We start from the raw sequence: 70,341 nt of genomic DNA on the forward strand, positions 1-70,341 counted from the left end.
CAGACTAAGTCTTCCTCTTCCTGGATCCTCCTGAGAAGTCTGGGGACTAGTAGACAAGACAGCACCTGGATGCCCTGAGTCCCTCTGTGTGACGGGTGAGTGGGGGAGCTCTGGACAGAAACATCCTGTCCCTCCAGGCTACTCCCCACCAGGGCTTTTGTCCCACAGAATCTCAGGCATAGCGGAGCATCAGCCAATGAGGCAGGCCTGTAAATTCTCTTATTCAAACCCTCTCATCAGCTGCTGAGAAAAGCGTGACTCAGACTAGCGAGAGGACCAAGACCTGCTGAAAAAAAAAAATCAAAGCCCCGTCCATGATGTAGGGACAAAGAGTTAGAAGACAGAGCGAAGAAAAACAGAAAATCCGTACTGGGGAGAAGGAAAGATAATTACTTCAGGGACCTCAGGGTCCCAAAGTCCACCGCCCTCGCTGCACACGGGAAATAGAAAGAAGCCCATAGAGGGGAAGGGACCCCCTTAAGAGGGGAATCTTGTTGAGGATGGAATTAGGAATACACTGGGCCCTCAACTGGCCCCCGAGCCCTGCCACCCTCCCAGGCACTGACGATGCTAAAGGCATTTGAAGTTTGGCATTGTCAGAAAAGAGGAATCCATTCATAAGTGTCAGTAATTAGTAACAGAACTCTCCCCATAAAAGCACAACCACCTGAAGCGATAGCACAGGTAGGGTGTTTGCCTTGCATATGTTTGACCTGGGTTTGATCCCCAGCATCCCATATGGTTCCCTGAGCACTTGCAGGAGTAATTCCTGAGTGCAGAGCCAGGAGTAACCCCTGTGTGTCGCTGGGTGTGACCCAAAAAGCAAAAATAAAATAAAATAAAGCATAATGACCTCTATCTGTGCCTTCAGGGAACCCCCTGATTCAGACATCCATGCATGCCAGGGACCCAGGAGGGACTGGGGGCTCCGAGGAAGCCTCCCCAGAACTCATCCCCAGGGGCCACGTGGCTCAGAGCGGGTTCTGTGGGTGCTGGGACAGAAACCCTTCCTGCTCTTCTCCTGTGATTTACATGTGCCCACAAGGAGCACAGAAAGCCCATCTGCCCCAGGCCACCCACAACATACTGACTTAAAACTCTAAGTCCTTCTTCTCAGTTGGGCATTTTTTGTTGGGGGGGGGTGGGATTCCACTGTTTGCTACTCGTTTCCAGTGGATTCCCCAGGTCAGCGGGGTGGTGGCACAAAAACCTTAGTACGATTCCTGCACACTCGTGGCCAGGTGGGGGAGGGGAGGTCTGAGATGGCTCCACCCAGGGCTATGGACCAGTCGGGTACCTAATGCGAGAGAAGCAGAGATGGAAGACTCCAGCGGAGATGGAAGACTCCAGTGGGGATAGAAGACTTCCGCTTCAGAAAAACCATCTATGAGTGGAGAGCCACGAGAGCGTGACTAGCTGAGACTGTGTCAACCATGAGGTGGAGAAGACTTATCCAGCGCCCCTCTGGTCTGTGGAGAGCGGCTGGAGAAATGCCCACGATCACTGAGCGTTTTTGGAAGGAGAAGGAAACTGTCAGGGGCAATCTCATGTCCACACTGCTAGGAGACGCCCCGGGTCATCATAGATCACAGTTCTTGAATGACTCATTTTTGCACCAGTTGCTCAAGCTGGATCCCATCAGGTTTAGAGAACTCTAAAATAGAGGTTCTACCAATGTCAGCAGGAGACTCAGGCTCCCAGTTCCTGAAGCACTGTGATAGTTCCCCTGTTAGAAATATGATAAAATATGATCTTCCAAGATGACACAGCTTGTTTGGCTGCAAATCAGGGTCTATGGCCTTGCTTCTAGATTACTCATCCATCAGAAAAATATGTAACCTAGCAGTGGTTAGTGCTAGGTGGTTTAGTATATAAAAAGACTAATAATCATGTGCCTGCTGGTCAGGAACTGGCTAGCCTGGGAAGTAAGACAAACTCATACACAGAGACGGAACAAAACCAACTCTGGAGTGCCCATAGATATCTGTGTGTAGGGCGCCCCCTGGAATTGTGCAGCTGAACCAATGTGGCCCAGCAAGAGAGTTCAGTGGAGGGACAGGACCCAGTGGCTGCCTGTCAGAGAAGATAACTGTTCAAGGCCCACAGTGGGCAGTCAGGGTCCAAGGCTTTTACTGTGACAGGGTTTGAGCCTGGCCACAGGCCACTGATGCATGGGGTAAAGAAGGACACTGGCAAGATAGGCAAGTTCCACCGGCCAGCCACTTATGTAGATGAAGGTCCATCAGTCAGACAATGTCCACACTCATGCAGATGAAGTTGGCAGCCTTGACACCCTTACCCCTGGCTGGTTCCCACACCCACATTTGTAGGGACCAGACTTCAACCACTTTTACTGAGGTTCTTGCCTTTTCTTCAGCAGACCATGTGAGGTGAGTGCCAAAAGGAGGTGATTGCCTTCTTCAACACCTTCCCTAATGCCTTTCTAGAGGGGAAGGTTGACCTAAAATCTTGACTCAAATATCACCCAATAGCTTAGCTCCAAAGAAGTCATGGACACTAGCTCAGTCTCCTGTTTGGAAATCCCCTAAGGAGGAGGAGGTGCTTAAATCACCATGACCTTGGCATGAGTTACTGTCCAGACTTCCCTTATCGGTAGAAATCGGGTGTTCAGAAAAGACGGGCACCTCCCTGTCAGCTCTGCCTGCTCTGAATCATCCCAGGGAGCCCATCCTCCATGAAGCTGAGCCAATGCCCTGTGCCCCAGAGAGAGAAAATCACACAGGGCTGGGTTGGGGCAGGGACTTGAACTCTTAACCCCTGAGAATAAACTGGAGGAAATTAATTTGATTTCGAATCACGCCAATTTATTTCCTGATTTTTTTTAAAAAAGCACATTAGAAATTGTTTTCTTTTAAATTGTTTTTATATGATAATGATGTAATGAATGGGACTGGGAGCAGTTCAAGCATTTTTCAGGGCTGCAGACAAGGGGCGGCTGAGCAATCAGAAATGGGATTGGAGTCCTATAGAAGGATTTGCGGGTGTGCACTGCCTCTGGCCAGGCTTACTCCATGAGGCGGGGGGAGGATGAAGGGAAGGGCACTGGTCTATCAGAAAACTGCTCTCGAAATGACTCTTTCTCTTTTGGCTCTGCAGACAGGCTGGCGTCAGGCTGGTTTCTGTTCTCAGTTTCTTGTCTGTTCTAGTCCATTCCGCACAACATGTGGACTTAGTGCACACGACACAGTGATGTCACCTGCTTGCTCTCAACCCTGCTTCTCTAGCTGGGCTCTGAGAAGTCGCCTACGACCACCTTGTGCTGGCGCCGGCTGGCGCCGGTTGTCACAGCTCCCAGGAGCCCGATTCTGCAGGCGTGATGCAAATTTTGTCCCAGAAACTTTTGTGAACAGGACATCTAGCTCTTATTGGATTGGGGGCCAGTCAGCGCATAGCCAGTGGCTCGCTTTTCTTCTGCAGGAAAGTCTAGAGCCGGATGTGAACACATTCATTAAAGAAAGAAACTCCTAAGCTTTGTGCATTTTTCTATTTCTGATGAGGCAGCGGTTCTGGTAGTTTAGCCATCAGAACCCTCGCAAAAGACTCTTTGGCCTGGGCAGGGATATCAGCAGGACAGGCAAGTGTCACCCTCTTTGTACTGCCAGGAAGTTCTGTAGCCACTGGTGAGATCAGAGTGGCATGATGAACAGGCCAAGAAAAGGCAAGATGACTGCCTTAGGCACAGCCCTGGACTGTGCTTCTGGACTCACTTCTCATGCAAGGGATTTGTGCTGGGAAAAGGGGGTCATAAAACATGTTCTGCCCACAGGAACGTATGCCCAAATCCAGCTGATGGAGAATGGCAAGAAAATCACAGCCTGGGTATCTAAATGGTGACTGCCTGGATTTTATTAAGGAAATGACAAAGTCAGAAGGCTGGATTTGCTCGTAAAGGTGGAGCTGTTGGTGACCGTCTTGGAGTTTGCTTTACCACTGCCCAGGTAGCCGATGTTTGTCTTGCGGTCTCATGCAAAGACAGGAAGGAAAGACCACACTTCTGAGTTTGATGGTGAAAGCACAGGAGGAATTAAGTTCACAAGTACCCCTTCCCAGGTTTTTCGTTGTTAGTCTTGAATTGCCTTCCCCACAGTATATTGATGTAAACCTACATAAACTTACATAAACTTGAATATGTACCTTATTCCCTTTGTTTACAAATTTGCTTAATTGGTCTGCACCCCTTTTCTACTTTCTTAGTTTCAGTTTCTGATTTTCTAAAGCCAAGACTTTATAGGATCAAGGGTCAGAGCACAGACAGCATGTAGGACATTTGGCTTGCACACAAGTTTGATCCCTGGGACCCATATGGTCTCCTGAGCCCACCAGGACTGATCCCTGAGCACAGAGCCCAAGAATAAGGCCTGAACTGCCAGATGTGCCATTCCCCCCACGAAAAAAAAAAGACTGTATGATAAAATTTGGTGAGAAGAGATTTCCAAGCTACTGAGTCAAAATTGGATGTCAGGGGGTGGAAAGATAATACAAGGAGCCAGACACTTGCCTTGTAATGCAGTAGATCTGGGCTTGATCCTAAGTACCATATTTGGCCCTTTGAGCATCACCAGCAGTTGATCCTGGAAACAGAACCTCTGAACACTGCAGGGTGTTGCCCAGTCCTCTTCATCTCTTCATCTCCAAAACCTGCACTTCCGTTTAATATAATTTAAAACGGGCAAAGTTTTCAAGAATAGGCAAAGTTACCGCTATCTTCTTGGTTAATCTCCAATTTGCATTTTTTAAAGGTTACACAACTGATTTAAGGAAAATTTGGCCAACAAAGCCAAATTTCAGTTGTGCCCAGGGACAGCCCAAGGCAGAGAAGTGGGAAAAATCACCAAAGGCATCAAGACCCAAGAGGAACGGTTTACCATGTGGTGGCAGGGGTAGGGGGTGGCGGTGTGGACCCCCACCCAGCACAGTGCTCAAACTGTGGCTAAGTGCAGAGACAGATACAGGCAAGACTGGGTGGTACTAAAACAACTTGCGTCCTTTGAACTTCCAACACAAGCTCATCTGAGATTGTTTCCAAAACAAAGTTCCATGTTAAAGAGAACTGCTTGGGCATCATCCAAATAAACTGAATGACGTAGGAGCTGAGGAAGCAGAAGGTCAGTGGAGGAGGGAAGCAGAGCCTGCAGAAGCTCTGAGGCCACATTTCTCCTCACTTGGTGATAACAAAGAAGGGAGAAGCCAAAGACTTCCTGGCAAAAGTACAAAAAGATGCCTGCAAGAATCTTCACTCTAGCCCCATTGGAACCAGTATAAGACTGGAAGCAACATAAAAAAATCTACCTAGAAGAGACAGACTGAACCAACTGATGTGTATCCCCCACAGTGCAATGCGGCTCGAGTGCTTCCTGCCTCTGAGGGGCTTCGGGTGGAGATGTGACTCCTTCCAAATTCATGTGTCCAAGTCCTGACCCTCAGTACCTCAGAATATGAGCTTATTTGAAAATAGGTCATTGCACATGCAATTAGCTAAAGTCAGATGAGTTCACTGAGGTGGGTCTTAACCTAAAGGGTATTGTGTCACGGTTTAAAGGAACAGTTGGGTGCAAACACACGTACACATACACACAGGAGAAGACCATGGGAAAACGAAGGCACAAATATAGGATGGGGGGATGCTTCTGTAAATTGAGCAATGCTAATAATCGCTTGCACACCCCTGGCACTTTGTGATGAGACAAAGAACAGTTTGTCACAGCCCTCAGGAGGACTATACTATCGACCTCTAGATTGCAGTCTTCTAGAAGCATGAGAAAAGGACTTTTGGTTGAATAAACTACCCAGCATATGGAACTACTATCTGGCTGCTCAAACACACCAATGCCAGTGACTTCTCTGCCAGCCAAATTATTCACTGGTGAGGGCTGGAGCGATAGCACAGGGGGGAGGGCGTTTGCCTTGCACATGGCCGACCCAGGTTCAATTCCAGACATTCCATATGGTCCCCTGAACACCACCAGGAGTAATTCCTGAGTGCAGAGCCAGGAGCAACCCCTGAGCATTGCCGGATGTGACCCAAAAAATCAAAATAATAATAATAATAATAATAATAATAATAATAATAATTCACCGGTGAAAGGAGAATTACCCCCCTTTCTTTTGTAGGTGAGATTCCCGTAGTCGTCAGAAGCTCAGTTTTCTGGACTCTGAAATTGCTGGGCTTACTTCTTTCCCAACTGCTCAGTTATGATTTCCATCTAATCTGAACTGCTCTTGGCAGCTCTGATTTCTATTTGAAGACTATAAGGAACAATGGCTCCAGAGGTTAATGCATATAGAGTCCCTGGGTTAGGCCATTCTCTCAGAGGTCTCTGTGTGACTTAAAGAACAAAGAGGCTCTTATGTTTTGTTTCGTTCTGCTTTTTTTTATTGCTATGTTTTATTTTGCTATGCCAGTATTAATTAAAACACAAGTTAAGTTTTTCTCTTTATGTAATATCAAATGGCTCAAAGCATGCTGAACATAAATCACTGACTAATAGTGAAGCGGGAAAATTAGAGGCAGAAGAAGGAAATTATGAGGCAGAACCTGTGAATGACCCATTCTAGGATCTGGGCAAAGATGAGTGGATTGTAAATCACAAAGTTATGACAAGAACAGAGCAAGGCAGCAAGTCTGATCAAGATGTTTGAACAGGAATGAGGTCACAGGAACAATTAGGAATTGTCTATATGGAACTTAAAACAGATGGTATTAACCACTGATTGTGCCCATTATTGTATGCATTAGCAAATATTCTATATGTTAGATGGAAAAACGTTCCCTTAGAAGCATAGTTACCCTATAAGAACTGCGTTGATGACTTTTTGGCAATGGCCAGGTCAAGTCTGAATGCATAATCAAACTCCGTTACCTCCTGCAGACTTGTGAGGTTTCTGTTTCATGGTCAGATTTCTGTAACAATACAATGGCTTTCACTATGAAACAAAAGTATTTTTTAAAAGGCAATATAAGAAGATTATTTGCAAAGGGACTTGAAATCTACAAGCCAATTGCAAAAATGAAAGTTTAAAAAATCTGTGGTGAAAGCAAATCATTCAGTCCTATTTTGGAGAAGGTCAGTCATACAACATCCAGTCAACTGAAGATGGAGCTCTTATGCTTTTGTCAGCTGCTTCTCTTCATCAGCTTTAAAAAGACATTAAGACTTACCTAGGTCACTCCATTCACACCCAAAGTCCTTCAGGTTAAAATTATTTATTTTCAGGGCTGATAAGGCCAACCCTCATCCAAGGGACCATACATGGGTGGTCCCTTGCCAAGGGTAATCTCCCGATCACAGAGCCAGGAGTAATCCCTGAGTACTGTTGCATATGTACCTAAAACTAAAATATAATAATAATAATAATTAATAAATAAAACTTAATTCCACCAGCCCAAGTCATGATCAAGAGCATTCAAAGTAAGTTTTCCATGGTGATAATAACCATTTAGTTACTTAGTACTTTTCATCTTTCAGGTACATGGGCAATATTTACCATGACTCCTTCTAATGCCCTAGAGCAATTTGAAAAAAGGAACCACATATTTAATTTGGCAAAAAAAAGATAATTATTACCAATATCAGCAGACAAGAAATACCAGGGGACTGGAGATGAATAATTAAGTTGTGGCAGAATTACTTCAGGGCATGATGGCGTTTTGCTTTCATTATGAGACAGAAAAAAACCAGAGCTTCATTAGGGAGTAAATATGATTCCCATTTTATAGGTGAGGAGACACATTTCTTGTCCAGACAATCCCTGATTAGCCAATGATGTAAACTGAGGTGAATATATGAACTATGCACATTTACGGCTGAGAGAATTTGGGAAATCTTAAATCTATCTTCTTTTTCTGTTAAAAAATGTGTTGGAGGTCAGCCACATGTGCCAGGGGAAAAGGAAGCTCAGATAGAGAAGGAAGCACCAAATAAAGGGTGTTGGGAGGATCCTCCCAGGATGGGAGAAGCATGCTGAAAGTAGACTATAGACCAGATATGATTGCCACTCAATGCCTCTTTTGCAAGCCACAGGACCCAAAAGGAGAGAGAGAGAACAAAAGGAAATGCCCTGCCACAGAGGCAGGGTGGGATGGGAAGACGGGGGGGGGGGGGGGGGATGCTGGGACCCGTGGTGGTGGAGGATGGGCACTGGTGGAGGGATGGGTACTTGATCGTTGTATAACTGAAACCCAAGCATAAAAATTTGTAAGTCTATAACTGTACCTCACGGTGTTTCACTAATAAAAAAGTATATATTGATGGCTGCTCTCAGAAGCCCAATGTCACTCTTATGACTGCAAGACTTAAGTTAGTGGTTCTCTAACTTAAAAAAAGCAACCGCAACTTTTTAATAATTTTCCTCCCTTTCCCTACCCCTTCTTTTTTATTGTGATGACAAGAGGTCACAGATATTTGATTGAGGTGCTTGTACACTGCTCACTGTGACTGCAGAGCTTGCTAGGAGTTGCATATTTGGTTGTCAAGCTTCTATACACTAGTCATAGTATGATGGTGCCAGCACACATTTTGTGGTGGTGCTGGGAATTCCCAAGAGAAGTGCCATGTAGATTATACTCAATGCACAAGGATCAAACTCTAGGCCTCATACTTATAAGGAAGGTGCTTTGCTCTTGATTTATCCCTGGTCCTTATTCTCCAACATTTTTGATCTTTATTTTCAATAAAATTATAAGTGACACCAAAGAGTTTTTATTTATCAAGTTTGGAACTATTGACATTTACCCTGTTGGAAATCAAAGTCAAGAAAAATTCAAATAGGGCATTTGTCTTGCATGTGGCCAACTTGTGTTCGATTCCTGGCATCCCATATGGTCACCCCAAGCACTGCCAGCAGTAATTCCCAAATGAAGAGCCAGGCGTAACTCCTGAGCATTTCCAGGTGTGACCCAAAAAGAAAAAAAGAAAAAAAAACCCTCAAATATTGATAATTTCATAGGTATGTAACAAAAATAAATGTATTTTATGGTAACATAAACAATTTTCTGAAAACTAAGTATATTTTCTAAAATAAGAAAAAAGTAGTGAGAAGAGTGGCATTGTTTTATACTTTGAAAATCTCCTAAATGTTTGACTAAATAGAAAGTAATTGAATTCTCACATCTGTCTCTGCATTTAGCCTGCTGTAATATGTTCTTTGTTTGAGAAATATAAAGAAAGTCACCTCACAGAAGTATGTAGTTGCGAAGGGAGGAGAACCTTCAGAACCATCCTTGAATTCTACCTTGAAACTTAGTAAATGGAAATTGCTGAAAGTTCGATTGCAAAGTAGAATGTAAAACTATATCAATGAACTTTTCATACTATTACATTTATAACCGGGGCTGGAGCGATAGCACAGCAGGTAGGGCGTTTGCCTTGCATTCGACCGACCCAGCTGACCCAGGTTCGATTCCTCTGCCCCTCTTGGAGAGCCCGGCAAGCTACCGAGAGTATTTTGCCCGCACGGCAAAGCCTGGCACGCTATCCGTGACGTATTGGATATGCCAAACACAGTAACAAGTCTCACAATGGAGATGTTACTGGGCCCACTGGAGCAAATCGATGAACAATGGGAGGACAGTGCTCCGGTGCTACATTTATAACCACTGGTTTGGGGAGAGAGATCAATAAACCGGAGTGAAAGCTTTGCATGCAGGAGGCCCAGGTTCAATCCCCAGTGCCATATAGTTCCCAGAGTACTGAGCTGGCAGTAGCCTTGAGCACTGCTAGTTGTGACACAAAAACCAAGTATATAAACAAAAGCAGTGGTTTACATTCTTTTTCAGTGGTTCTTTTCATGAGTTTGTAGCAGTAGGCATGGACCTGAAAATGTTCATTCACTAAGTTGTCCAGATACTCAAATGTTGACAATAATACACAACTTCTCAAATCATCTTGATTTCACCTCCAATCGCACCAAAATAATCTTTAATTTTTACCATCTAGTTTATGATGGAAGATATGTCTTTTCAATATGCAGATGTAAAATTTCTCTTTTTCCCTCTTGTGGCTGTTGTTTCAGAGAGTGGGAGTCGCAGGTGTGCTTGTTTGCAGGGCTCGCGCATGCACATGCTAGGGGGTTGCACACCTGTCCACGATGCTCATATACTGTAAGTTGTGAATTTCATACACAACCAATTTCAGTGTGCTGGAGATTGCATACTCTGTTGGGGCACGGGTAGTCCCTAACAGCGGAATAACTGGTGCCACACTTGGCAGATGTAGGCTGCACGAGGGGTCAAACTTGTGGTGTCCTGCTTGCAAGACAGTCAGCCTTAAGGCCCTGATCTTCTCTCTCTCTCTCTCTCTCTTTCTCTCTCTCTCTCTCTCTCCCTCCCCCACCCTCCCTCTCTCAATCTCTTCCTCTCTCCCTCCCTCCCAAATAAATTTCCCTACATGGAACTTTGGGCTGGAGCAATAGCACAACGGGTAAGGTGTTTGCCTTGCATGCGACCAACCCAGGTCTGATTCTTCCGTCTTTTTCAGAGAGCCCAGCATACTGAGAATACCCCTCCCACATGGCAGAGCCTGGCAAGCTCCCCGTGGCACATTCGATATGCCCAAAACAGTAACAATGAGTCTCACAATGGAGACGTTACTGATGCCCTCTTGAGCAAATTGATGAACAATGGGAGGACAGTGCTACAGTGCTACATGGGACTTTATTGATCATATTATTTTCCTCCCCAGAGACCAGCTATAACCAAAGGAAGTGAACATGGCCCAAGATTTTACAGTCTTCATAGCAAAAGGGAAGTTTAGAACTGCATTATCGCCTCCTTATTCAGAATGTTTGCATCTCTTCATGGCCAGTGAGTTCTTAGATCTGTAGCTGGGCTCAACCCATTCAAACCTCAACACAATATTCTTTGTAATTTTAACCTTTTCCTGAAAAATTGGCTCAGTCTGACTTCCGTGTCTACTCTGCTTCCTGGTTCATACAGAGACTCTGCCACTCTTCTATCTTGTGACGTCGAGGGGTGAGTGCTGCCACAGTTCTTACCTGAAGTCAGGCAGGTTTTGAGAACATGCACCATGATCAGGAGAGTGAGCTCTGTGAGGACAGGAAATAAATGTTTCTCTTTTTTTAATTTTTAATTTTTTAAATTTTTTAAAAATTTTTATTAGTGAGACACCATGAGGTACAGTTGTGTAGACTTACAAATTTTTGTGCTTGGGTTTCAATTATACAATGATCAAATACCCATGCTCCACCAGTGCCCATTTCCCACCACCACAGATCCCAATATCCCTCCCACCCCATACTGCCACTCAATGCCTGTTTTGCAAACCACAACACCCAAAAGGAGAGAGAGAACAAAATTTTTTTTAATTTTAATGAATCATTGTGAGATACATTTACAGACTTTCATGATTCCATTTCAGTCAAAAAATGTTCAAGTACCCATCTCTCCACCATTGCCCATTGAATGTTTCTCTTGAGAGATTCTATCTTCTTTTTGTTTTGGGAGTACACCCTGTAATGCACAGGGGCTACTTCCAGCTCATTAATTTGTGGGGGCATCTCTCCCGATGGTGCTGGGGATCAAACCCTGACCTCCTGCATGCAAAGCTTGTGTTGCTGTCCAGTTAGCTTTCTCTCTGGCTTAGAGCTCCGATTTTATCAATGACAAATATTCCAGTTAGTAAGGCTCACTTTGTTCCTTTTTCAAGAAAATTAGTCTGCCAAACGCCCATGACTTGATGACAACGTTTGCTGATCAGTCTGTCAAGTAAGAACAGTACCCTGTGAGAAAAGCCGAGAGTTTTCTTCCCAAATAAAATAATTGCAACTTCTTTCCATTTCATAATGTGGAATCTTTAAAAAGATGTTTTTCTCCAGGACCGACATAATAAAACAAATACTTATTTGTTCAGTGAACATCCAAAACCACCCTAACATTTAAAACTCTTACGGGTAGCAAAAAAATAGCATGTTGATTAATACAATGTAGTCATGGTTTGCTACACAACAAAAGCTTCCTTATACATAATGTCAGGTTCCCTCCCCCCTCACACTTTAAAATAATGGGCAGATATGCCGTGTTTTCATAAACTGACCTTTGATGTGACCCTTGTCTGCTATCAGGTTGGTGAGAACTGATTGCTCTCTCACTATTGTTACATTCTTCCTCTCTCATCAACATATTTTGGTGCTTTGCAAAACCAGTCTTCGGTGTTTGCTTGATTATCCTGTGTCATTAAGACCCACATCCGAACATGGTAGTATGCCCAGGTTTGGTTTCTTTTCCAACTTTCTGTTTTTCTGGAACTTGCATAATGGCCTTGGTTACTGGTGTGCTTCCGCTTCTTTGTGTTCTGAGTTGGTGAGGCAGGTCACACTTTCTCAGGGTACTTCAAGCCAACTTGTCTGCCAGGTCTCACCCCTTTGGCAGTCTGTCAGTTCTGATTTTTTTCTTTCTTTCTGACTTACCTTCTCGATCCTTCTTTCTGAACTCTGTACCATGGTGCTCCTGACCTCCTGCACAGCCTCCAGAGGAGACTTCCCTTTTCACCTGTCCTTGAACTTCTCTCTACTTTTCTTCTAAGTTGGATTTCCCAATCTTGGGTTCTCATTGCTTTCTCTTCTTTGTTTTGAGGGAGTACATTTTCTCATACCTTCATCAGGATAGAAGCTTGGTAGAACTGAGGAAGCTGAACAGGAAGACGGCCACTAACACTCTTCCTTTGGTGTGCCCATGCTCCAGTGCAGATGGCTTAACCTCTCAGTCACAGATTTAGCCAGGTACCTCCCTTCAAAGTGTAAGGTCCCTAGGGACCCTGAGGGAGATTCCAGAATTAAAACTCTACTAATTAGTAACTCTCCCTTTCCTGCCCCCTCCCTAGTAGAGTCTTAGCTGTGAAGCCCTTCCTTATTGGGATTCAGAAACCATTTGTTGGCCCTTCCTGATCTGTTACCTCTGTTAGGAACTTTTCCCCTTATCCGCTTCCACCAAATCAAAGGGAGCCAGTTGATAACCAAATGTCCGAGTTACCAGATGCCCACTAGCCACAATGCCTACGTACGTAAATGCTGATCTTTGAATCTATAGGCTAAAGAGTGATGTACTTTCAAATGGATTGGTTAAGAAAGTATATGTTGTTACAAATCTATTGGCTATGAAATGCGCGGGCTTTACTGTAACGGCCAGTGAAGGCCTATATAAGATCCCCTTTGAAGAAGTTCGGGGTCTTGCCTCACCTATCTGACCTGCGTGTCTGTGTAGGCAGCTTGACCCTGGCTAGCCAGTCTTACAATAAACCTTGCTTGCTGTTTGCAGTCTCTGGAGTCTCTTTGTCGTTAAAGGGAAATCACGATCCGCGTCCGAACAAAAGTCTTTTGGCAACCTTACCTGCTTCTCAGCAATGACGGCCCTTTTGATTTTTTTTGTCTGTCACCTCTTCCTCTTACGTGGCTTCAATTCATTTTTTTTGGGGGGGGGGGTCACACCTGGCAATGCTCAGGGGTTACTCCTGACTCTGCATTCAGGAATTACCCCTGGCAGTGCTCAGGGGACCATATGGGATGCTGGGAATCGAACCCGGGTCAGCCGCATGCAAGGCAAATGCCCTACCCATTGTGCTATCATTCCAGCCCCGAATTCAATCCATTTTGATGCAATCTATGCTTTAATGGTTTTCTGTGGGGGGAAAATATCTGTGGGAAGTAAACTTTTGGAGACTTGTCTAAAAATAAACTTAATCTGATTCTATTTTTGATCGGTGATTTGAGTGTGAGTATGAATCCATTGAAAATAGTGTTTTTCTTAGAGTGACGAAGGAAAGCCTCTATTGTGTTCTCATTTCCAGGACTGAATTTTTGAAGGTCAAGGATTTTTGTTTTGGATTCTTTCTACATGGAGTGCTTCCCTTCTATCTCTCGGGAAGTTATATAGACTATTCTCTTAATTCTCAGCGTCCTGACATTTCACTCAGATATACTTTCTCATGAATCTAATTCACTCCAATGAAATATATTAATTTTAGGGTCTTTTTAGTACTATAAATTTATTCCTTTAGTTCCTGAAAATGTTATTAAAGTGTTAAGTTTATTATTTCTGTTTTTATTTCTTTCAAAAATTATAACTGCTTACATACATAATGGCTATCTTAAATGATTCCTCCATTTTTTATTTCCTTCTCTTTTCTATTCCTTTCTTTTCTTTTCGTTTTTTTAAAATTTTATTTATTGAATCACCATGAGAACAGTTACAAAGCTTTCCAGTTTAAGTCTCGGTCATAAAATGATCACACACCTATCCCATCACCAGCGCACACCTTCCACCACCAAGAACCCCAGTAGGCTCCCCACCCCCCGCCCGTGTGACAGAAGATCTCCACTCTATTCTCTCTCCACTTTGATCACATTCAACATTACGAAAAAAGATCTACCATTATTATTTGGAATTTTCCCCAACAATCAGACCTGCCGAAAAGGCACCGTTAGACAATCTGTTTTGTATTGCTGATCACGAAGAGCAAAATCGGCTGCACGATTTTGTATTTCTGATATTTTAGTAATAAGTCTGGAGGGATTTCTGCCAAAAGTTGCTGGGTTCCGAGATTGGTTTGTGTGCCTCTGGGGGATCATGGCTGTTCGGGAGCTGGAGGAGCTGTTCGTGGGTGGCAACTCGGGACCTCGTCAGGGCAGGGAGAAGGGCCGGTTCTGCCCCAATCCCATGATGGCCTGCGTGCCTTGTCACTGCAGTCTTGTATCTGGCTGTTCAGTCCTTCCTTCCTTCCTTCCTTCTTTCCTTCCTTCCTTCCTTCCTTCCTTCCTTCCTTCCTTCCTTTCTTTTTCTTTTTTCCTTCCTTTCTTTCTTTTTAAAAAAGCTTTTAAAAAAGCTTTGCTGATGACATTGTTTTAATAACACCAAACATCAGCCAAGCGGCACAAATGCTGGCCGACTTTGACCGTGAGTGTGGAAAGGTAGGACTACAGCTGAATCTTACGAAGACAATGTTTATGAGAAACAGCCTCCTTCCTGAGGCCCCATTCACTCTTAATGGAAGGACCATCTCCGAATGCAACAGCTATGTGTACCTAGGTCGAGAGGTCAACATGACAAATGACCTGGCACCCGAGCTGCGCAGGAGGAAGAGAGCGGCTTGGAACGCCTTCAAGAACGTCGAAGAAATAGCTAAGAGGACGAAGAACCTCCGACTCTGGGCACATCTCTTTGATTCCACTGTTCTTCCTGCATTAACATATGCCTCAGAGACCTGGGCCCTACGCAAACAAGATGAGAACACTATTCAGGTCTCCCAAAGAAGAATAGAAAGAGCTATGCTTGGAATATCACGTTTCACTCAAATGAGAGAAAGAATCCGGAGTTCTGACATCCGTCGACGATCAAGAATCAGGGACGCTGTCTCATTTGCCAAGGTGTCGAAAATCAGACGGGCTGGTCACGTAATGAGATTTAAAGACGACCGCTGGACTAGAGCTGTTACTGACTGGATTCCACGGGATGTCAAAAGACCGCGTGGCCGCCCACCCACCAGATGGTCAGACTTCTTCGTCAAGATCATGAACGATCGGTTTGAGGCCCTTCATGTTCCCGGAGCGAACAGATGCCATTAGGCTACACTAGCACGCGACAGGGACAAATGGAGACGTTACTGGCGCCCACTCGAGCAAATCAACGACTAACGGGAAGTTAAGTGATTAAGTGATTCTTTCTTTTTATAGTTCTCTATCTTTTACTCTGACTTCTGGGAGATTTTTTTTCAATGTTACTTCCTATCTTTTGAATTTTCCTTTCTATGTTATGCTTTTAATACACAAAAATATTTTTTTGTCCTATGACTGTTCATGCTGCAACACCCTATTCTTGTTGATGGACACAGTTCTCTGTTGTGCTCTTGTTTCTCCTTTCCTCCTTTTTTTTATGCCTCAACCCTATTTCATATTGATTGGCTGCTATCTTCCAGGTTAGGGGTTTCCCTGAGAGTCTGGAATCCATCTGCTATCTGTTCTAAATTAAGATAGGGGAAGTAAAAGACTGACTGGAAGTAAAAGCTCTGAACCTATTGATTGGACTTGTCAGCCATGGGTTTTACTACTTGTTGTATATCAACCAATGAGTCATTTATTGAGAAACTGAAAAAAGCCATTATTCTGAGGTCTTTTCTTTTAGGCTACTAAAAGGGGGTGGACTTGGGTTTTGTGTAGCTAGAAACATAAATAAATGAAGGGACTTTTCAAGGAAAAGAATTGAAAATGTATTTTTAAATGTAATATACCTTTTCATTCAGATAAAATCATAGTAATTTACAAATTAAAAAGCTGATATCACAAAGTAAAGAATCAACCCCATAATATTTAGATGATTTAAATGCTTGACATGAACTGAGAGATCCTTTGCCCTTTCACTTTCAGAATATAAACTCCCCATTTGAAAATGACTCAATAAGATCCGTAGGTGGGGGGAAAAGATTTTAATCTTTCCTGTAGTTTAATTTTTTTTAAATCAACTCCACAACTTGTTGCTCGTATGTCATGCAAATTCATAGAATTTGGGAAAACTCTACCAAGGAAGCAGAGGAAGGGATGGGAAAGATGGTGACATGAGTGAATGGAGGCTCAAGGGTGAAGGTTGGTCTGGGGTGTATGTGCTAAAAATTTTCTAACATTGTGGTGATGGCAACACAACTTAGCAAAACTTGGCAAAAACAGTGAATTGTGCATTTTTAATGGTGAATTGTGTAATACATGAATTGTATCTGTTATGATAAATTAAAATATCAATATGTTACCCCTCCCCAAGCTGGGAGTTTGGAGATATTCTCCAGAGATTGGTTTTGAGTATTTCTAGATTTGTTTTCCATCCACCCTCTCTGGAGCATCCTAGTCCAAGTGCTTCCCAGGTGTGCCCTCTCTGCCCACTCCAGATGAAACGCCAGTGGCCATGAGCTTCAAGAAGCAAAACCCAGGTACTCGGGTTCAAGAATTAAGATTCCGGCCACATGGCAGCAGCAGAGATGGGCCAGCCCTTCCTGTATCCTTGCCCACTGGGGGTACCTGGCTGTGTCAAGCCCACGATCTGCCTCCGAGCGCCATCTCAGCACATCACCGGCCTTGATCCAGAGACTCCCAAATGAATCTCAAAATGGATTAGCTCCCTACAGAGATGTATCTGGACCCCAACCATTTACAATTTTAGAATTCCAGAAACACGTGACTTCTCATGATATTCATAATTGCTCGAGCGGGCACCAGTAACATCTCACAACAAATTGCGAGACTTGTTGTTTCTGTTTTGGGCATATCGAATACATCACAGGTAGCTTGCCAGGCTTTGCTGTGAGGGCGAGATACTCTCGGTAACTTGCCGGGCTCTCCGAGAGGGATGGAGGAATCGAACCCGGATAAGCAATGAAAAATAAATGATCTAGCATCTGCCCCTGGCATACAGGCTTAAATGGTGGTGGAAAAATTTGAAATAATGGTGGTGAGAAGGTGTAATGGTGGTGAAATTAGTATTGAAATATTGGATGTAATCAATTAATGTGAACAACCTTATTAAAATCAATTTTTTTAAAAAAAGAACATTCTCCCAATGTAATGGGATCTGTGGTCTTGCCTTTCATAGCACCAGAGAATTGTCAAGCACTGTGGAAAGAATGTCCTGGAAACCATTCCTGCAGTAGTAAAATGCAACAGAGGCAAATTAATTTCCACTATATACCAAGGAAAAAAAAACAATTTAAATTCTCCTTCCTTGCATGCCTTAGCCCCCAATGGTCACTAGAATATCTGATACAAAATAAATTGTTACTAAGGAGAAGCAGAAGTAGAACAAGACAATGGTCTGGGCCAATGAAGGTCAAAGTATCTTTCTCTCTCTCTCTCTCTCTCTCTCTCTCTCTCTCTCTCTCTCTCTCTCTCTTTCTCTTTCTCTTTTGCAAATTCAATTTGAAGGCACAGCAAGATGGTGATCAAGGTTTAAATAAGAAAGAGGTCTTGAAACTAAAGTTGTTTTAGATCAAAATCTTAAAAGACTTGGGAATTAGTAAGTTCAAAGTACTTTGAAATCCTTAACTTAAAATCAGATTTCTCACTCAGAAATTAAAATTTGTTTGATTTAACCTACGGGTTTTGCATATGAAGCAAATAAAGCCTATCGAACTATTGACTCCATTGTCCAGGAAAGTGACATGACATAAAAACCAAATATTAACAATAAGTCACTTAATCACTTAATCACTTAACTTCCCGTTAGTCGTCGATTTGCTCGAGTGGGCACCAGTAACGTCTCCATTTGTCCCTGTCGCGTGCTAGTGTAGCCCAATGGCATCTCTTCGCTCCGGGAACATGGAGGGCCTCAAACCGATCGTTCATGATCTTGACAAAGAAGTCTGACCATCTGGTAGGTGGGCGGCCACGCGGTCTCTTGACATCCCGTGGAATCCAATCAGTAACAGCTCTAGTCCAGCGGTCGTCTTTAAATCTCATTACGTGAGCAGCCCATCTGATTTTCGACACCTTGGCAAATGAGACAGTGTCCCTGATCCTTGATCGTCGACGGATGTCAGAACTCCGGATTCTTTCTCTCATTTGAGTGAAACGTGATATTCCAAGAATAGCTCTTTCTATTCTTCTTTGGGAGACCTGAATGGCGTTCTCATCTTGTTTGCGTAGGGCCCAGGTCTCTGAGGCATATGTTAATGCAGGAAGAACAGTGGAATCAAAGAGATGTGCCCGGAGCCGGAGGTTCTTCGTCCTCTTAGCTATTTCTTCGACGTTCTTGAAGGCGTTCCAAGCCGCTCTCTTCCTCCTGCGCAGCTCGGGTGCCAGGTCATTTCTCATGTTGACCTCTCGACCTAGGTACACATAGCTGTTGCATTCGGAGATGGTCGTTCCATTGAGAGCGAATGGGGCGTCAGGAACGAGGCTGTTTCTCATAAACATTGTCTTCGTAAGATTCAGCTGTAGTCCTACCTTTCCACACTCACGGTCAAAGTCGGCCAGCATTTGTGCCGCTTGGCTGATGTTTGGTGTTATTAAAACAATATCATCAGCAAAGTGGAGGTGGTGTAGTTGCCGACCATCTATCTTCACTCCCATTCCTTCCCATTCCAGTCGTCGCATGATGTTCTCGAGGGTGGCACTGAAGAGTTTCGGTGAAATGGTATCACCCTGCCGCACCCCTCTCTTGACATCAACGATCACTTCTTTGTAGAACGGTGAGATCCTGGTAGTGAATCCGCAATACAGCTCACGGAGGATCCTGATGTATTGGGCTTGAATGCCCTGATTGGCTAGGGCTTCAATGACCGCTTCCGTCTCAACAGAATCAAAGGCCTTCTTTAAATCAATGAACGTTAAGCAGAGCGGCATCTTGAACTCCCGAGAAACCTCAATGAGCTTGGTTACCGTGTGGATATGGTCGATGGTGCTGAATCCTTTGCGGAACCCTGCTTGCTCGCATGGTTGTCCTTCATCTAGTGTTCTGCCAATCCTATTCAGGATGACTCGAGTGAACAGCTTGTAGATGACAGACAATAGGTAGATCGGGCGATAGTTGCCAATGTCATGGATGTCTCCCTTCTTGAACAGTAGTACGGTCCTGCTGGTTTTCCATTGGGACGGAACCTTGCATTCAGACAGGTAGCGAGTGAAGAGCCGAGCCAGTGTATTGATGAGTACTGACGGCAGGTTCTTCAGGTGTTCAGGTCTGACCTTGTCTGGGCCGGCTGCTGTTTGCTTCTTTACCAACGAAATGGCGTGTCGGATTTCGGAAGGGAGAACATTAGGAATGACATACCCATCCTGTGGAATTTGGTATGTCGGCAAGTGTCCACTTGCCGACAACAATAAGTCATCATTTTCAATTTCAGCATTTGATAGAATGCCTCAGAATACATAGCGAGGTGGTGAGCCAGGACCACAGAGATCAGGGTTTGCATTAGGAAAAGTGTCGCTCCTATAATAAAAATAATCACAGGCAACAAGCACGCCAACCACTAGCAGCCTTATCAATTTAGTTGTTGTAGAAAAAATGAAGCTAGATTTTAAAAAACCTCATTAGTTTTTACTTCATACTACTTCCACAAAGTTTCCAGTCAATGATAGCTAATACTGAGTACTGACAATGTTGTAGACTGTATTGAAAGACTTCATGTAAATAAGCACATTAATTTAAACATATTCATTTCCCACTATACAAAAACATCCCTAATTTACAGCTAGAATCTGTACATATATCATACTAGTCTATCTTCTATGTTGTCATTGTTAAGATCTGATCTCTTTGTGTGTCAAGTTCTGGGCCAATTTGAGTGCAATCTTCTGATCTGTCAATTTTACTTTATAAGTAACTCAAGTACTTATTCAGTAAAGTGAGACTTTTGGCTTCGTTGACTTTTCCAACTTTACTGGAGCATCTCTTAGTCATGTATGGTATTTACGGAGCCTCTTTTGTTAAAGATTGACTTTACTATCTTCTCTCAATAGCCAGTCTCTTTTCCCTTGAATAGTTTATTGAGATAGAATCTACATTCCTCACAAGTCACATATCTAAAGGGTAGAATGCACTGGCTTTCAGTATAATTTAAAAAATCATATTACCATGATCAAAATCTAATTTTAGAACATTTTTGTCACTCAAATATAAATTCCTTACAAGTGAGAAATTCTACACCCTTTCACAGAATTTAATGGTATTGTCTTTAAATTCTGGTATCACTCTCTCCAATTACTGGCCATCACTAATCTTTCTATGTCTAGATATTTGACTATTCTGGGCATTTTACAGAGAAGGTTTTATGAGAGATGTGGTCTGTGATTGGTTTCTTTAACTTAGCATGTGCTTTTGAGGTACATTTTTGTTTTAGTGTGTATCAATGCTTCACTCTTTTTAAATTATTGAATGATATACCACCGCACTTATTTACTACCTTTGCTTTTTCCACGCATTATCTGGTGGGCAATCTTGTCTGTTTTTGGGTTTAGGGCCACACACAACAGTCCTCAGGACTTACTCCTGGCTCTGTGGGAAGGGATCACTTTTGACTAACCTCAGGTTGCTGGGAATTGAACCTGGCTTAGCTACATGCCAGGCAAGTCCTCCATCCCAATGTACTACCTCTGTAGCCTAGAAATGGTATTATGAATGTTTATAATGCTTTTTTGAATATACATATGTTTTCAATTCTCATGGGCATATATGTATAACTGGAATCTTGCAACTTACGGCAGCTGCATGTTTAACTTTTATCAGAACTGTCAAAATTTTTCACAGCAGAAGCAACATTTTACATTTCAACCAGCACCACACTATGTTGAATATTTTAACATTATTGATTTGTAGTAAATTTTGAAACATGGGAATTCACTGAACTTGCCTTTTCTTTGTGAGATTGTTTTGGTCATTCTGAGATTCTTCTGTTTCTATGAATTTTATTTTATTATTTTATAATTTTTTGGGGGGTTTTGGGTCACACCTGGCAATGCACAGGGGTTACTCCTGGCTCTGCACTCAGGAATTACCCTTGGTGGTGCTCAGGGGATTATATGGAATGCTGGGAATCGAACCCGGGTTGGCTGCAGGCAAGGCAAACGCCCTACCCGCTGTGCTATTGCTCCAGCCCCTCTATGAATTTTAGAATTTGATAGTTTCTTGTGAAAATGATAATGGGATCTTGACTGGGTTGGCATTGAATATATCAATAAAGTTGCTATTACTATCTAAACAATGCTGTTTTCCAGTTTATTAACAAAGATGTCTTTCCAAGTATGGGCATTCTGGTAATGCTTGGGGCAGCATCTGGTGCTAGGAATTGAACCCAGAACCACTGCATGCAAAGTATGCGTTCCAGCCCTTTGAACCATCACCTTGACCCATTCATCTTTATTTTTTAATGATAATATTCATTAACAACGAATATGTTTTAGTAGTGACATAACAACTGATATGTTTTATCATATAAAACATGTTATGTTATGATATAAAACATAACTTATATGTTTTAGGAGTATAGGCTCACACCTTCTCAAATGTATCATAGTATTGTAAAAAGTCTTATCAGGACTGAAGTTCTTATCCCTACTCTGCGCATTGAGTTTTTAATGTTACCACAGGAAAGTATTGGAGAGCCAAAGAAATAAAGCACATAAACAATTTATTAGAGCAAACTATACACTCAAGAATTAGAATGCAGGCATACTTTTAAGTAAGTAGCTTTTTCTAGGCAAGCAGGGATATTTATTAAAAGTTAAATTCATAATCAAAGGCCAGAATGTGGGCATGATTTATAGAGCACATAAGCCCTATCCAGAAAGAAGTGACCTTTCTACATGAATGTTTCAGTCATACAGGTAAAAAAATGCAGCAAATTAATGAGGTGGAATATGCATAGGATATCCGAGAAGAGAGTGGGGTTGTCATTTCCTGGAGTCCAATAACCACCCAGATACCATCCAGGAAGTTACCATGGCACTTGTATGCTGTTACAGGGAGAGGGTATGATTTTTATGATGCAAATGTATATTAATGAGCATATAATAAATCTGGGATTATCTATGGGTCATTTGTCCCTCTGATCTGGTTTTAACTGGTCTTAGGCCTTATTATTTTCACGCTTTGGTGCCCAGCATTTATAACTCATTAACTCTGCTGCCAAAAACATACTAGACTTCCAGGCTTTGTGTGTGGGTATGCAAGAAGAACCTGATAAAAGATGGTAACTAACCAGAGGTGAAAAAAGGTGTGTGATGGATATTCACATTTTAAAGGACAGGATATAACCGTTACTGATTTGCATATAAGCACACAGTCATTTGCTTAAGAGAATAACAGAATGTTTTTCCTACTGGTTGTAAGTTTGCTTCAGATTGTAATTATACCAGCTGCTGTAAAACTGACTTCCCTCCAAATTATGAGTTCATTCTGAGTCTTTTTCTCTTTTTTTTTTTTTAATTTTTGGGTCACACCCAGGTATGCTGGGGGTTATTCCTGGCTTTACACTCAGGAATTACTCCTTGCGGTGCTCTGGGGACCATATGGGATGTCGGGGATGGAACTCCCTTAGGAGTTCCTACCTGCTCACCCCACTCCCCCAGTTTATTTTTGTCTTCCTATCCATCTATCACTGCCTATCACTTTCCCCTATTTGGGATTTCAGCAGTAGGTTAGCATTTGGTGTCTGCCCCAGGGCCCCAAGTCTCTCTGCATTCAGTCACCAGAGAATGAAGGGAACAGAAAGCAAAGACATCTTTCCATCACTGCTAGGCTTCTCCCTTCCCATCCACCACACACACCCCTCTTGCACTCTTCTGTAAGGCCTGTTTTACAGAAGTTCAGTTGTGGCACTTTTTAAAAAAATTTTTTTTTTAGTTTTTGGGCCACACCCAGTGATGCCCAGGGGTTACCCCTGGCTCTGTGCTCAGAAATCACTCCTGGTGGTGCTTGGGGGACCATATGGGATGCCGGGGATAGAACCCAGGTCAGCTGATGCAAGGCAAACACCCTCCCCGCTGTCCTATCACTCCAGTCCCAGTAGTGGCACTTGTGATTAGGCTCACATTCAACTGGACATGACTATTCTTAGAGGCTCACCTCCTTATAAGGGATGCTGGAGAGGGGTCACTGAAAATGTACTCCCCTGCAGGTCAGTCACCATTGTGACCACACAGGGCCACCCCCGCCCTTCCTCCCAACACTGAAACCTGATTTCTTCTGCCATTGCGCACAGGATCTGTTTCACCTTCCTTTCCTGCTTACTATCAGTTTAGGGATTATTTCCTATCAAGACAGGCTCAGCACTCTCATTACACTCTTTATTACCCTGCGATAACGTTATCATTTTGCCATAATTGCTAATTATCTTGCCCTCTCTATACTAGTAAGATGTCTGTCTTGAAGGCACCGAGGCCGCTAGGATTCCACTTCCAGCACGTTCCCACCACAGTGTACAACGTGCCACACCACAACCAAATACGTGTGAGCATCACAACTAAGCTTAAGACCTTGATGAGCCCAGGAACCAGGCATTCCCCTCCCCAGGACCACACCCAAAATATGTGACCCCCCCCAACTGTGTGACAACTGAAAGAGTGGAGGCACTAATCACCAAGTGTGTGACCACTCCCCCAGCCCCACTTCTACCCCTCTCTGTCGCAACAACAATAAAGAAAAGAAACAAACAATAATAATAATAATAATAAAGTCAAAGCGTAAGAAACACAGGCACACAGTTTTGTTCACATTGCTTCTCCATCTCGTGCCTAACAAGCTCAATACAAAGGTGCTCATGTAAACAAGAGGAATCATACTTCAAGAGAAAAGGTTCCATTCTACCAGAGGGAAAGAGTTCAAACCCATCTTAATTTCTTTTGCTGTGTATCTTTGAGGGGAGGAAAATGCTCCCTTCCCCCTACAATTTTTTCCCTACCAACATTTCTCAGTAAACACCCCGAGGAAGCAGTTCTTCCTCTTGTTTTGATTTATCTCAATTCCTTTTGCCTCATAGTTGCCTTTGCAGGGGAGCCTGGTAAAACTCCAGGTTCCCAGGGCGCGCCCCCATTGGCCGGGGCATCCCGCTAACCCCGCCCCCTGCCATAGGCCCCGCCCCGGGCAGCCCAATAACAAGCGCACAGAGGTCACGTGAGCAGGCACCGTCCCGTGACACCTCCCCAGCAGTACGTGGCAACTATAAAACGTCACTCGGGAGAGTCCTCCCTGCCGGCTTTTCGCCACTCATTCCCTCCCGTCTTCCCCTTTCTCCCCACCCCATCGAGGGCCTCTCCTTGTTATGGTCACAACGAGCAACCGCGCCGTCCGCAGCCAGAACTGCCCGACACCCGGGAGAACCAACTCTCGCCCTCCCCAAACGAGGCGGCCAGCTGCACTTCGGATTGGATCGGAGCCCTTGTCAATCACCAAGATTTCTCCTATCAGGGGACGCGTTCTCGCAGCTCCCCGCCCTCCCGTGGATCTTTTGGACCCGCGGTGGGGCTGAGCGGAGGAATTGCTCACTTCAAGTCCCGCGAGAGCGGCGCTGGGTCGCGAGTGCGCAGGCGCGAAAGGAATTGCCAGCACCCCGCCCCCTTTCCTCCTCCCCCCCCCCCCCCCTCCCCAGCTCACTTTCCCGGGCCGTGTGGGCGGGCTGGGAGACGCGTCGTCGTCTGCTTGGGGAGACGGTGACAAGCGCTCTCGCGCTCTCTCGAGTTCCACCGCGGGGCGGAAAGCTTTTGTCCGGGACCGGCCAGGAACGTGGCCCTCCAAGATTCCCGATGGTGTCCATGACTTTCAAGCGGAGCCGCGGCGACCGCTTCTACAGCACCCGGTGCTGCGGCTGTTGCCATGTCCGCACCGGGACCATCATCCTGGGGACCTGGTACATGGTAAGGGCGCGGGGGCCGAGGTCGGGCCGGGTCGGGGGTGAGGGGTGGGGGGCGGGGGGGAGGGACAGGGGTCTGGGCGCTGGATCTGCGGGACTTGCACGTGTGGGGTGCCCCTTGGCTAAGGTGCCCTGACTTTGCAGGGCGGAGACCGACCGTGCCCGAGAACCGGCGCGGGGGGTGGGGTTGGGGGGGTGGGGGTGGGGGTGGGCGCGGAGATTGTTCCTGGGCCCGACTGGCTGGGAACCTCGGGGTTGGCTGCCACCCTGGTGGCATGTGGTGGGTGGGAGGGATGAGGCCAAGGGAGACTCCTCTAGGGGCTTCATAAAATCATCCACTTTCTGCCCTTTCGGTACCTGAGTGATCAGGAGACAAGAAGTCCATCATCCTTTGGAATCTTTCCCCCTCCTCCGCCCGCTGATCTTTGGAAGCCTCTTTCCTCCCCCCCCCCCCCCCCCCTAATCTTCGGAGTTTCACGATTTTTGTCTCCAGGGGAAAACGGAAGAGCCAGCTGTGAATCTATTGTCCCGGTCCTTGCTTGTTGCTTGTTAACAATGCATTTGCGATGCAGACTGGCTGGGAGTGGGAATTCAGAAATGCTCTCGCGTGCCAGGAGTTGACTCCATCTGCTTTTTTCTCTAGTGCAGTTCCCCCCCTCCCCGCCCCCTTTAGAATTTTTTTTTTTTATCACCCAGTCTGTTTTTAAGAGACCTTTATTGAGCGCTTACAGTATACAGTATTCGGGCTACGTATGCCAGCATGTCCCGAGTACCAAGATGTGTGCAATTCTTTTCTTGACCAAGTTGGTGACTCATTACGAACACTTTGTGATTTCTTTTCCACCACTTCCGTACACAAGGAAACTAATTTGTAACTTCAGAGATGTGATTCTGTTGCGTTTAGGCGTTGCTGACTTGACAGAAATATTGACAAACCTTGTGTTGTCTCCATGGCTCTTTTCGGTCATTGGCTTTGCGATTTTTTTTTAATTTTTTTTTTTTTAGCTTGGATCGTTAGGGCATTAAAGATAGCTTGCAGTTTTTAGTAACTTCTGTGAACTTCCTCCACTCCCTCACCCCCAAAAAGGGAAGCACTTTATCACAGACATCTTTTTTCCCCTTGTTATTTTTACTTTCCAGCCCAGTGCCTTGAAGTCATTACCATTTGGACAAGTACCAGATGAGAATCATCTTCGGTTTGGTAGATACTATTTCATGGCCCACCCCCAGGGGACTGCCTGACTTCATGTTATTCCTGACTGCCCTGTTATTTTTTTACAGCCTCGCTTTATTGTACATTTAAAAAAAAAAAAGCAAAATTCGAGTGTGCAGTCTTCTTTGCAGTTTTTAAGCATATTTTATTTCCTGTACTTTATACTTGGCTACATTTTTTTAAACTTGTTTAATATTTTATTATTATTATTATTTTATTTTTTTATTAGTGAAACACCATGAGGTACAGTTATAGACTTATAAATTTTTGTGCTTGGGTTTCAGTTATACAATGATAGAGTATCCATCCCACCACCAGTGTACTAGGCTACATTTTTTTTTTGTATAATTACCAATTACCTCCCACCCTCTTCTGTATTTGATTGTTTTGTGATAATTAATGCCTATAGCAGCATTGTCTTTCTTGCTTTTGTTGTTTCTCTCATTGTGAGAAGGGTCTGGATGTCTGGACGCTTGATTTCTTTGGTTTGCTTTTAGCTTTGTCTTCCATTTCCCTACATGAATAATTGAAATCTTCATGGCTGTCATGCATTACTCAACCTTCCTCCTCCTTATCTAGGAGATGGCTTTCCTTTTTAACTGGAAAGAGAATCCATGAACTTTTGCCTCTAGATTTAATCTTTCTCTTTTCAGAGCCTTCCCTCCATTCACAGAACAAAGGATTTCTAACTCCGAAGAGAAAACGCCCCACCACCCCAACTTCAGTCATCTGCATGTAATTGGCTGTATTTCTTGCGTTTCTTTCCAGGGCTGATGTTTTGTTTTGTTTTACTGCCCAGCTTATAAAAATGAAAGGACTAGCAGGGAAAAGTTGGTTTTATAAACAACGCAACTCAAAATGCAATGAGAGGAAAAACTTTAGGAAGGGCATTTATTGTCCCCAAATAGGGTTTGAGAACTTTAGATGAGTTTTCCAGTGGAGGTGCTTGAAGCGAAAGCGTTGCACGTCTCTCCGTTTTTCCACGCTTTAGTTTCACAGTTAAAAAAAGGAAGAAACAGCCGGAGCTGTTCCTTTTTTTTGTTTTTGCCACAGCGGGCGTTGCTCAGGGGTTACTCATGGTTCTGCGCGCAGGAATCTCTCTTAGTGGTGCTCAGGGGACCATCCCCTGTTGGCTGCATGCTAGGCAAGAGTCTGACCCGCTGTGCTTTCTCCACCCACCCTCCCAAAAGCAGTCAGAGCCGTTGTGACTTTGCATGGATTTCTCTGGTTAGTGGAGCGTTCAGGCTGCTTAAATCAGTCTCTCTTAATAAGGAGACTTCCTGACTCAGAGTAAGCCATGGGACTTACGTGTTGTTCATCTTTTGTCTTTTGGTTGCTTAACCTATCAGAATATTGAGGGTCTTGAATATGACATCAACCCTGACGATATCTTTGATCTTACAAAGAACTTTAGAGGACAGATACAAAAATGGGGGAGGTAGTTGATCAGTTCTAATTAGATTCTAGATTTAGATTCTAGATTGAGATTTAGAATTCTAGATTTAGAATCTGCTTCTAAATCTAGGATCTAAAATCTCGAATCACTCAGATTCTAATTAGATTTAGGAGTGGACAAAGGCTTTTTTGTTGATTTAGTATTACAGGTGACTTTTTAAAATGTAGCTTCAGTATCCTAGCAATGGAATAACACACAGTTTTGTGGCCAGATTAAAAAAAAAGTTCCCTACACCTGGTAGGGAACTTGCCTTGCATACAACCAACCCAGGTTCAATTCCCAGCACCCCATATGGTTCCCTAAACCCACCAGTAGTGATCCCTGACTCTAGAGCCAGGAGTATGCCCTGAGCACTGCTGGGGTGTGGCCCACTAAGCAAAAAATGTTCTAGCTGGGGAGAAACGTAGCATTTAGAAAACAAGACCACTTTTAAAAAAAGTATAAAGAGGTCTTGTCCAAAGAGAGCCTTTTATTTCCACAAGTTTTTAAAACTTGCTTCTTTATACATTTTATCTCACGTCCATTGTGTTATACAGAAGCGAGGTAGAGTGTAACTACTTCATCTCATCAACTGCCTTTGTAAAATATTTTCTCCTGCAGGGAGAGAATATGGTTCTCTGTAGGTTGCTCTTTGAAGCCAGGGGCTGCAGCCCTTCCTCCTGCCACGCCCAGGAACGGTAGCTATGACTGTATCTGAAACAGGCCACTGATTCTAGCAACTTCTCCTGCTGTATAACAGAAGGTAGTACCTGGTGCTTGAACATAAACATGCCGGAACCAGTTAGAATGTGCAGTCCCCCTGAAGTTACCTGTGGTGTGTTAGGTTTGAGAGAATTAGGCCTGGCCATAATAATACCAGGTGAAGAACTGTGAATTTCACAATGAGCCTCAGTTTGAATTCTGGCATTCTTAAAATTGTTCTCCCCATCATCAGAGAATTCGAAGATTTTTAACAACAGTTCCTTACGTGGCATAAGCTTCAAATGTTTATTGAACAATTGAAAATGAGCTTACATCTGTCGCAAAAGGTTTTCTTCTTCGTGGTTAAAAGTAAATTCTGAACATTTATAAGAAATATTAGGTCTTAAAAAAAAGAAATATTAGGTCTTGGAAAGATCTGATATATGACTGATTTTTCTGCAGTCTCTCAACCATAAAGGCAAATGTACGGTAGCTGGGAGAGAGATGAAGACAGGTTTCCATCAGCTGTGTTCCTTTCCAGCCCTCACTGACCTTTAATAGGTATAGTTTGTTTTTAAAAGAACAAAACAAAACAGTGACAAGGAGAAAAATACAAGTGACGTAGAAGGGAGTACACACGAATAGTGAAATACTCTAAACTCTTCTGTTTATTGTTACCTTTAACAACATTTTGCCAATCCCCGTTAATCTCTTAATAGCTTGCCCTGGTGTTCAGTGAAGCTTCCCATGTTTCCCAGTCAGAGAGATTTGGCTTCCTCTCTCTCTTGTGCTCCTGGAAAAGTTTCTCCTTGGCCTCTTATGTGTACTGATTACACCTTAGTTATCGCTTCCTTTGTCCTTCTGGAGGGAGACCGCGATGTTTTATTCAAATGTGCCGAGGAGCTTAGTTTATTCATTTGAAACTAGAGGTGTTCCTTAGCAGTTTGATAAGTTGTCTCCTTTCCCCAAAAAAGTAGTTGGAATAACTGATTTGTAATTGCATGTAATAGTAAGCATCAGCATTAAATCGAAAATTTAAAGATAGATCAATCTAACTCCGGTGTCATTTCTTTGCTGACTTGAAATTGATTCCTTCTTTTTCTCTTCCTCCCTCCCATCGTGTGTCTTCTGCCCCACCCTCTTTCTTCTTCCTCCTCTTCCTACTTTTTTCCCTTCCACTCTCCCTTCCACCAGCCCTCCTCCCTTTCTTCATTTGTTAGCCTCTTATCAGGATGCCCAGAAGCAAACATACTGTCTTAATTACAGTCCAGCGGATCCTGGGTGGCAAAATACGTTGTGGGAAAACTAACAAATGATGGATTTAAAAACAAAACAACCCCCTCCCCCCCCAACACATTTTCTGAAGTGGAGGGGGAAGAAAATAAGAACGCCGAGTGAGGCTGGAGAGACAGTCCACAGCAGTACAGTGGGTTGTGGCCTTGCCTGGCGCTAAGCCAACCCAGGTTCTTTTATCCCAGCACACATGGTCCCCTGAGCTCTGGCAGCAGGAGGGATTGCATTCCTGAGGCTGAATGTTTCCAGGGATCTGAGACTGGTCCTTGAGAACAAGTAAAACTGAAAATACATTTGGTTGCTTTGCTCATTTGAGGGGTGTAGAAAGCGAAACAGAACAGTGTGAAACAGTACATTGTTTGACCTACAAAACTTTGGGTATCTTCCCCCACACTGAATGGTCTGACCTTTGCTGCTAGCAAGTTTCTGCTGCATTCTCTCCCTCTCCATATTGCTAGGTTTAGAAGTTAAATCACCATTTTTATTACGATTTTGTTTACTTTAACATAATTTAGGAAAAATAAATTCAGGAATAAGTGGTACTTTGTAGTTGTTGGTAGTAGTTGCTAATTTCAGAGATTTTTTATAATGTAAGATTATGAAGTTGATACATGTTTTTGAAAGAGGTACTTAGAAATAACGTTCATAATCAAAAGTAAATAGTGAAGCTGGAGAGATAGCATGACGGGTACAGCATTTGCCTTGTATGCGGCCAACCTGGGTTCAATCCCCGGCACATCCAAGGCCTGAGTAAGCCCTGAGCACTGCTAGGTGGCCCAAACAAACAAAAAGTGGTAAGAAACTCAGTTTCATAGTTGCCCAGTGATAAGTCTTTACAGATTATAGGAATGGATTTTCCAGATGAATAATTAAAAAGTTAAATTTTAATGAAATAATAGTGGCCTAATAAAATATAATTAACTAAATGAAAAATTGAGTTTGTAATGGAGCATTATTAAAATCCATTTTACTTCTTGGTCCTTTGGGTTGATTGATGATTTGTGTTTAATATTTGGGGATATGACTCACAGTGAAGTTAGATTTGAAATGTCATTAAAATTAGAAGTATGAATGAGTCTGTGATTTACTATGAAAGAGAATAAGGCATTATGTGATAATAAGGCATTATGTGATAAAGCTTATGTGATAATATTAAGAAAGACTATTTAGAGCTGAAGAATAAAATCTTTAGCTCTAAATGTTTGTGGTATGCCATTTCCTTCAGTTATTTGAGTTGCATGCTTTTCTGTATAGCTCAGAGCTTTTTAATCATGTGAGCATATTAGAGACCAGTTTGCTGAATTGATTTCAAACTGAATTCCATACACAGAATGTTTAGTGTTTCAGTGAATATATTTAATTATTAATTCACCTAATTGTATTAATTCATGTACATATCCTTTACTCCCTAACATTTGCTAACTTGTACACTTAAGCCCTTTGCAATAAAAATGGGCAGTAAAGAAACAGCCACAGAGCTGGGGATACAGTTCAAAGCATTGCGTGCAAGGCCTGAATTTGATCCCTGGCACCAGATATCCTCCCACCCACCCACTCCCAGTCACTGCCAAGTATAGCCGTGGTGGCCTCCGGTGCCACCAGCACTGTCACCCAGCTGTCAAGGCTCATAAGGCTCGGTCACGTATCTGGTGTGGCTCTGGGTCTCCATCCCTGCTCTTCAGCCATCTAGGGAGCCACTCAACAATATAGGAACAAATAGGATCCTCTCTTGTCTAACCTTTCAAGAGTCAAAAGTGCCCCGCCTTCCGGCAATGCAAGGAAAAGGCATGTTATTGAACATTTTTGTGTGGCAGTAAAGTATAAACATTTTGTAACTATAGATAAAAATTGTTTCTTTTGGAAAGACCACAAAACAGGAGTTGCTTAGGAATGGTTACATGTAATCCTGTGGTGCTGAGCTGGATGCTACAACAAGATCCAGATTTGTAGCTATCTAGCTGTATCCTCTGTCAGTTCCCCCAAAATTAACGCATTATTTACTTCCTGACACTTAGTTTCCCTAACTGTGAATGGGATTAATAAGATTGTGAGGAGTAGGAAGATTTTATAGACACACCCCCACACATAGGCACCCACACACCCATATTTAATTTATATATATATATAATTCCCTCGGTGTAAGTCGATTTTGTATTACTGTGGTTCAGGTTTTAGATCACCTAAGCCCATTTAAAGATAAAATATTGGTCTGCTTTTTTGTTTTGGGGATACGCTGCCTGTGCTTGCTCCTGACTGTGTTTAGGGATCACCCCCTGGCTGGCTTATGTGGTGCTGGGATCTAACCCAAGACAAGCACCCTATCTATTGTGCTATCTCTCCAGCCTGGGGTTTGCTTGTCTTAAAAATGCAAAATGCTTTCAACTGATAAACTTAGCCTTTCAGAATCTGTATGAGAGAGCTGCACAATCAATGCACCTATTGACCCATTGAAAGTGATAGAGTTTTTCACCACAGGGAGAAGATGATGTGAATTTTAGATAGGGATACATTGTGAGATTTCTATACAGAAATCTCCTGGGTCTGGTTTTGAGCATATAAATAGTGAAGAGTCAATTAGGATACTACCAGGAACCACTGACAGCCAGAGGCTCATCAGATAAGTCTAATTTCCTTTTCCAATTTCCTTTTTCAAATAGTTAACAACACTAGTAAGTTAGCCAAACTTCCCTGGTCCAATTATGGGATGTCAGTAGGATGTTTAAGTCTTAAGATGTTCTTTTGGACCAGGTAAAGACTGTTATTTAAAGGTTGTTGATTAATGGGAATAGGTCAACCTCTGGCAGCTTGGTCCTCAGCCCAGTTTTTTTTTTTTTTTTTTTTTTTTTGCTAATGGTTTAGATGGGGATACTGATTGCAGTGCTGATCATGTTTTCCAAAGTGGGAAGCTTAGAAAGTGAATCTGTAAAATGTCAGAATCTTGACTCAGGCAGATGGTGATAAGGTGAAATTCAATTGCCTTTACAAGGGCATGTACCCAGATTCTATCTGAATCCAGCAGTACACGTACAGAGCTATGCAGGATCAAATGTGAAAAAGCATTGGGAGTTTCAGGGAGTCGTTCCTCCGAGTGATGGTCAGAAACATGCATGAAGCCAGTACAGTCCCAGATTTTATTACCTGAAGTGGGTTAGCTCAGAGGTGGGAACTGGGAACTTGCTGTGCTCTGGCCAGGTTGCTCTTTTAATAGTATGTGATACAGACGAGCATGTGTGTGAACAGTGCAGTGAGGATACAGCTGGAAAGTAAGCTTCTTAGAAAAATGGCTTAAATGTCTAAATATTTATTCCAAAACAGACAATATTTGGAGACACCAGACAACTGCCTTTAGATGTGAGGAGAACAACTTCAGAAAAGGAAGCAGATCATCTTCAGAACAGTAGATGAAAGTTTAATAACAAGCCAAATCTTGGAAAGTCTTTTGAGCCTTTTAGTTTAGTTTAAGAGGAAATAGTTCTCTTGATACACGATAGAAACTTTGGACAGGGTTTTCAAGGCTTATCTGATGAGTCAATATATTTTTCTGCTGGATAGTTACACTGGATGAACTCTAGCTTTTTCTTACTCAAATTGGAATTAACATCAATAAAGATGAGCCCGAGCATTTGGTAATGATCCCTTATTTTCAATTGTGCTTTTTCATTCTGTTAAATTGATACTGTTGACACGGAATCAGTAAACATCTCTTTGAGATGATTAACATTGTTTATAAAAAAATAATATATCTTTATAGTGTATCTTTTTTAATATATCTATCTGTGTATTGTATTTTGTCTTTTACTTTATATCTTTATTACTTCAAGTAATACTGTTTCAAGGGAAGACATGTAAGATTGTGTGGAGGACCTGAGCCCTTACTTATAGTTAAAGTAAATGATAAAATGTTACCTTTCTCAGGTGGTGAACCTGTTGATGGCAATCTTGCTGACTGTGGAAGTAACTCATCCAAACTCCATGCCAGCTGTCAACATTCAGTATGAAGTCATTGGTAATTACTACTCCTCTGAGAGAATGGCTGGTATGTTCTAGTTAAAAACATCTTGTACTAATTATACACGTACATACTTGCTATGTAGAGGAGGGTTGATTGAATTATGTTTAAGTTACTATATTTGTCAAGGCAGAAAAGCGTTCTTGTAGATTTTTCAAAGATATGTGGGGAGCATTATAATGGGCTATTCCTGGCCAGAGAATGTAATGTACTAATGAAAGTTTTTTGAGAAAAAATATTGTCTATGCGCCTTGACTCCTTTCAGGTACTGTATAGGATAGAGGAAATGAAGGACTTGACAAAAACACCTTTGAGCTAAAGGGGTAGATGAGTGATTTGCTCATGGACTAAATATTAGTCTTAAAGTAACATAAAATATGAGTCATTTGACTATTAGGCAATTTTCTTTGTTCAGTCATTCTGAATATATTTTTATTGTTTGGATGAAGAAAGATAAATTTGAACTAAAAGAAATTTTTCAGTTGGACTAAAAAAATCCCTAGAACATTAATGCAGTTTTTCTTTTTTAAATATATTTATTCCCCAATAGAACTTTTTATTAGTTAACTTTGTCTAAAATAAATGTACAGAAAGTTCTAACTAGGATTTATATTATTATGGCTCATGTTATAAATTATTTGAACAGAAAATGTGTAACCTTTTCAACGTAAAATTCTACGTAATTGAGTTTTAAAAATTTTCACCTTGGGCTGGAGAGATAGCACAGTGGGTAGGGTGTTTGCCTTGCACGCGGCCCACCCGGGTTCAATTCCCAGCATCCCATATGGTCCCCTGAGCACCGCCAGGAGTAACCCCTGTGCACTGCCAGGTATGACCCAAAAAGCAAAAAAAAAAAAAAAAAAAAAAATTCACCTTAAAAATATTCCACTTCACATGTGTCTGTTACATTTATAATTCACTATCTTAAGCATATATATAGTATAGGCTTATTACCTTTAACATAAAATTTATGAGCTTCATTACACATACGACCTCCTTTGACCCATTTAGGTTTTATTGTTTTTAAATTTTGCTTGTAAATTCAAATGAATCATTATTCACGGTGCTAATTTCAATTTTTAGGAGTCACATAGAATTTTGTGACTGTCAGTGTGTCATATATTGTAAAAAAACAAGTGATAGTTTGTTTAGACTGTCATTTTAAAGTGCTTTTTAAAAAATGAGTCTCCTGATTATCTTTTTCAGTTATAGTGTAATTCTTTAATTATTTTTTGTCAGATGTGACAGAAAAAATACCAAGAACGTACCAGAATGATCTCTTCTGGAATTATTTATTTATTTATTTTTTCTCCCAAAATAGCCTTTGTGCTTTAAAATAAAGCTCTAGCTTTCAATGGCTGTTTTTGTGTTTACAAGATTTCACTTAAGCTTGTAAATTTTACAGAACTTACTGGTGTCAGCATTTTTTTCTTGTATGCTTCTCTCCAAATAAAGTGCAAGGAAACATGTGTGGCTGTTGAGATTCTTAACGCTGCTGTTCTATTATTGGCTTCCTTGGCTAGAGCTGCAGGGTTGAAGTCACAGTTAATTGCAAACTGCACCAGTATTGTGACTCCCGTAGAGAGGAGCATCCATTATTATATGTTTGTGCAAGCCCTGTTCTTCAGAAATATAAATAAAAACATAGTTCAGGGCTCAGGAGTTCGCTCCGTGGCCCCAGTTTGAACTCTGGCACTGCAAGCCCCCTGGGGCGCAGCTGGATATAGTCTTTGAGGGACCCAAAGTACAGAGCAGCTTTGCCTCTTCAGGTACTGGCACTGAGCTGCCTGCCCGGCCCAGCCCTCCCGCCGCTAAATACATAGTACTTAGGGGGCCAGAGTGATAGTACAGCGGATAGGGTGTTTGTCTTGCACACGGTCTATCCCTAGCACTCATTGCCTCTCCGCCCCCGTCTTCCCCCTCGGGCCTGCCAGGAGTGATCTCTGAGCACTGAGCAAGGAGTATGCCCTGAGCACTGCCAAACGTGGCTCAGAAACAAACAGTTCTGGGCATTACAGTTAGTTTGAGTTCTTTGAAAGTTGAAATATGACTTGCCTGCAGGCCCAATATAATACTAACGTTAATGTCTAGTTATTGGCCTGATGACCAGTTTCATGTAATGGGCCTGTTTATTATTTAAAATGGCACGAGAAGTGTTAAAAGAGCTCCTTTAAAGGACTGGAGAAATTTCCCATCATGTAGTATTGAATATGGTAGCACTGTCCTCCCGTTGTTCATCCATTCACTTGAGCGGGCACCAGTAACGTCTCCATTGTGAGACTTGTTGCTCTTTTTGGCATATTGAATACGTCACGGGGAGCTTGCCATGCCGTGCGGGCCAGTTACTCTCGGTAGCTTGCTGGTCTCTCCAAGAGGAAGGGAGGAATCAAACCCAGGTTGGCTGCGTGCAAGGCAAATGCCTTACCCACTGTACTATTGCTTCGGCCCATTGAATATCGTACTCACCAATATTATATATACTTGTCCAGATTAAGAAACTGCTAGATTAAGAAAGATTTTATAGCAGTTAATCATCACAAATTGATTTTTATTGATTTATTTGCTAATAATTCTATTTTTGGGCCAAATAATATGAAATTAATTTGTTGTATGTTTGTTTGCCAAGGGGGCAAAAAAAAAAAAAGAAGCCTCATTTATGACAGAAAAGGTGATGGTCACCTCAATAAGTGATCATCTTAAGTACAAAATAAAGATAGTAAGTTAAGTAAAAAATAAAAATAAAGATCATCTCAAGTACAAAATAAAATTAAATGCAATATATTTTATTGGGTTTTTTTTTTTTTTTTTTTTTTGCTTTTTGAGTCACACCTGACGATGCACAGGGTTTACTCCTGGCTCTGCACTCAGGGGACCATATGGGATGCTGGGAATTGAACCTGGGTCGGCCGCCTGCAAGGCAAACGCCCTACCCACTGTGCTGTCTGTCCAGCCCCAATGCAATATATTTTAGATGCTAGAGTTGATAACATATAAATGAGACTTAGGAAGTAGACTATATTAAATGATTTGAATTTCCTTATTTACCTAGATTAAAATCATATAACAGTTAATCATGACAAATTGACCTGTTGACTTATTGTCTGATAATTCCATGCCACTTCTTTTAAATTTTGTTGAGGCAAGCTATTTAAAATAAATTTATTCTATGCCCATCAAGGGGACAGGCTGGAGAATGGCAAAGACACCTGGGACACTGGTGGTGGGATTGGTGTTGCAACATGATATGCCTGAAACAATTGTATTATGAACAGCTTTGTAAATCGGAGGGGGGGGGGGTTGCTATAGATTCAGTACTTCTGAGATATGTCTATATGTATAGATATTTATTTGATTTTATAAATTTAACCTTAATTAATGATCATTTGGAATGGGTAAGTACACAGGGTCTCCCTGGAGGAGGCTTCTGAGTGATGAAGGGTGGAAACCTGAGGGTCATATGAGGCATCAGCCCTTGTAATTTGTTTTCTATATTGGCTTGCAAATACTGAAGTTCCTTTTTTTCTGGGTATTCTCTGTATTTTTCACCTGTCACCTCTCATTTCCTTTTATATTGTTATTATGTCAGTAGAACACCTTGAACTACTTCTCTTTAATCCTTCAATACTTCTAAGACATTGAAAAATAACACGTATTCTTGCATAACAAAGGTTTGTTGTGTCTGTGTTCTGGGAATCAAACCCAGGGCCTCACACATGCAAGCAAGTATTCCAGTCACTGCACAGCAGATTCTTAAAGGACATAATTGATTAAATCACATATTTTACTCTCAAGTTTGAGAGTACCTGTTTAATTTTATATCTGCATTCTTCACTCCAAAAGGATTTTTGAATGCGGCATTGGGGGATTCCTTTACATCTTTACCATTTGCCTCTCCTGTCTTCCCTAGGCAAATTTTAAGTGTGCTTTTACTTAATTCAATTCCAGATACTGATGTTTACACTGTTGAGTGATAATAGTTTGCTCAATAATGTGAATTTTCTGAAATAATCACCATTAGTGTCCTTCAACTTCTTAATCTAAAGTCACTAATTAAATTCAGAGCTTATCTGAAAAAACTGTCAAGTATGATTTAGGATTGCTGAGAGTAATTGATGTGAGAAACTGAGCGAACGTGGATATTGTAAAGAGAGAAGAAAACAGACCAGTGTGTATCCGGGTCAGCGAAGGACTGAAGTGGACAGCGGTGACTTTGAATGTTACCGCTCACGTAGGGAGAGGGGATTCATGGACAATAACGAATTTCAAATTGTGTATTTTATCGAAGACAAAGAGGGGGTATATATTACATCCTGCCCTTAATACAAGTGTGCCTTTAAGTTGTTTTTTTTTTTAAAGAAGAAAAAAAAAAACACTGTCCTCCCGTTGTTCATTGATTTGCTCAAGTGGGCCCAGTAACATCTCCATTGTGAGACTTCTTGTTACTGTGTTTGGCATATTGAATACTCTCAGTAGCTTGCCAGGCTCTCCGACAGGGGCTGAGGAATCGAACCTGGCTCTGCCAGGCTGGCTGCACACAAGGCAAACGCCCTACCGCTGTGCTATCACTCCAGTTAAAAAAAAAAAAAGCTGCTACACCACCTGTCATCTCACAAGACCCATCTCATGGCATTGTTTATATCATCCCCTCCCCCACACACACACCTTGGAAATCGACCTCCAGTAAGCAGAAAGTGGGGGTGGGCCATGTGGCTCTCCCTCGAGGGAAACCCAGTTCCTGTGTTTTATCCTGGCCCTTGGCGAGGCGGTTATGTTGGTCTCTTCCTACGATTCCTAGATTATGGGCAGAGATCTGTCCCCTAGCTTTGCACCCGGTGCAGGCAGGTACCATTTCTAAGCAAGCATCAATCAGAGGGACTGAACAGAGCAAAGGCGAGGCAGTGGGAGAAGAGGGGCCCCGACTGGGCAGCGCGCCACGGTGGGCGTGGGGGCTGCAGGGGATGTGGACACGGGGCAGCGTGGGTGTCTGGGGACTGCGTGTGCCTGGAGGCCGCATGGGCGCAGGCACAGTGGGGGAGGGGGGCTGCGTGGGCGGGGCACGTGGACGTGGGCGCGCTGAGTCATTGCCCTCCGACTGGTGCTGCGCTTCCGGCGCATCCTCTCCACGCACGGAGCCGCGGCAGGACCGTCAGGACCAGTCCCCGGCATCCAGCATCCACTGGGCCTCTTCGCGCTCCCGGACCCGCCCCCGCTCTTCGGTGGACAACATGAGTGGTAGGAACTGCGAGTGTGAGGAGCGGTGACGAACGCAGGAATTGTCCGGAGATTCCGCGGCCGGTGATCCCCCATGATAGCTCCCGCTAGAGCAGACGTTACAGGGCCGCAGGCGGCAGAGACCCCTGGCGAGTGGGACCCGGGAAAGAGCGCCTGGTTCCCCTGCATCACTGAGAATGTCATTGCTGCCCGTCGGGCCCGTTACGGCTTTCCTAATGATGGAGCGTTGAGTTCTGTTGCAGATAGGAGAGTGGGAGTGCCAGGGGGCTGCAGAGGGACCCCTGCAGAGGAAGAGCCCCGGACCCGGTGACCCCAGCAGGAAGGGAGAAAAGAGAAAGACTAAATTTGGTTGGTTTCTTGTTGAGGAAGCCAGAAATACAGATGTGTGGGGGTCTGGTTTACCTCCAGACTTTACAGTAGATGAATTTGTACAGTTTACGTCTGGTTTAACATTATTATGCAAAATCCTCAAACAGAGGAATTGAAGGACACGCTTTACAAAGATAACCAAGGGAATCTAAAAGGAGGCCGGCTCTGTTGTTACTGGAAGAGGGAGTCCGTGGGCATCAAAACTTTTGAATGGGGGCTGGAGCATTAGCACAGCGGGGAGGGCGTTTGCCTTGCACCCAGCCAACCCGGGTTCAATTCCCAGCATCCCATATGGTCCCCTGAGCACCACCAGGAGTAATTCCCGAGTGCATGAGCCAGGAATAACCCCTGTGCACCACTAGGTGTGACCCAAAAAGCAAAAACAAACAAAAAAAAACTTTCGGATGAAGGCAAAATTAGAGGCTACAAATTACAGGTTGAAGTAGCCAAGTCTGAACTGAAAGGGGAATATGACACCGCAAAGAAGAAAAAGAAGCGCAAAGACTACAAGAAGAAGTTTTCTCTGAGACAGAAACAGTTGAATTGGGGACCCGAGAGAAGAGCTAGGCCATCCTGTTGCGCCATGAGCGAGATTGTGATCATCAAAAATTTGTTTCATCCTGTGGATTTTGAGGACAGTCCATTGGTACTGAATGAGTTCAGGGAAGGTCTTAGAGTCCAGTACTCAAAGTTGGGTCAAATCAGGACGCTCCTGCTCTTTGATAAGACATCCAGGTGGCGTGGCCTCTGTGTCCTTTCGAGACCCAGCAGAGGCCAGTTAACTGTATTCAAGAACTTGATGGGAGGTGGTTGGGTGTCCATCAGATCACAGCCGAAGCATGGAATGGAGCTATGGATTATCAGGTGGAGACTTGAGGGAGGAAAGGCTGCGAGGGCGGGAGGCTTTCCTCAGTTCCCAGAGGCTCTTACAGAGACCTTCAGCATGCAGATTCCATGGGTGTTGCAAACAGGGCTGGCTCTTCCAGAATAAGGCATTTGCCCAGTCTATGGATGAAAAGCACTGTCGCACTATCTGTAGCACTGTCCTCCCATTGTTCATCAATTTGCTCAAGCGGGCACCAGTAATGTCTCCATTGTGAGACTTGTTACTGCTTTTGGCATATCGAATACGTCTCGGGGAGCTTGCCAGGCTTTGCCGTGGGGGTAGCATTCTGGGCTCTCAAGGGGGCGGAGGAATCGAACCTGGGTCGGCCTGGCTGCGTGCAAAGCAAATGCCTACCGCTGTGAAAAGAAGTTTGAAAAAACAAAACAGGATTACTGGAAGAAAATGCTCTGGGGAAGATGCAAAAGAAGGAGGCCCCCAAAGAGACTGAAGAAGTTGCTCCCACAAAGGATTTGAAGTAGTCTGCCTTGAAAGAGTGTTAGAAGAAGGCTGTCCCACAAGAAAGCAAGAAGACTGCCCTGAAAGAGAATCTGAAGAAGAGGGTCCCCAAAACTTGTTTGAAGAGGGTAGTCCTGAAAAAAGGGGTTGAAGAAAATGCCCCTGACGAAAAGACACTCAAGAATGACCCCAAAGAGAAGAACCTTGATTGGGGATTGGGAGAAGAGAGTGGCAACAAGGAGTCTGGAGAAGACCCCAGTAGTGTGTCGGGGGAAGATGACTCCAGAGGTTGTGAAGGTTGCTTTGAGAAGCAGTTTCAGGATGGCTCAAAAAAATTCAAAGAGAATAGTCTCACAAAATATTTGGCTGAGGATGACTCCAGCAGGGAATTTAGTGAACATGTTTGCAAGAAAGAGATAGAAGGAAAGGATCCTGAAAGGTCACAATTAGGTGATAATAGTTCTAAAAAAAAAAAGTAGACGCGGTAGCTCTTGAAGCTTTTGACAAATTTGACAAATGGAAGAGGAGGAAATGAAAAATTGATGAGGCCAAAAGAGATAGAGCAGAATAGGTAGAAGAAGATGCAGACAAAAAAGAGGAAGAGAATATGTACGCATTGGAATATTAAGAAAACGTGTTGTTCAGAGATTACAAGTTGTTGGATACCTGGAATTCCATTTAGAAGTTAGCAGACTCGGACTGTAGGGGGCTATGGTGGTATAAAGAGGAGCATTCAGAAAGGGGCCGCAGGGGACTGGAGTGATAGCACAAGGGTAGGGCATTTTTGCCTTGCACGCGACCGACTCAGGTTCGATTCCCAGCACCCCATATGGTCCCACAAGCACTGCCAGTAGTAATTCCTGAATGTAGAGCCAGGAGTAACCCCTGAGGGTCACCGGGTATGACCCTCCCCTCCCTCCCCACCCCCCAAAAAAAGCTTAATTTTAGAGAAAGGATTCCTCCCTCTGCTTAGTGTTAGTTTCCAGTAGTTACTACATGAACATATACCTAATTTTTTTTTTTGTTTTTTTGGGGGGGTGAGGGGGGGGGTCACACCTGGCAATGCACAGGGGTTACTCCTGGCTCTGCGCTCAGGAATTACTCCTGGCAGTGCTAGGGACCATATGGGATGCTGGGAATCGAACCTGGGTCGGCAGCGTGCAAGGCAAACAACTTACGCGCTGTACCATCTCTCCAGCTCCGAACATATACCTAATTTTAATATGTACTCAGATTAGTGTATTGATGCTTTCATTATTACCTGTACTTAATGATATATGTTAATGGATACTGAGTTAAATGTTGCAGTGTAAGAATATAAATACAGCAAAATATAAATGCAAATAAACTGAACACTTGTTCTTTGTCATATTTGTTAAATGCACTCAGGGTAATATTTGCAAAGTGTTCTGATTGACATTTGTGATGTGCAGAAATTGAAGTGAGTTAATACATAGAAAATGAACATTGTACTTGAGAATAGTTTCACAAAAGACTTGGGTGAAGTAGTCTGCCTTGAAGAGCGGTGGCGAACGCAGCAATTGTACCTTAGATGTGCAAAAGTGAGTTCGTTCTCCAATACTGAAAATATTGAAGAGATTCTGATTAAACTGGGAACTGTTCTTTAGAAGTCAGTTAAAATTACCATGCTCCAGAAAAGCGTTATGAATGTATGAGCCAACATTTTCTATATGATATATGGGTTCCCTCGAGTTTTAGAACTTATGTTCTTCTGTATACTTAAAAGTTTTCAGTATTTGGTTTTCAAATGTGTCTAGTATTATGTTTTGTTGTGTAGTTCCAGTAAAATTTGGGTTTGTCCTGGTTTTGCTTTGTAAATTCAGTATTGATGCATTAACGAACTGATGAGATTTTTGTTGTTAAAATGTTATTCTCAGAAAAATGTTATTCTCATAATATAAAAGCAATGTACTTTCTTGCTTTTCATCTGAAAAAATGTGAATTTCTCAAGCTATACTACTTAATGTTGAGACTTTTTAAAAATAAAGCTTCTTTGGCTTAGATTTTTTTTCATAGCCAATCTTAAAATACTCAGGCATTTTAAAACTAATGTAAAAAGATTTTCTTGTCTTTCAATAGTATCTTGTCTGTTATATAAGTAGATCAGTTAGTTTTTATTTTTGCTTGTTTTTCTAGATAACGCCTGCGTTTTATTTGCCGTCTCTGTCCTAATGTTTATAATCAGTTCAATGATGGTATATGGAGCAATTTCGGTGAGTATTGTTTATTTTCATGTTTTAGAGTTTGACCATTACTGAGTGATACTTTGTTATTTCATATACATAATACCGTGATTTTTTTTTTCTTTTTTCCCTCAGTATCAAGTTGGCTGGCTGATTCCATTCTTCTGTTACCGGCTTTTTGACTTCGTTCTCAGTTGCCTGGTTGCTATCAGTTCTTTCACTTACTTGCCGAGAATCAAAGAGTATCTGGATCAGTTAGTAAGTGTATATACTAATTTAACTTATTAAAAAGTTTTCAGCAAAGTTCTTAAATTAAAATTCTGAAGAAACCTCAGGTAGTATTTTGATTTTATCTTATTCTTATTTTTCAAAAGAGCTTTAAAGTAATTATTACTGCTATTCAACTAACTACCATGTTAAAACCGATTAGCATGAAAGTGAAATATCTATTTATCATACCTTTCCAGTATTTTAAGCCCGTAAAGGTGGAAGCATGGAGTTGATGAATTTTAGTTTTCAAGAATACTAAAATGTTAATAATTTGACCTAATTTGGCACTCATCAAAATACTGACTTGTGTCCTTGTAGACATCCATGGTGAATATTTGAGTGCCTACTCTATCCTATGCTTAGGCAAGCAGTTGGTGAATTGGGGAGCTCTAAAGATAACTTATTTGCTTCAGGGAGCAAACCACACATCAGAGAGTCAAAACATGAACATGTCATTTGTGAGAGTGGACTTGAGCTGTCACAGATCAGGAAAGGAGGAGTTTGGAGTAATGCCATACAGAGGAGGGGTATGAAACACTCCAGGCTGAAGTACGATGGTCTGGAAGGAGCTCTGGAGATCAGACACGTGAAAGTAGAGCTTTCAGGAATTTCCTCACTTCAGATTTCCTACCAAGTCCTTTACATACCACTGATTTTATGGTTCATTTATTCAGAAACCATTTGTTGGTTGCGTATGTGTATGTGTATGTACTTAGTCCTAGGGAAGCATCCAACGAACTTACTAGGGCTTATTTTCTAGTGAAGGATTGAGTTCCTGAAAGCCAGTTCCTGAAATTTCAGTTGAGTTCCTGAAAAAACGCTTTGAAGGAAACGTTGTAGGCTTCTACGCAGGTGCTTGTCACACAGGTAGCAGATATGGGTTAGAAAGCAAGTTTGCGGTGATGCTCTCGAGTCTTACTAGGAGTTAGTTCTGAGAAGTCAAGCAGCAAATGTTCCACATGAAAGAGACCGTGAGGACTGGTCTCCACAATGATGGTGACCAGCAGTGCCAGAACCTTCCAAGCCTTGTTTCCTATGGTCCTGTTCACTCCTGACTGAGAAATTGTACACCCTCTGAGTCAAGGCTTTGCCCCTTCGGAATGATTAGCATTTCCCTATGAGCTGGTCCCCAGCGAATCTTTGTCCTTTAATTATATAGCCAGGATAAAAGAACAGTTTGGTCACGGCTGAGATACATAGGTCAGAGCTGAAGTTGGGGTGTGGCATATTTTTTAAACATATCTATTTTTTGTTCTTTGGAATTTCTGGTTTGTGCTGATTTCATGAAACTGTGAAATGCTAATTTCATGTTGGGTTTTTTATTAAAAGCATAGGCCAGAGAGATAGCACAGGGGCTTACCTTGAATGTCCCTGACCTGGGTTCCGTCCCTGGCCCCATCCAGCTCCCTGAGCTTCCAGCACTCCGCCTTCTCAGGCTCAGATTGCTAACCTGCTTGGCCAAGTATTGCCACAAGGGGCCCCTGGCACCCCTAGCATTTCTTGGGGGGCCAGGAAATAAGTTAAAAACCAAACACGAGATTTTTGTTTCGGGGAGATTTTTTAAGCCTTTCTAATTGCAGTACGGACATTTATGATCCTGTTGATGAAACTTTTCATGCATCCATTGTTCCCACAACACACCGTTCAGCAGACCGCCGTCTTCCCTCTGACGGTGTCCTAAGGGCACCTTCCTTCCCAACTCTTTTGTAAGCTCAGTTCTGTAGGCAGAGTCTCCAGTTCTCTTACTATATTTCTTCATATCCCACTATGGGTTGATTTTTTTTTTTTAAATTTTTATTCATGAAACACCATGAGGTACAGTTGTAGACTTGCAAATTTTTGTGCTTGGGTTTCAATTATACAATGATCAAATGCCCATCCCTCCACCAGTGCCCATTTTCTACCACCACGGGTCCCGGTATCCCTCCCACCCCCCAACGCCCCATCCTACCCTGCCTCTGTGGCAGGGCATTCCCTTTTGTTCTCTCTCTCCTTTTGGGTGTTCCCACTATGGTTTTGATTGTTATTTGTTTTTTATTGTGAAGGTAGTGACATCTCCACACACACCTAGGTAATTAAAGGTAAACTCCTGACATTCCACACAATTGTAAATAAATTAGAAAAAAGGGTTTTAGTTTTTTCTTTTTATTAAAAAACTCGGGTCGGCCATGTTGGCTGCGTGCAAGGCAAAAACCCTACCGCTGTGCTATCGCTGGGCTGGAGCGATAGCACAGCGGGTAGGGCGTTCGCCTTACACGCGGCCAACATGGCCGACCCGAGTTCGATTCCTCCGCCCCTCTCGGAGAGCCCGGCAAGCTACTGAGAGTATTCGATATGCCAGACACAGTAACAACAAAGTCTCCAATGGAGCCGTTACTGGGCCCACTCGAGCAAATCGACTATCAACGGGAGGGCCTAATCCTAATCCTCTAATTAAAAAACTATCTTTCTCTTTTTGCAGGTATATAAATTTTAAAATTTAATGTAAAAAATTTTGTGCTAGGAGACTTTAAAATTAAAGTGAAATAGACAAAACTTGCAAATATACAATGTAATAAGAGTGAGGCGAGAATTAAAATTTTAAGGGAAAACCTGAACAGGCCTATGAAAGAATAAGTGTGTTTTATGTTAAAAAATAGATAATGCTTAAGTATATGCATTAATAGGTAAAAGGCTGTAATAAAAAACCTCCATAGATGCAACAAAATCACCTGGATAGACATGGAACATTCATTATAAAGGGAAAAACATTACTTCGTTATTGAAATAGTATAAAATTTCTCAGACAAGAACTTCAGAATAAACTTTTACCATTGTATTTCCCTGCATAATGTCAGTTTTTGACTAAAAGTGGGAGATGCAACTGTTCTGTGAATTTGTGGGTTTTTTAAAGATTATAAAAAATACAAACAGATGCACAATGTATTGTGACAGTAATGTGGTGAAATACATTATTTTACCAACTCCAGGGATTTCTTTTTTTATGAATCACTTATAAGACTTTGAGATTCTTGTAGACTGAGGGTGCTTTGTGGTCAGTTTTTGAATCCTAAACATCTTTCCTCATCTCATTCCCCCTGAAACTCAAGCTCAGTCTCCGTATGAAGTCTCCGTATGTATTGGAATCAGGACGGTTGTTCATCCTCACCAGACCATTAGTATTCATGCAGGATGTTGTACTGTCTTTCTAGTCTGACAGGTGGCAGGGCATCTTGAAACCCCGTCCTCTTTAAAAGAGTTGAGATAGATCACTAGTTTTTAGAAAAAAATCACGGTGCCCATGTCTGACTAAAGTAGCCCACAAAAGTTATGCACCCGTAACTTAAGGACATGGTGGTGAGTGATGAATCTGGAGTTCAGTGTATGAGTTAGTGTTCTTTTAAGAACCAGAAAATTGTAGAAGAGTCATTTTAGAATATAGCTAGTTTTCTACTCAATGTTTATTAGTCTTAATTATAAGGTCTTACTGGAATCTGTCCTAACTTTTGTACTCGTAGGTACCCTTCTGCGTTATCACAAACTGCAGATGCCATGACTGAATTAAAGTGTGTTAGATAATTTAGATAATTAATAGATTTTATTTTTAGAGCAATTTCTAGCTTACAGCAAAATTGAGCAGATAGTAGTTTCTATATACTTGCTTACCACACCAGAAATGTACACACACAAACTCACTCATGCTCTCTCTCTCTCCTCTATCTCTCTCTCTCCCTCTCCTCCTCCCGCTCTCTCTCTCTCTCTCCCCCCCCCCCCATTGTCCAGAAGTGTTTTTCTTCCCATTTACCCCAATTCCATAGTTTACAATGAGGATTTGCCTTGGTTTGGACTTTCTGTGGATTTGAACAGATAAAGGCATAAATCTATTGTAGTAGCAGATATAATAGTTTCGCTGTCAACATCCCTGTCTTCTTCTGCTTACTCTGCCTTTCCATTTTTTTATAGCCTGATTTTCCCTATAAAGATGACCTCCTGGCATTGGATTCCAGCTGCCTCCTGTTCATTGTACTTGTGTTCTTTGTCTTGTTCATCATTTTTAAGGTGAGTTACTCTTCAGGGGAACAGGTACCCTGGTGATGCTGTTGTCTAAACCTTTTTGGGGGGAATTCTCTTCTTCAAGTTCCCATTAAGTGACTGTTTATTCTGACACTGTAGAAGACAAAGCTTCTGGGGATGGTCCTCCGTCTCGTTCCAGAGAATGGCTAGAAGTGCCAGGGTCTTTCCTAACTATAAGGAACACTGTTTGAAGTGTTTATGATTTGGATTGAAAGTCTTTCGAAAGTTTCAAGGTTCAGGATTTCTTCTGCAAGCCCAAGGTTGTCAGACCACAGGTGAAATCCCAATTCTGGTTTCTCTGTAACAGGGTGACAGTAAAACTTGAAACACTCCAATGAGATCACGTAGAGAAAGAACCTGACTGGGGCTAGGTTCACATCGGTCAGTTCTCCTAAAGAAAAGTTGTGGGGGAGTGGAGGGACCCCATCACAGACACCTTTGTTTTAGACCAGGTGATTTTGCGTTTCTCATATCAATAAATTGCGTTTTTGTTCTTTTAGGCATACCTAATTAACTGTGTTTGGAACTGCTATAAGTACATCAATAACAGGAACATGCCGGAGATCGCTGTCTACCCTGCCTTTGAAACACCCCCCCAGGTGAAACTTCCTTTTTATACGTTAGTTTCACCAGCCGCTCTTGATTCGTCCTGGGAAAGAGACCGGCTCTTGACTTGCTCTTTGGTGCTGTAGTCTGGGTCTGCGGAGCTTTAACCCTCCAGCTCCTCTCTGCTCCTCCCAGGTGGGCCCCTGGCTGTGTGGGTCGGAGAGCCCAGCACTGCCGAGCTCCAGTGTCCCTGCTGGGGGCACGCGCAGAGCTCCCGAGAGCATTGCCTAGTGCCAGCCCCCCCTCACCCCCGACTGGTGATGGCATTACCATCAGCCAAGGCTTGTGCTGCTCTCAGGAACTTCCTTGTGACCCAAGGGAGCAGCTCATTTTGGCGGGCGGGGTGAGGTGAGGGCGGTGGACTTCTGAGTTGGCGGTCGCTGGTCTAACCTCTGGGGTTTCCAGCGTGTGGCCGCAGCCCTTTGAGGGCTGGCTCGTTCCACCTGGGCCCTCTGAGTCAGCATCCCGCTTCCCACGCGTGTGCCCTGTACTGGCCCTGTGATGGCAGAGGGCGGAGGGAGGAAATTCAGGAGGCGGCATCCCTCGGAGGCTTCCTTTGCCATGGTTCAGTGGCACCAGCAGAGGTGAGGGTAATTGGCCCTGGCACCTGATGGAGCGCAGGGCAGGGGGAGAGCCCAGGTGCCCTGTGGGCGCAGGCGCAGTCCAGAAGCAAAAGTCAGCCTTCCTCCTTCCTGCCCCTCCCCCTTCTCTCTCCTCAGTCTACTATCTCCCTTCCCCTCACCCCTCTCTCCTTCAGCTGCCTCTGCCTTTCCTCTCTCTCCTCTCTCCTCCAGCCTCTTTTCCTCCCTTTTCCTCATTCTTCTCTCCTTCAGCTGCCTCATCTCTTCCTTTTACCCTTCTCTCTTTTTATTTTTATTTTTTCTATTTATTTATTGAATCACTATGGGAAAAGTTACAAAGCTTTCAGGTTTAAATCTCAGTCATGCAGTGATCACATTTCCCTTCACCAGTACTTAATTTTCACCACCAAGAACCCCAATATACCCCCCCACCCCTCCCAATGCCTGTGAGGCACATGAATTCTAATTAGCACTCTATCTACTTTGATTAGATTCATTGTTTCGACAAAAGATGCACTATTATTGTTCAGAGTTTACACCTCAAAATCAGACCTGCTGTAAAGGCATTGTGAAATAATTTGTTTTCTACAGCTGGTTACAAGAACCAAATGATGTCCATATTGGATTTCTGATATTTTACTTACTAAGCCTGGAAGTATTTCTGCTGAGAGCCAGATAATTACGAGATTGGTTTCTGTGGCTCTGGAGCCATGGCCGTGCCAGAGAGCTGCTCGTGGGGGGCAACTCGTGACCTCGGAAGGGCGTGAAGGACGAGCCAGGAACACCTCCCTTCCCATGAAGTTGCAGTTGCCCCGTCACCGCCGGCTCATACCTGGCTTTCCAAAAAGCTCCAAGGCGGCCACCATCTTGCTGTCCAGGGGGAAAAAAGGGGAAGGGAGCAACACCCTTTTCCTCCTGGGCAGGCATGGTGCTGTGGGTTAACGTATAGTCCATTTACTCTTACCCTTCTCTCTTCAGCCTGCTTCTTCCCTTCCCCTCATCCCTCTCTCCTTTAGTGCTATCAGTGCACTCTCGCTCTCTCCCTCCCCATTGGCTCAGGCATCTCTCCTGCTTATAAAATTCTCGGTTACTGTCACCTCCTTTTGGCTCCCCTTTATGTGTGCGTGGGTTCCCCTGTTCAGGACATAAAACCTGAAAGCTGCATGGTCCCCAGGAGGATTTTAAAGGAGCATTAAGTCTCACATCATTTCTTTCTGTCTTCAGTATGTTTTGCCAACCTATGAAATGGCCGTGAAGATGCCTGAGAAGGAACCACCACCTCCTTACATCCCTGCCTGAAGAGATTCTGCATTTGTCAATAAACTCTATACCAGCTTTTGGTTTTGTTTATTTTACAGGATGCTGCAATACAGGGCTTTTCAAACTTGTTTGATAGAAACTACATTATACTTTGTTTATGCATTAACTTTGAAACACTAACAAGCTTTTTGAATATCTATTAAAATGTCAGTTTTTGTTTTTTAAGATCTATTACATTTTAGTAGTTTTTAAAGACAATCTGGGTTAAGCAAGAGCAAAGTGCCATTGTTTGCCTTTAACTAGGGGGTGGGAAGGAGACGTTTCTCCACATAATTTCTTTTATAACTTTGCACTTTCTTTTACATAAGAGTTTGCATTTAGTTATTTGCTACCCTGAATACTTTCAGGAAGAATGGATTAAATATTCAGGGTGAGTGAGTTGGGTAGAAGATTGGAAATTTTCAGCTATGAAAACCAGAAAACGATTCCATTTTAATTTGACTTTGGGAAATGATGACTGCATGTTTCTAATTTGTATGTATTTCCATCTTTGTGATAAGATGCTTTAATAAATCTCTTAAATATTTACTGTTGTCATTTTGTGAAAACTGTTCCCCTTTTATGGTAGCTAAAGGCTAACTTTTTCCATTACCATGAAGTCTAGACTGCCTTGGGGTATTTTGGTACTTTGTGACTGCAGTGATAGATTTTAACCGGAAAACATTTCCGTAATCCAGTTAACTCAAGAACACTATTTAAACTTTACACTGAAGATAAGTTGTATGAGTCACAGGCCAGAAATTGCTCTAATATTGGTAGTTTACCAGAAAAATGACATAATTCATGCAACGGCCAGTATTTTATGTTGAACACTAGGTATACACTGAGGTCTTCAAGTTAAAATGTATCTGTTGACCAACAGGGATGCTAGAGAGAAACAGAAGCAAACCAGTTTATAGACCCCCACAGCGAAATTTCTTTGTGGCCTACGTACATTTACCTTATCACGGTCACGGTCCTCCCATTGTTCATCGATTTGCTCGAGCGGGCCCAGTAACGTCTCCATCGTGAGACTTGTTGTTACTGTGTTTGACATATTGAATACATCACGGGTAGCTTGCCAGGCTCTGCCGTGCGGGCTAGATACTCTCGGTAGCTTGCCGGGCTCTCCGAGAGGGGTAGACACAAGAATATATTTTCATAGGGGCTTGGTGTGTGTACAGTTGCCAAATAGAAATATGTTTTATGTAGAATGTATGTGACACATAAGGTGTGTACTCCTGAGCCTCATCTCTAGCCTTTTACATAGTTTTTAGAGGGACTTCTAATTATTTGGACTGTAATTTCACTTTTTTTTTCTTTTTTATAAATTTTATTTATTGAATCACTGTGAGAGCAGTTACAAAGCTTTCGGGTCTAAGTCTCGGTCATACAATGAAACACCCATACCTTCACCAGTGCCCATTCTCCACTACCAAAAACCCCAGTATACCCCCATCCCACACCCTCCCCCTACCTGTGGGGCAGATGATTTACACATTACTCTCTCTCTACTTTTATCATATTCATTATTTTGACACCAAACCCACTATTATTTGAGATTTTACCCCAACACTCAGATCTGCTGAAAAGGCAACAGTAGACAATTTGTGTTCTATTTCTGGTTATAAATAACATGATGTCGTGTGGCTGCAATAGGGCCACGTGATTTTGAAATTCCGAAATTTTTTTTTTTTAAACACCATGAGGTACAGTTGTAGATTTACAATTTTTTGTGCTTGGGTTTAGATTATACAGTGATCAAAAAATACCCATCCCTCCACCAGTGCCCATTTTCCAACACCATGGATAATATTCCTCCCACCCCCATCCCTCCCATCCCACCCTGCCTCCGTGGCAGGGCGATCCCTTGTGTTCTCTCTCTCTCCTTTTGGGTGTTGTGGTCTGCAAAAGAGGCTTTGAGTGGCAAACATGTTCAATCCATAGTCTACTTTCAACATGCATCTTCCCTCCTGGGAGGATCCTCCAAACATCCTTTATTTGGTGCTCCCTTCTCTATCTGAGCTGCCCTTTCCCCTAGAATGCCTGGCTGGCCTCTAAGCTATGGAGTAATCATCCTGGTGCTGATCTCAGCTATTCTTGGGTATTAATCTCATATTTTGTTACTTTATATTCCCCAGATGAATGCAATCTTTCTATGTCTATCCCTCTCTTTCTGACCAATTTCGCTTAGCATGATACTTTCCATGTTGTACCACTTATACATAAATTTCATGGCTTCATCTTTTCTAACAGCTACATAGTACTCCATTGTGTAGATGTACCAAAGTTTCTTTAACCAGTCATCCGTTCTTGGGCACTCAGGTTTCTTCCAGTTTCTGGCTATTGTAAAGAGTGCTGCAATGAACAAACAAGTGCAGATGTCACTTCGACTATACATTTTTGCCTCTCTGGGATATATTCCCAGGAGTGGTAGTGCTGGGTCAAATGGGAGCTCAATTTCTAATTTTTTGAGAATCATCCATACTGTTTTCCAGAAGGGCTGAACCAGTGGACATTCCCACCAACAGTGAAGGAGTGTCCCTTTCTCACCACATCCACGCCAGCATCGGTTGCTTTTGTTGTTTTGGATGTGGGCCAGTCTCTGAGGTGTGAGATGGTATCTCATTGTGGTTTTGATCTGCATCTCCCTGATGATCAATGATGTAGAGCATTTTCTCGTGCTTTTTTGCCATTTGGGTTTCTTCTTTGAGAAAGTTTCTGTTCATTTCATTGCCCCCTTTTTTGATGGGGTTGGATATTTTCTTCTTGTGGAGTTCAACCAGTACTTTGTATATCCTTGATATCAACCCCTTGTCAGATGTGTATTTGGCGAATATCCTTTCCCATTCTGTAGACTGTCTTTGTATTTTGGTCACTGTTTCTTTTGAGGTGCAGAAACTTCTTAGTTTAAGATAGTCCCATCTATCTATCTCTGTTTTCATTTGCTCGGCCAGTGGCGTGGCATCTTTGAAGATACCATTAGCTTCAATGTCATGGAGGGTTTTGCCAACTTTGTCTTCAATGTACCTTATGGTTTCTGGTCTGATGTTGAGGTCTTTAATCCATTTAATTTTGATCTTATTTAATCAGATTTAATTCTGATCTTACTTTTGTACATGGTGTTAGGCAGAATTCTGAGCCGACTTTTTTGCATGTAGCCATCCAGTTCTGCCAGCACACTTTGTTAAAGAGGCTTTCCTTACTCCATTTCACATTACTTGCACCTTTATCAAAGATTAGATGATCATATGATTGAGGGGAGATGTCAGTGTATTCAATCCTATTCCACTGGTCTGCAGTTCTGCCTTTGTTCCAGTACCATGCTGTTTTGATTATTACTGCTTTGTAGTACAATTTGAAGTTAGGGACGTTGATTTCCTCCCATTTTCTTTTTCCCAAGAATTGCTTTAGCTATTCGTGGGGGCTTATTGTTCCATATAAATTTCAGGAGTGTTTGCTCCATTTCTTTGAAGAATGTCATGGATATCCTTATAGGGATTGCATTGAATTTATACAATGTTTTTGGTAGTATTGCCATTTTGACAATGTTAAGTCTCCCGATCCATGAGTAGGGGATATCTTTCCATTTCATCATGTCCTCTTTTATTTCCTGAAGTAACGTTTTGTAGTTTTCTTTGTACAGATCCTTTACTTCCTTAGTTAAGCTGATTCCTAGGTACTTGATTTTCTGGGGCACAATTGTGAACGGGATTGTTTTTTTCATGTAGCTTTCCTCTCTCTCACTGTTTGCGTATAGGAAAGCCATGGACTTTTGGGTATTGATTTTATAGCCTGCAACTTTACTATACGAGTCTATTGTTTCTAGGAGTATTTTGGTGGAGGTTATTGGGTTCTTTAAGTATAGTATCATATCATCTGCGAATAGTGAGAGCTTGATTTCTTCCTTTCCTACCTGAATGCCCTTAATATCTTTTTCTTGCCTAATCGCTATTGCAAGTACTTCCAGTACTATATTGAACAGCAATGGAGATAGTGGGCATCCTTGTCTCGTCCCTCATCTTAGAGGGAAGGCTCTCAGTTTTTCCCCATTGAGGGTGATGCTTGCTGTAGGCTTGTGGTAGATGGCTTTAATTATGTTGAGGAAAGTCCCCTCTATACCCATTTTGGCTAGGGTTTTCATCATAAAGGGGTGCTGGATCTTGTCAAATGCTTTCTCTGCATCTATTGATATAATCATATGCTTTTTATCTTTTCTTTTGTTGGTATGATGGATTATGTTGATTGATTTCCGAATGTTAAACCATCCTTGCATCCCTGGGATGAATCCTACTTGGTCATGGTGTATGATCTTTTTGATGAGTAGTTGGATTCTATTTGCTAGTAGTTTGTTGAGGATCTTTGCATCTGTGTTCATCAGGGATATCGGTCTGTAATTCTCTTTCTTTGTGGTATCTCTGTCTGCTTTTGGTATCAGTGTGATATTTGCTTCGTAGAAACTGTTCAGAAGTGTTTTTGATATTTCAATTTCGTGGAAAAGCTTAAAGAGGATTGGGAGTAAGTCTTCTTTAAAGATTTGGAAGAATTCACTAGTGAATCCATCCGGGCCAGGGATGGAGACTTTTTATTACCATTTCAATTTCCTTGATGGTGATAGGTCTGTTCAGGTATTCCAGGTCTTCTTGGTTCAGCCTTGGGAGTCTGTAGGAGTCTAGGAATTTATCCATTTCCTCGAGATTTTGATGTTCTGTGGCATAAAGCTTCTCAAAGTACTCCCTGAGGATCCTTTGAATTTCTGTAGTTTCTGTTGTAATGAGCCCCTTTTCATTTCTGATTCGATTTATTAGGGTTTTCTCTCTCCCTTTCTTTGTGAGTTTTGCTAGAGGTTTATCGATCTTGTTAATTTTCTCGAAGAACCAGCTCTTGGTTTCATTGATCTTTCGGATTGTTTTTTGGGTTTCCATCTCGTTAATCTCTGCTCTGAGTTTTATTATTTCCTTTCTCCTGTTCGGGTTGTGCTCCTTTTTTTGGTCCTTCTCCAAGCTCTTAAACTGTGTGGTTAGGTTACTTATGTGTGCTTACTCCTCCTTCCTGAGGAATGCTTGTAGAGCTATAAACTTTCCTCTTAACACAGCTTTTGCTGTGTCCCATAAGTTTTGGTAACTCGTATTCTCATTTTCATTTGTTTCTAGGAATCTTTTGATTTCCTGTCTAAGCCACCCGTTGTTCAATAGCGCACTGTTTAATTTCCAGGTGTTTGATTTAGTTTTCTGTTTTTGTGTGTGATTTACTTCTAATTTCAGCGCATTATGGTCTGAGAAGATTGTTGATACAATCTCTACCTTCTTAATTTTATGGAGGCATGTTTTGTGGCTCAGCATGTGGTCTATCTTGGAGAATGTTCCATGTACGCTTGAGAAGAATGTGTATTCAGCTTTTTGTGGATGAAGTGTCCTGTATATATCTACTAAGTCCCTTTCTTCCATTGTTTCCCTCAGATGAAGTATGTCCTTGCTAAGCTTGAGTCTGGTTGATCTATCAAGAGGTGACAAAGAGGTGTTGAAGTCTCCCACTAGAATTGTGTTGCTATTGATGTCTTTTTCCAAATCTATGAGTAGTTGTTTTAAGTACTTTGCTGGTCTCTCATTAGGTGCATATACATTTATTATTGTAAGTTCTTCCTGTTGTACAGATCCTTTGATCAATAAGAAATGGCCTTCACTGTCTCTTATGACCTTCTTCACTCTGAAATTGATGTGGTCTGATATTAGGATGGCTACCCCAGCTTTTTTATGGGAGCTGTTTGCCTGTAGGATTGTTTTCCAGCCTTTGACTCTGAGTCTGTGTTTGCTTTGACTATTGAGATGTGTTTCTTGCAGGCAGCAGAATGTTGGGTTCAATTTTCTAATCCATCCTGCCACTCTATGTCTTTTAATTGGTGCGTTTAGCCCATTGACATTGAGAGAGATTATTGTTATGGGATTTTGTCCCATTGTTCTGGTGAAATTTGGTGTATTTGAGGGGCCTTTCTTGCCTTAAAGTAGCCCATTTAGTTGTTCTTGTAACCATGGTTTTGAGTCTATGAAGTTCCTGAGCTGTTGTTTGTCTGTGAAACTGTGTGTTGTTCCTTCTGTTATGAATGAGAGTCTCGCTGGGTAAAGTATTTTTGGGGAGGCATTTACTTCGTTGAGTTTTTTCACTATGTCCCACCACTGTTTTCGGGCCATGACGGTTTCATCAGAAAAATCAGTTGTGAATTTTAAGGATGCTCCTTTGTAAGAGATTTCTTTCTTCGATCTTGCTGCTTTCAGAATTTTGTCTCTGTCTAAGGTTTTGGTCATTTTGATCAGAATGTGTCTTGGGGTATTTTTATTCAGATTTCTTCTAGCTGGTACCCTTCGGGCCTCCTGAATGTGGTCACAAGTTTTCTTCACCTCTGGAAACGTTGTAGCAATGATGTCTTTGACAGTTTCTTCTTCATCAAGGTTTTCTTCCTGTCCCTCTGGGACTCCAATAATTCTCACGTTAGCCCTCTTGACTTCGTCACGATCTTCTCTTGCCATCTGTTCCCGAATAGTGAGTCTCTTTTTCATTTTCTGCTCTTTCCTGGAGAGTCTCTGAACTTCATCTTCGAGCTCACTGATTCTGTTCTCAGCAGCTGTTACTCTGCTTCTGAGGCCTTCCACTGAGTTTTTCAATTCGCCTACCAGGTTTTTCAGGTCTGACATTTCCGATTGTATTTTCCTCATTTCTGCCTTCAAATCCTCTTGTCTTTTATTGGCATTGCTTTCCATTGTTTCTTTTAGTTCCCTAAGCATCCTAAGTAGCTTCCTTCTGAATTCCTTGTCAGAGAGGTTGTCTAACACTACAGTACTGTTGATGTCTTCTGGGCTAGCCTCTTCAATAAGAAAGTTTGGTGGGCTTTTGCATTGCTTTACCATTGTGACAAGTGTGGTTTAATTCTTCGCGTTCACTGTTACTATTCTGCTTGATATGCAGTGTGAGTTTGAGATAGGCTTATGAGTTATTGGCTACTGAGTTTCTAGTGGCTGAGCTAAAATAGAGAAGATTCCACCTAAGAAGGTAGCTTATGGTTTCTAGGGCATATGTAGTGGGAGAATATTTTGTGGCCGCATTAGCGGCCGCGGCTCTGGAAAGGGTCCCTGCACTGGTCCTGCGCAGATCAGGGGAAAAAACCAGCTGTCCTATGAGATCGAGCTAGCTGCGCATGCCCAGAGAAAGTCCCAGGCCTTGGAGGCGGGCTGTACCTGAATGGAAGGGGAGAGAGTTGGCGGAGACCTTCAGCTTTGTTGCTGGGAGGTGGGTAATTTCACTTTCATAAATACCTACAGATCATCACCAAAAATAAAGGATAATCTATTTTGAAAGATGTAACTGTATCCAAGAGTGCACCCAATTTTCACAGTGAAAGATGTACTGTTTCCTGGACTACAGAATATTTTCTGTTTCACTAGGGAGTCCCTCCATTATAGATCTCATGGTATTTGGCATCTGTTTCTGTTAGTGAAGAACAGAATGTGGTCTTGGTTCCATCTGCAACACTAAGCACATGTATACAAAATTGAGGCTATGGGAGATAGATGTTTACTGAAGGAAAGAATCTGTCTCTACAGTGTTAACACTGATTATAGGTTATTTTCAATACAAATTGTACATCGTGTAAACATAAGTATATTTAAGTGCTCTTGCCTTGTGAACCAAGTGACTTCCCATGAGATTATCTACATTTTCTCTACTTAATACACCTTTAACCATGCTGGAGCGATAGCACAGAAGGTAGGGCATTTGCCTTGCACGTGGCAGACCCGGGTTCAATTTCTTTGCTCCTCTCGGAGAGTCCCACAAGCTACCAAGAGTATCCCGTCTGCACGACAGAGCCTGGCAGGCTCCCCATGGCGTATCGATATGCCAAAAGCAGTAACAAGTCACAGTGGAGATGTTACTGGTGCCTGCTCAAGCAAATCGATGAACAACAGGAGGACAGTGGTACAGTGCAAGACACCTATTTGTGACAAATTTATTTATAGTCATTGTAGAACTTGATTTGTTCTAGTTATTCCAGTGTTCCTTCTAGGCAAATAATAGATGTGCTGTTTTCAGATTCCATTTGCTTTTAGAGAAGGAATATTTTTAAATTAAGCGCAAGCATTGACTTGAAAAGAAGATAGACTTTCATTTGCTTTCTTGAGGTTTTGCCTTACTTAGCTGTAAAACTTGTAGCTTCAAGTATGAGAAAATAATTTAGGAGCAAGATGCTTGTTACCAAGTAATATGCAATCAGGGCACAAAAGATATACAGTATGGAGCTGGAGGAATGAACAAGTTGAATCTCAAGGTAGAAAATTTAGTTCTAGCCTGTGAAATTTAACTGGCGTTTTTGCATTAGTTTTTGCTTCCATGAAATCAAGAAGCGGCAAACCCCTGACCTACACTCTTTTTTGGAGTTGTTCTTAGGTTCAAGTAAGGTAACGGACATGGGAATCTTGGCAATTCCCATGCGCTGTGCAAATATTATCATGGGTGTGTGCATGGAGCAAAGCATGGGTAGAGGAAGAGCCAACGACCAAGAAGAAAAGTATTTGACCTGGAATCCAACAAAACCATAACGGTTTCTGGTCTGTTAGAAAGGAGCTTTGTATCTGTCATGGTCAGGAACCTCTGATTTACAAAATTTTCTGGTCCTTCCAGCAGTTGAATGACATTAAGTTACTCAAAGCAAATGAATGAATGATCAAGTTCCTCCTTGCTCTGAGCAGCTGTCCCTTCCCATTTTTGAGCAGTTAACTATCTTTCAAAGAGAAAAATAACAAAGTACATTTGCACCCATTTAATTAGCATTTCTACTGTCTACTGTTCTTCATTCCTTTTGTAGAGTCATATTTCAATCTTTTTTTTCCTTCTGCCAGAAGATGTTTTTTACTTTTTTTTTTTTCCAGTGTGCTTGCTACTGCTCCTGTTTAATTCTTTTGGCTTTTATATATCTGAAAATGCCTTTATTTCTAAAGATACTCTCTTTGGGTATTGAATTTTAGATTGTCAAATCCCCCCTCCAATTCTATATTTCAAAGATTATGCTCCATTGTCCTGTAGTACTTTCATAGGTTTCTAATGAGAAATAATGCTATCATCCTTAATTTTGTACCTCTGTGAGAAGCGTAGTTTTAATGCTGGATGATTAGAAATCTTTGTTTTTTTTTTACTACTTTTCAGTGGTTTATGATATTCCTTGATTGAAGATTTAAAAAGATTTTAATTGAATTACCATGAAATAGAGCCTACCAAACTCTGATTGGGTTTTAGTCATACAGTGTGATTGAAGATGTTTTAAATATTAAATTTAGAATTTATGGATGTGTTTCTTGTATTTGGAGTTCATTGGCCTTCAAGGATCTACATCTTGTCCAGTTTTCTATAGACTTAGAGACTTCATTAAGTCTGAAAAGTCAATCATTTCTTTACATATTTATTCTGCCCTCTCCTTCCCTTCAGGACTGAAGAGGGGGGCTGGGATAAGTTTCATGCACTGAAGTGACTTGAGGTAGACTTAGAAAATTGGACAAGATGTAGAAATCTGAGTAGGATCTTGGTGACCTGTTTAATGGAAAGGGATCACGAGAGGAGAACACCAAGATTTCATGCTAATATATATGACTAGGAGAACAATGTTACCATTGGCAGAAATGAGGACTCAGAGTGAGGGAGTTAAGGAGAAAGATGGTGGGCTTAGGGACCACCCTTGAAAGTGCTCACGTGCTGCTTTGAGGGACCAAGGAACCGAACCTGAGCCTCCTGCATGCAAAGCCTACACACCAGCACTTAGCACTATTAAAACAGCCCCAGGGGGCTGGAGAGATAGCACAGCTGGTAGCGCATTTGCCTTGCATGAAGCCAACCCATGGTCCCCTGAGCACCGCCAGGAGTGATTCCTGAGTGCAGAGCCAGGAGTAACCCTTGTGCATCGCCGGGTGTGACCCAAAAAGCAAAAATTAAAACAGTCCCAGCCTTTTGAGTCTTAAGATCTCCCAAGCTCTTCCAGAGGAAGATGTTAAGTTCATTGTTAGATGTAGTTGAGTTTTAATGTGTGACTGTGACCTTTGACTAGAGAGTAAAGAGGCAGAAGTAATGTAGGGCTTAAGCCCAGAAATGGGAAAAAGATACTGGCTTGGGAATTGTCAGTCAAAAGGTGTAGCTGAAACCGCTCTATGAAACTCCTCAAACAGATGTATGCAAAGGACCAAATAGGCCCAATTGTAAGTCATCAAGCATTGAAGGCTCATCGTGTCTTCACAAATGTATTTCTTTTTCTTTCTTTACTTTTTGTTTTCTATTTGAGAAATGCTCAGAAATTGCTCCTATTCTGCACTTAACAATTACTCCTGGCAGTGCTTGAGGGACCCTATGGGATGCTGGGTATAAGAACCCAGATCAGGCGCATGCAAGGCAAATGCCCTGCCCACTGTACTATCGCTCCAGCCCCAGCACAAATGTTTTTTGTTTTTTTTAAAATCTGCTTCCTCTGGGTTTTTGTTCTGCCTCCTAATCCTGAAAGTTGTTCTTGAACATGGTGTGTTTGATGTTGAATTAGGTCCAGTTATGGATAGAGGGGGTGTGGAGCAAGCACCAGACCCTCTGAGAACCCCCCTGAAGCCTATCATGCTCAAGAACTCCTTATGCTAAAGAAGACTCAACCCTAATCCCCCTGAGAAGATTTTCTCCTCCCACAGACACACTTCTCACAGTTTCCTGCTTTATTTTTCTCCCAGCCTATATAAACCATGGACCCCAGTCTGAGGTCAAGATGCTTTAGGGGAACAAGTCCAGCATCTCATTGCTAGTACCTGAATAAGTCTCTTTTACTCCCATCAACTCTCACCTATTGAATATTGGCCTTCAAGTGGGAAGCATGCAAATTTGGGTTCAGTAACTGGTTTTGGCAACTGTGGCAGGACTAGTTCTTCACTCCAGATCATTTAGCCTTCCTAGTTCTCAGTTGTGGGGGATTTAGCCAAGACAGTGCACCAGGTCTTTCCCTATCATGTTACTGGGATTGATGACAGCCGTCAGATGCGTGCTGGCTGCTCAAGGCTAGCTGACCCTGGGGAGGAAATTCTTGGGGTTCCCAGCAGCTGCCAAGACCCATCTATCTTGGGGACTTGCTTTTTCCTTCCATTCGTGGTGCCAGAAGCCCTAAATCCTGTGTTGATGGAGGAAAAAAAAGGGTTTGGAAGAAGTTGATGGGTTCAAAGATTAGGTTACGACCTCAGTGTATGCTATTAACAGTTCTCTGTTCTTGGCCCTTTGGGCTTTGGCTCTAGAAATGCTAGTCAGTCTGTAACTAATTCTGTCCTTGTCATTGGACTCTGCTATTTAGGACCCTTGGGTCTTTGAGGTCAGTCAGTGAATGGATGAAACCTTGTGAGTTCTACGTTTGCATTTAAAGGAGTTCTAGTAGTGCTTTGGTTTTGCTGTTTGTATTGTCTGTTGTACTTTGTATCTGTTTGGTTGTGCTTTGCTGTAGAAAACTTAGTCTCAATACCATCAATCCCCTACCCACCCAGGTCATACAAGGAGCCTGGACTACCTTTAGATTTGTGTTTTTTTTTTTGTGTGTGTGTGTCACACCTAGCAATGCTCAGTGGTTACTCCTGGCTCTACACTCAGGAATTACTCAGGAGATGGAAAAGAATGCCTAGGATTGAACCAGGGTTGGTTCATGCAAGGCAAGTGCGCTAAGGCTATATTGTCTCTCCAGCCTCTGGACCACCTTTAGTTAGAGGTTCATGAGTGAAAGAAAGCAATTTTCTATTGATACACTCTTTGACTATGTATGCACTAGAATGTGAAGAAAGATGTCCCTTAAGTGTGTCCCTAAATTATTACACAGCCTTACAACTAGAATTGTTCTGTTAAGTGTCTGTGGATGAGATAAAATATCAGACACTGAAGCGTTTCTGCTATGGCACAAGTTTCAGATGGGATCCCCACTTAAGAATTCACAGGCTGGGGTTGATAGCACAGTGGGTAGAGAGTTTGCCTTGCACGCGGCCAATCCAAGTTCAATTCCCAGCATCCCGTATGGTCGCCTGAGCACCACCAGGAGTAATTCCTGAGTGCAGAGCCAGGAGTAACCCATGTGCATCACCGGATGTGGCCCAAAAAGCCTAAATAAATAAATAAAAAAAAAGAGTTCACAAAGGACAGAAAGGCACTACTCCTTCCTCTGGTAGGTAAAGCCAGGGAGAAAAAGATGAAGAGGACAGAAGTCCCATGGAGAGCTTGAATCCTTCCCCCCCCACCGCCCGAATCTTCTCTTGTGCCTTTGCCAACCATACTGCCACCTCAGAATCTGCCTGTGCGTCTCCCCTGCCTCCTATCTCCTGCCACTGTCTTCTGAACGCAGAGAATCCTAACAGGTTCCCTTCTCCACTCGTCCTCCTCACCTCCAAGGAGATCTTGGAATGTTTTGAAGTGAGGAAATGGAAAGGTTTTTGTTGTTTTTGCTTTTTTGGTCACACCTGGTGATGCGCAGGGGTTACTCCTGGCTCTGTGCTCAGGATTATTCCTGGAAGTGCTCAGGGGACCATATGGGATGCCGAGGATCGAATCCAGGTTGTCCACGTGCAAGGCAAGTGTCCTACCCACTGTACTATCTCTCCTAGTCCTGGAAATGGAAGTTTCAAGAGTTAAAAAATTATAAATGTTTTTGAATTAGAGTTAATAGAAATAAGAAAAATGAATCAATACCAGGAGAATGGGCTGAAGCACAGCGGGTAGAGTGTTTGCCTTGCACGTGGCAGACCCGGGTTCGATTCCTTCCTCCCTCTCGGAGAACCTGGCAAACTACCAAGAGTATCCCGCCCGCATGGCAGAGCCTGGCAAGTTCCCCGTGGCGTATTTGATATGCCAAAAACAGCAACAACAAATCTCACTTCGTGTTCCTGGAGAGAGCAGACGCCATTGGGCTGCCCTAGCACGCGACAGGGATGAATGGAGATGTTACTGGTGCCCACTGGAGCAAAACAATGAACAACGGGACAACAGTGCTACAGTGCTACCGGAAGAACAAAATATGTCTTTATGGTGAGAAAGTGTAAGGAAATTAAAACATATTGTTGGAAGATTCTGTCTCAAAATAAAATTGGGTATTTTTTAAATGGGATAGGAAAGAGATAAGACAAAATATTAGGCAAGACAATTAAACATTCGACTTTCAAAATAACTTTAGGTAACCTAAGACTTTATCTCTTTCCTCTAAACTATTTTTAGCATTTGTTTTAAAAATAAAGACTACATACATATTATTTTTGTTTCAGTTATCTGGGCTGTATATAGCAAAAAACTCTAAAAAACACTTTCAAAGTTTGGTAACAATTATATTTTTTACTCTTTATCCTGCAGCTGGACAAAATAAAGCTTCACTGACCTTGACTGTGGCAGTTGACCGTGAAAGGCCAGCAGCGAAAGATGAAAGGGAAATGTGAAGAGTTGTTGTAGAATACAAACTGCAGAAGAATCTTTTTCAGCTTCTAGTGTTTATTGGGAATTAAGGACTTTAAAGAATGAAGGAAAATGTGTGTGTTTAAAAATTGTGTGGAGGAGAGAAAAAACGATTTTTTTTTTGAAAATTGAAGAATGAAGGGCAGGAGTTTTAAATAATATAGGAAAAATGCAATAGTTTTTTTTTGTTTTTTTAAAATTTTATTTATTTATTTATTTTTTTATTAGTGAAACACCATGAGGTACAGTTGTAGACTTACAAATTTTTGTGCTTGGGTTTCAGTTATACAATGATCGAGTACCCATCCTCCACCAGCTCCCATCCTCCACCACCACGGGTCCCAGCATCCCTCCCACCCCCCATCCCCCCCCCCCCCCGTCCCCCTATCCCACCCTGCCTCTGTGGCAGGGCATTCTCTTTTGTTCTCTCCCTCTCCTTTTGGGTCCTGTGGTTAAAATCCAATAGTTTTTAAAGATAGAACTAAGCTAGAGGAAGTTAGTCAATAGAAAATGGTACATGAATGTGAGATAAGTATAGAGGAAGGAATCTTAGGGGAAAAATTGTGGTCATGGAAGCTGATGAATAATTTTCTTAAATTAATATTATTATTACTATTATTGTTGCCTTTTGAGGCCACGCATGGCGGTGCTCAGCAGTTACTCCTGGTTCTTTGCTCAGGAATCACTCCTAGAGGTGTTCAGGGGACCGTATGGGATGCTGGGGATTGAATCCAGGTCTGCTGTATGCAAGACAAGCACCCTACCTGCTGGACTATCACTCCAGATATTAAGTTTTAATATCTATAATATATATATATATAAGTATCACTAGACTTTATATTTCATTGTTATAGAGGTGAAGGCATTTTAAGAACACAATCGGATTGTAAATGGGTTGAGTAGTTTGCCTAGGAAATAAAGATTTGTTCATTCTTAAGATAACCTAGATTTGGTTTTAAAGGCGCTGAAACCAAGCAATTTTTATGCTATTTTGAAATGTTCTCACTGTGATTAAAGAAGTCAAATATTGTTTTATAGTAAGATATATGAAGGTTTTAAGTCTTTCAATATGTGAGACAAAATTCTTTGGAAATAAAAATTCTAAGAAATATATGAATATCTTGAAAGATCTCTTAAGACATCCCATACTAATTTTTTTTTATCTTATGAAAAGAGAACGTCTGGATTTGGTCTAGTATGTTGAAACTTAGGGGAAGTCTTATTACATAAATAGATATTAAGCCTTAATATAAATATTAGGGCATTTGCCTTGCACGCAGCCATCCTGGCTGACCCGAGTTCGATTCCTTCGCCCCTCTCGGAGAGCCCAGCAATCAACTAAGAGTATCTCACCCACTCGGCAAAGCCTGGCAACCTACCCGTGACGTATTCAATATGCCAAACACAGTAACAACAAAGTCTTACAATGGAGTCATTACTGGGCCCGCTCGAGCAACATAAATATTTATATGAATATTATAATATTAAAAATACTTAAAGAGTGATGTGTCCTGGTCAGTTCTGGGTTTTCTTGGGATGTTGTATGTCATGAAGTTGAACGACTCTCTTCTTAGTTCCTGGGAATTTAATTATGGCTAGTCTTTGTTGTCATTTGCAAGATGTTGTCTGCCTACTGTTTCATTCTCAGTAGGATCCATGGGAAAAGATTTATTTCCTGGGATTGCTTTGGCTACTCTGGGGGTTTTATTGCTCCATATAAATTTTGATAGTACTTGATATATGTCTTTTAAAAATATCATGGGTGTTTTCTTAAGGGGCTGGGACGAAAAAACAGCGGGTAGGGTTTGCCTTCACGTGACCGACCCGGGTTCAATTCCTCCGTCCCTCTTGGAGAGCCCGGCAAGATACCAAGAGTATCCTGCCCGCAAGGATACAGCAGAGCCTAGCAAGCTACCCGTGGTGTATTCGATATGCCAAAAAAGCAGTCAGAACAAGTCTCACAATGGAGACGTTATTGGTGCCCGCTTGAGCAAAAGGATGAACAACGGGAAGACAGTGCAGTGCAGATTCTCTTAAGGGGCTGCACTGAATCTGTATAATGCTTTGAACAAGATTGTCATTTTGATTTGCTCGATTTGCTCGAGCGGGCCCAGTAACGTCTCCATTGGAGACTTAATCCTTCCAATTCACAAATGGGAGATGTGTTTTGATTTCTTCATGTCCTCTTTTATTTCTTTTAGCAGTGAATTACATATTTCTTTTTATAAATCCTTCCCTCTTTGGTTAAACTGATTCTCAGGTACTTAATTTTTGAGCAACAATTGTTAATGGGATTTAAAATTTTTTTTTCTTCCATTTCATTATTTATCAATAGAAAAGCCTGTCACTTTACAAAACAGATCTTTTGTATCCAGGAGATTTTATTTGTTTATTTATTTATTTATTTGTTTATTTTTGCAGTCTTTAGGGATTTTCTAAGTATTGTGTCACCCACAAATGTAAGACTTTGACTTCTTCCTTTTTAACATGGATGCCCTTTATATCTCTTTCTTGCCACATTGCTATGGCAAGGACTTCCAATACCATATTGAATAACAATGGTGAGAATGGACAACCTTGGCTTGTGCCTGAGGGAAGACATTCAGATCTTCACTGTTTAGTCTAATATTTGCTGTGAGTTTGTGGTAAAAAGAAAACTTTTTTTGGCTTTTTGGGCCACACCTGGCGATACACAGGGGTTACTCCTGGCTCTGCACTCAGGAATTACTCCTGGTGGTGCTCAGGGAACCATATGGGATGCTGGGAATCGAACTCGGGTTGACCGTGTGCAAGGCAAACACCCTACCAGCTGTACTATCGCTCCAGCTAAAATGTTTTTAAGTATGTTGAGGCAAGTTCCTTCAAGTCTCATTCCTAATGAAATTTTAAATAAAACTAACCACAATTTGTTCCCTAGCTTAACAAATGGTTTGGTTACATTAAAAACACAAGACGAGTTATGAGAGCAGTATACAATGTGTTTTCACTTTTGATAAAAATCTATGAATGCACAGAAAAAACTAGTAGCTTATCTTTGGTGAGCTTATCTTTGGTTTGTGGTATCACATATGGACTTAATTTAAATTTTTTTCTTACCTACGTTTTCTAAGTTTTCCGCAATAAGTTACAAGGAACATTTTACTGTAATTTTTCCAGGGCTGACATGTAAAAAGGCTAATGGATTTCCAGTCATGTGGAGTGTGAAAAAACAGGAAAGGGGAATGGCAAAGGAAATAGATAACTTTGTATAGAATCAGAATTCTGTACCAGCCCATAAAAAGAGACTAAAATCTGGATACCTACCTCCAAGATTGAGCTGTCTGATTTAAACAACCTATGTGTTGTTCTAAGACCTTGACATGTTAAACTAGCCAGACATAACTAAGAGCTTTCTCGCTTTTTAAAAATAAAATTGCAGTATGAAAGTGAATTTTATTATTTTTAATTTAATTTAATATTTGGTGTGTTTTTTGGGGGGAGGGGCACACCTAGTGATGCTGAGGGGCTACTCCTGGCTCTCCATGAAGTAATTGCTCTTAGCAGGGCTTGGGGAAACATGGAATGCCGGAGATTAAACCCAGGTCAGCTGTATACAAGGCAAGTAAGTACCTTACCTGCTGTACTATCGCTCCAGCCCCTGAGAGTGAATTTTAAAGAAAACTATCCATGATATATTTTCTAGCCTTGCTTACATCATTATAGTCTTTCCATATCCCTACATGCAAATGTGCTGGGACAGATACCTAGATTTTTTTGGGGGGATCACACCTGGTGATGCACAGCAGTTACTACTGGCTCTGCACTCAAGAATTACCCCTGGCAGTGCTCAGGGGAACATATAGGATGCTGGGAATTGAACCCGGGTTGGCCACGTGCAAGGCAAACGCCCTACCCGCTGTGCTATCACTCCAGGACCCCCAGATAACTAGGTTTTACTTGGCTTCTTCCCTGAACTTTCCTAAAGAGAGGAGGACTATGGTGATGGGGAGGACCACTCCCTACCCGCGGATGCCAAAAGAAAGGCCTGTCTGGCCCCAAAGCCCAGCACAGAGCTGTCTGGCATTGGGCAGTGAAATGAAACTGAGCAAAACAATTTTCCTCAGCATCATAAGACTCTTGGAAAAAATAACGCCAGGTTATTTCTTTTCCTACAATCTATCATACTTGTTTACCGAATATCATCCCTGCAGTATGGCTTTCCATTTCCAGGAGTCTGAGTCCCTTTATGGACTGGGAACCTGCATGAGGATAGGTAGAATGTGTGAGAACAAGTACTGGACAAAGGCAGTAACATCCCTTCTAGAATCCATAATCTCATGGAGTAGAATGAAATGACTGACTTGAATTTAGATCAAATAACAACAAAGGGAGTAAAGTTCCATAAAAGAAACAAATAATGGGTTGAAACTGCAGAGGAAGAAAGAAAGACTTGAAGGCTGATGCTTTCAAACTTCAGGCTGCAAAGCTTTGGTAACTCAAGAACACTATTTGCTGTTCATGAACACATCTTTTCCTCTTTATTGTTTTTTTTTTTTTTTGACCGTGCCCAGCAGTGCTCAGAGCTTGCTCCTGGCTCTGTGCTCTGGGATCATTCCTGGCAGGGAACCATGTGGATTCCAAAGATCAAACCTGGGTTAGCCTCATTCAAGGCAAGTGCTGCACTGACTCAAGCCCCATGGCACAATTGAAAAAAAACAAACAAACAAGAAAACAGAAACAGAGCTGAAAGGAGCTGAAGACAGAAAATACAAGAGTACGCCGTATATAACCATGCCGCCAGAACCTGTGCCAGGCTCTTCAATCAGGACACACCAGAGGGGGATGGGTGAGACTCTTCTTCACCCCAAGAGACCCAACCCTGGCAACTGAAAACCTCCAAAACTCAACCACCACGATGCTCATGCCTCTTTCCACACACTTGGGCTGAGCCTTACCCACAAGTGAACCTATTCCTGGACTGCACGGCCGCATTCATGGCCACACAACACTTCATACTGCATACTCCAAGAGTACTGCACAACTTTTGATGGGTTTCAGAGTAGGCAGCAACCAATCTTAGAGGGAAATATATTTTTTAACAAATATATATATACACATATATATGTATATATATATATATATATATATAAAAGTACACAAGACTAAACCTTTAACAACATGTTAGTGACCTCTTATAGGAGGGCTTAATGGCCCCTGAGTAAAATACAACAATCTTCACACTCTTTCCTCTAAGGATACTTTTTTGTAGCATTTTCAGCAGTTTTTCATAGCAAATAATACAAAATACATTATTTCAGTTCTGCTTTGGGGCAGGGATTTTGGTTGGGGATGAAAACATCTGAAATATGGTGGTTGGAAGTTGTAATGGTGGTGGGATTGGTGTTTGAATATTAAATGTAATCAAATATTGTGAACTACTTTATAAAATAAAAAAATTTAAAAAAAGAGTACACCCTATATGTAAATATTGCTTCATGAGGCATAGGTGTTGGAACATTGTATGACTGAAATTCAATCATGAACAACTTTGTAATTGTATATCTCACAGTGACTCAATAAAAAATAATTTAAAAATAAACTTCAAAAAATACTGCTTTATGAAATTCTTTTGTGTATATGTCCTATATACTTTCATAGCTCATGGCTCAGAAAATCCCATCGTTGTACTAGATAGTGGCATAAGTAAGCTTGAAATAAAATTAATTTACAATGTACCCTCAGGGAAGACTGCTCTCTGGATGATCCAATACTGATTATTCATGCATTGTCTTCTTACTTTATTTTTATTATTAAGTGAAAGAATACAAATGCTTCTTCCATGAAACAGTGAAAATTAGTACTCATCAGCAAAAATTAGCACCGATTAGAGAAAGCAAAAACACTGCCAGTGGCTCTTTCTAAATAGTAATTTTATTATTTCTTGTGGAAATCTATCTTGAGTTCTTAGTGTTAACTGATAGGGGCAGGTCACTTTCCAGAACTTGTTGGCATGAGTGCCAGTGTGCTATCCATGTTTTAAAAATAGTCTTTTTCTTTTCCAGCATAGCCAACATTGCCCTCCACCTGTCTCGGCTCAAACCACTCTCATATAGCTAGAAGCTGATATTCAGCAAGTGTTCCAGAAAATGGGCCTGGGTGGCTCCTCGGCTGATGGCAGCAGTGGCCTGAGTGGTTTCTCCCTGCCCTGTAATATCAGGCCACATCCCAGGAAGATGGCACCCTAGGACCCAGCCTGACCAGGCAGGTCAGGGTGGAAGGTATTGAGGGTGGAGACCAGTCCTGCTGGAGGTGACCCAGAGTTGGTTCAAGTGCTGGGACACCCGTTTTCGGAGAGGCAAAAAAAAAAATACACACACACACACACACACACACACACACACACACACACACACCAGTCCCACATAGAACAGAGTATCAACTTAATTTACATGTTTTCTGAGTCTTCTCTAGGACGCAACATAACCATGACCACTCCAAAATTAGCACTGTGCTAATCTTGCCAGGACTAAAACACAGTGGAGACAACACCCTCACTCTAAGTCACCAAACACATGTGTTTTTGCATGTTTTCTTGATTTTTATCCAGATAAATCTTAGAAAACATACCAGGTAAAGCACGCTCCACTGCCCATAAAGTGTTTTCATTTGGGGCTTGATAGTTTAAAAAGAAATGTAAAGTTCAGGATGTAGCTCAGCATTATAGCACATGCCACATGGATACTTCTCCTCCCTGCCCTGCTTCACATACCAGTCCCTACATACATGAAGTTACTGGGGAAAAAAATTTCATTTTCTTTAACAGATTTCAGAAGCATTGGTACATATTTTGGACAATGTTTACTCCAATGTAGTCATGGAATCTAAGACATTTCCAACATATTCAGATGTAGTTCTTTTGA

General features: G+C 42.2%; 1 protein-coding gene across 1 annotated transcript; it reads left to right on the forward strand.

Annotated features, from left to right (window-relative positions):
- The first annotated feature begins 25,127 nt into the window (after positions 1 to 25,127).
- Positions 25,128 to 50,510, forward strand: LAPTM4A (lysosomal protein transmembrane 4 alpha). The gene is made up of 7 exons (XM_056124151.1): positions 25,128 to 25,359; positions 33,914 to 34,034; positions 43,108 to 43,184; positions 43,290 to 43,412; positions 47,367 to 47,462; positions 47,978 to 48,076; positions 49,889 to 50,510. The coding sequence occupies exons 1-7, from the start codon at positions 25,249 to 25,251 to the stop codon at positions 49,961 to 49,963; spliced, it is 702 nt and encodes a 233-aa protein (XP_055980126.1). The 5' UTR covers positions 25,128 to 25,248; the 3' UTR covers positions 49,964 to 50,510.
- The last annotated feature ends 19,831 nt before the right edge of the window (positions 50,511 to 70,341 follow it).

Source organism: Sorex fumeus, unplaced genomic scaffold (genome assembly GCF_029834395.1).
Source record: "Sorex fumeus unplaced genomic scaffold, SorFum_2.1 ptg000006l, whole genome shotgun sequence".
NCBI classification, from domain to species: domain Eukaryota; kingdom Metazoa; phylum Chordata; class Mammalia; order Eulipotyphla; family Soricidae; genus Sorex; species Sorex fumeus.

Bases quoted from the DNA above. Each gene is read 5' to 3' on its own strand.
- LAPTM4A (XM_056124151.1), top strand. From the start codon at position 25,249: ATGGTGTCCATGACTTTCAAGCGGAGCCGCGGCGACCGCTTCTACAGC. The intron at 43,185-43,289 runs GTGAGTATTGTT...TTTTTCCCTCAG, and splicing joins TGGTATATGGAGCAATTTCG to TATCAAGTTGGCTGGCTGAT. The intron at 43,413-47,366 runs GTAAGTGTATAT...ATTTTTTTATAG, and splicing joins AAGAGTATCTGGATCAGTTA to CCTGATTTTCCCTATAAAGA.